Source organism: Mastacembelus armatus, chromosome 1 (assembly GCF_900324485.2).
Source record: "Mastacembelus armatus chromosome 1, fMasArm1.2, whole genome shotgun sequence".
NCBI classification, from domain to species: domain Eukaryota; kingdom Metazoa; phylum Chordata; class Actinopteri; order Synbranchiformes; family Mastacembelidae; genus Mastacembelus; species Mastacembelus armatus.
In genome coordinates this window covers 20,488,815-20,540,365 of record NC_046633.1, presented here as the reverse complement: position 1 = coordinate 20,540,365, position 51,551 = coordinate 20,488,815, and the positions used below count along the sequence as shown (strand labels likewise).

Sequence of the window (51,551 nt, the reverse complement as noted above, 5' to 3'; positions counted from 1 at the left end):
TTATGGAGTTCCACAAGGCTCTGTGCTAGGACTGATTCTGTTCACCCTGTACATGCTTCTTTTCGGCATTGTTATTAGAAAGCACTCTATTAATTACCACTGCTATGCAGATGACACTCAGCTGTATCTATCTATGAAACCTGTTAACACAAACCAGTTAACCAGACTTCAAGCGTGTCTAACTGACATAAAAGCCTGGATGACCAGTAACTTTCTACTTTTAAATTCAGAGAAAACAGAAGTTATTGTATTTGGGCCTAAAAACCTCAGAAATAACTTTTCTAAAATTATAGCTACTCTAGATGGCATAGCCCTGGCCTCAAGCACTACTGTGAAAAACCTTGGAGTTATTTTTGACCAGGACATGTCCTTTAACTCACACATAAAACAAATCTCTAGAACTGCATTCTTTCACCTGCACAACATTGCCAAAATTATGAACATCGTGTCTCAAAATGACACACAAAAACTAGTCCATGCGTTTGTTACCTCAAGGCTAGATTACTGTAACTCATTACTATCTGGATGTCCCAGTATTTCCATAAAAACCTCCAGTTAATCCAGAACGCTGCAGCCAGAGTCCTGACAGGAACTAGCAAGAGAGATCATGTTTCTCCTATATTGGCTTCTCTTCATTGGCTCCTTGTAAAATACAGAATAGAATTTAAAATCCTTCTTCTCACATACAAATCCCTTCATTATCAAGCCCCTTCATACCTTAAAGACCTCATAGTACCATATTATCCCAACAGACCACTTTGCTCTCAGAGTGCAGGTCTACTTGTGGTTTCCAGAGTTTCCAATAGCAGAATGGGAGGCAGAGCCTTTAGCTATCAAGCTCCTCTCCTGTGGAACCAGCTCCCAGTCTGAGTTCAGGAGGCAGACACTCTCTGTACTTTTAAGGTAGACTTAAAACCTTCCTCTTTGACAAAGTGTATAGTTAGGGCTGGCTTCAGGCAACCCTAAACCATCCCTTAGTTATGCTGCTATAGGCCTAGACTGCCCGAGGACCATCGGTGCACTGAGCTCCCCAACCCCTCCCCTCCCGCCCCTTCCCTTCGCCTCCGTGTTCTTTTCTCTCTCCTCTATCCACTCACCCCAACCGGTCAAGGCAGATGGCCGCCCAAACTGAGCCCAGTTCTGCTGGAGGTTTTTTCTTCCATTAAAGGGAGTTTTTCCTCTCCACTGTCGCCAAGTGCTTGCTCATAAGGCCTTGAGATTATTTGTATTGTGATTTGGCACTATGCAAATATAATTGAATTGAATTGAATTGAATACATAATATATAATATTTCCTTTACGTTCTTTTATGAGGAAGTTATGAAGAAATTATGTGACATGATGTGTCTGACAGCCCACTGTTCAATTTCCTAACGGACTTGTGGTTGCATGCATCACCTGCCAAGCCCCGAAAGTCTGAGTCAACAACATGAGTGTGGATGATTATTATCTGAGACATGTTCAGGGCAGCTGCTGTAACTGGCTCAGTCCTTTCTGACTGCCGTGTCCTGTGGAACTACAGGACTTCCTTCTGCCTCAGTAATCCCACTCCTACAGACCTAAACCTCACACATAAGGAAAAGACATGAAAAAAAAAAAAACATCTGACACTAAACCATTTGTTAGAGGATTTCCTTGCATTTAGAGAACATATGTAGGACACAGAGCAATTACATCTATTAAAAATATATAATAAAATAATGACTATAAATGGAGGTTTCTAGGATATAAGTCCACTTCTATCAGTGCTGTACATACAGCCATTTATATATAATTACATTATAGAATGAATATGCTATCATATGAACAAACAGGCTTACACACCAAATAGTCAACCAGCAGCATTAGCATTTATTAAAGTCCAATTTCTGGCCACCTGTGAACCAAACTTCAGTCTAGCATTCACTTTGCAGTAGCTCTGTTTTCATCTCGACCAGATCTTTAGCTACTAAACACTTGAGTTCACTAGCTAGTTTCTGTGTCCCTATTTGGTGCTGGAAGAGTAGTAAATAGTACACTTACCAGAGCCTGAAGAACAGTCAAAAGAGTTCAATTGCAAGTTGTGAAACAAAACCAGCTCAAAGATGCAAAAATGTGCCACAGAGATGAGAGAAAGTGGATGATTCAATCACTACAAACACCCTATTTCTCATCAAATATTGTGATGTAACTGTTAAAAATATTGAGTAGAGCAGCTTTAAAGTGAACACGACTTTATTGTCCAAATGCATTACATTCACTTTCTAAATCACACTTAATTTGTGTCCATGTCCTAAGTGCAAAATGCATGCTCTGTACATATATCATCCTTGAAACTCTGACAGCATAAACACGACTTTTTACTCTAAATCTGACAGTAGTCCGCATCCCACTTGACATGTGAAAGTTTATAACAGACTACCCTGCTTTTTTCACTGTGCCTTTTCCACAACATTTTAACCTGTAGTAGCAGGAAATGTACTAACACTAAATGTGCATTGTGTAAAATGTGAAAGATTTCGTGGCATCTAGTGGTGAAAAAACAAATCCCTGTCTACAGTCAGTGTTTGGTTTGTCCATTCTGGGCTACTGTAGAAATATGGCCTAAAATGGCTGCCTCTGTGAAAGGAGACCCTCTCCTATGTAGATTAAAAAGGCTCATTCTGAGATTAAGAAAATGTTGGTATTTGCCTGTGATTACACACTAATGACAATATAATTATCAATTTAATTCATTTCTGCTAATAGGTCACTCTAAATATTACACATTGAAAGATCTAATGTTTGTGCCTCCTCATCTAAAGAGGACAATAATAATCTGAACCTCTCAGCATCAACATACTGGCTAATGGCCTGCTTGAAATAATAGGAGATGCCAGGACTCCCCTTAAATCCCCTTCACTTGCTTGACCCAAACTGCAGGGCTTCACAGTCACAGACTCATTAAGACCGTATAAAAAGTGATGGAGCAGTAAGAAGAGAGGAGATGCATTCAAGGATAAGTAAAGTAAGGACGAGGAATCCCTGCAGCCTTTTTCCAAAAGCTGTGCAGTCGTCATCTCTCCAGAGACTATGGACTGTGACACAAAAATGCAGGAGAGAGGAAGAGAGGAGAACCAGAGGAGAGTCAACATTCACTTCTTGCATCATTGCAATGACAGCTTGATAAAAACATACACAGCTAACCTTGAGCCTTCAACAAGGGCAGTCTGTCGATGGTAAGTGACCAAGTCGGTGCAGTGGAAACGTGTGTGTGTCACCTACATGTGTCAGTGGTTATCTGTGTAGATGTGTGTGTGTCTTTGTGTAGACAGTGGAAATGACACGTCACTCCATCAGTAAAGTGTTACTTCCCATTTCGCTGCAATCGCATCTAATGAGATGGTGCTCAACAAAACAGAGGGGTAGGTGGAGAGTTGAGAGAGCTGGGCCAGCACAAAGAGACAGTCCTACTTAGCCAGGAAGGGACAGGCTTTGTCATGGCTGCCCACCTGTCACACTGTGAGGTAGATAGGAAGGTGCTGGTTGTTAGTCATAGGAGAATATCACGACAGGACGACAGCCAGCTTCCCAAAATGGCATCTGGTTCCGCACAACATCAGACAGAAGTGACAACTGCTCATTTTCCATTTCACACAATTTTTAAACATGACCACAATTATTCCTTAACCATGTGATTATTAATGTAACCGTGCCAACAAAGGTCCCCCAAACTTAGCTTTAGCTAAGTTAGCTTAGCTAACTTTAACCCAAAACATGAATAACGACCAACATTCTTCTTCTACAGTGAATAGATCAGAATGTCTGAACTCTCTAAACACATCATGTCCTGTTACAGACATAGTACTAATGATTTCTGAATTTAACGAATTGGTGCCTTCAATTAGAAATTCAGCATCATTAAAATGGAGAACTAACGTCATTGAACACTCTAAACACACAAGACCAAACAGGAGCAACTATAGTAAGTCACCATTTGATTAGTTGACCCTATTTAGGTTTTCCACTTTAATATTTGCCCTCTTGTAAGAAGCTGCACAGGACAGAGTCTTCTAGGACCTTGTAGTGACTACATCTTTAGATTTTTAAGTCTCTGTTGCATGGGGTGTCTCCCATCGATGTTTCCCTCACTTCCATCTTTACCTTGTATCTTAGTCCTGCCCACAAAAGATGCAAGAAAAAGAAGCAAGGAAACCCGTGTAAAGAGACACGACAGGTCCTTCCCTGTTAGGCACCCAATCACAAACTGTTAATTTGTTGAAGACTACTACAATATGAAAGCTTCCTCAGTTATCGCTCCTCCTGGCAGAAATAAGAGTTTTAAGGACATTCTTCATCGTGGTGTACCAGGACGAGTTCAGGGTCAACCAAAGAACAATTTCAAAATGATTTCAGTGTCTGGAAAAGCACATCGACTGAAGGTCAAATTGCAACACATCTGACACAAGCACCACCTCCACTTCCAACAACCTACTCTCCAATACCTTTTCTGAACCTGCTCTTTTCCAGGATCATCAGCAAAGCTAAGATAATTACAGCATGCTCGCAACGATTGGAGGAGATGAAGGGATGTTAATATGTGACCACACAGCAGCAAGCATTCTCCTGTGCTTAAACCTAGTGAAAACATTTTGTATTATTGTAATGATGTTTATAAAGGAAGACTTCATGTCTGAAAGTGATGTGAGATTATTTCTGCCAAGGTGTTAAATTGGTGATTGATCGAATTACGTTCAGCAGCCACAATCCCAGTTTCAATGAGGTTTAGATGGGTTTCAGTGATAACATGGAAGCAGCTGTCACGTCTCATTTTCTTTTGATGCTTGCGAGGACTGTCTGACAGTTTTTAAATTACCTGGTGAATCATTGAAGAGACTGACTTCAAAAAGCACATTGTGTTTGGCTCACAGAAAAAGGCTTTTAAAAATACAGCCACACATTTGATCGTCAAATAAAATCATTCATAAAGTCACTGTGTGACAGGTATCAAAGCAATAAATCATTCAAAATATTTACATATGGAATGCAAATAGATTGTATATTCGGACGGAACACAGAAAATATTTTGCATCTGCTTCTGTAAATCCAGCACACTCTCTCTACAGCCTTCCCCAGTTTGCCTCACAGTCCACCTGTCCTCTTAGGCTCCTCCACTTGCTAAACAGGACATGTATTTATAGCAGTGTAAATTGGATTCAGGGTCCAGTTGTGTCATTAAGCTACTTCATGTCTACCAAACATTTCATAAATGCAGGAATTATAACCACACAATCATCTTTTTGCACTTCCTGTACCTTTCTGTGCCCATACAATATGTTTGTGTGCTACACATTGCTGTTAACATGTGTCAGTCATGCTCAGGGTGAAAGGGTGTCAAAATTAGTTTCTAGGTTTCTGAGTAAATGCAATCCTTTTCCCAGGCTGTAAAAAATAACATGCACCTTCTCCACATGTCATAGCCTTTTCTCATCCTGCTGGAAAAGCTGTTTAAATGCAACCGACAAGTAGCTAACAAGAACTTAACATGAAACCTCTCAACTATTTCATGTGGATGAGTCATTGTGCACAAGATTTTCACTCAGGCTTTTCACATTTTGTTTGATGAGGATGGAAATACTGGGCTGGTATACTTGAGAGACGTACGAGTCTGCTGGGTCTCCTCATCCTGACAACATGACTAACCTCACAGCATGCCTTAAAGCCTGGCAGGCTATAATGTTTACCAGCTTCCAAATCAGTCTGTCCCAGTGCAACGTCTCTCACTGTCTGTCACACACATACCTGCCTCTTCATTTAAGAATTACAGCACACCTTACTTCTTGATTACATACTGCCAGTCTCCCCAGGGACTTGATACATAATATGTTGTGCTGTGAACCACCTCCTCCCTCAGCAGTGAAGGACGTTTGAGGGGAATTGCTTTCCTCTACTGATAAGCCTGCTGTGATGTCAGAGGCCCAGTCGCCTTGGGGACGATGACTCATGCACATCACCACTGGAACTAGACCCCTCCCACTCCAACACCACCACCATCTCTTACATATCCCCAACCAGTCCGCCCCACTTGCCCGTTACCCTATGGACTTTCACAGTATCAGCACAGCAACGTGGGTTTGCTCCACTACAAAAGATTTACAGTGTGTGTGTGTGTGTGTGAGGGTGGGGGTGGGGGGTGGGGGGTTGTAGAGGGGTAGGGGGGTAGAGGGGTTGAAAAACAATATGGAGATGAGGTCCAGAATGAGTCATAAAGTGGGTGATAGCAGAGCACAGTTCCTCCTGTGTCATTCCTCACGGGCTGCAAGCCATCCAACAGCCAGCCTCTTATTTCAATGCAGGAAACCAAAAGCATACCATAATCAGTTTAATTAGGCACCACTGCTTTCTCTGTTTGCAATTCAGTTTACATCAGCGACTGTGTGAGATTCACACAAATACATGACCCATGTGACCTTAAACCCTAATTTAAGCATTTAAGCAAAGCCAAGCATTTGGGCAAAAAGCTCAGTATTTTTAGAAATAATGTCCAAAAAAAGGTGACCTTGTCTGAAGTGCAACCACTGGGAAATGAAACAATGCTTTCCAAACATCATGCTTCTATTTATACTTTCAAATGGGATGTGCAGATCTTGGACAAGCCAGTGTTGACAGTCACAAAACACATGTCATATAGACAGAGGTTCATTTATATCCTTCTTCCTTTTTTATACTGGCAGGTTGCAGCCAGCTTTTGAAGGTGCATACTGCCACCTACTGTACTGGAGTGTGTATCATTTATATCCTGCATGTTTACACTTTTTAATCTGAAACCTATGAATTTCAGCTCATTGCCTTCACCTGGTGTCTCAGGTGTACTCAGTTCCTGATTGGATGGCTGGTTTCTACCACAAAGTGCCACTAAAATGCCCCCATGTGTCAGACAGTGGCAGTGAAATCTGATACAGCATGTAGATACATGTGCAGCACAAACTGGCAGAGTTCTGATGATCTTTTCCTCATGGCTGGGAGTCCTACTGCAGGGGTGGGCAATCCACGTTCCTCGAGAGCCACTGCCCTGCTTGTTTTCCAACTATCCCTCCACTACCCACTGCTGAGTACCTGGATCAGGTATGTTCAGCCAATCACAAGCTGGAACATATCATCTCAGATAAGGGTGGAAGTGGGGGAAGACAAAATGAATTGGTACCTTCCAGCTACTGACTGGGAGAACACACCTGACCCAGGTAATCAGCATTGGTAAGGCAGGGATAGTTGGAAAACAAGCAGGGCTGTGGTCCTCAGTGCCCACCTCTGATCTACTGTATAACCCCCTGAATATAAAAAAGACAAGTTGTACAAAGAAACTGTTTTATATTACTTTTACACAGTAAGTAGACTCTTATCGCCAAGTGAGGCGTCTCCTGTCCACGGAAACAAGCATCTGTGTGAGAGCAGTAATCAGTATCTTCTTAGAAGTGTCTGTGTGGGTCTTCTTGTTCTGATAAATGATGAAATTCAGGCTGGGCTCACTGGGATTACTCCAGATCACAGCAGGAGGCTGAATTGCAAAAGACAAAAGACAAAACACTGGATTCCTTTTAAATGATGGGGAATGTTCTGACAATAACACTGCATTCATGTCTCATTTCCTGTTTAATGTATTGATGGTTTTCTGTTAAAGAGTACAACAAACGATCTCTTCAATCATCCTCTGATGGCTGATTTTTATAGAAGCTCAGTGATGTGGAAGACAGACAGCCAGTTCTGGTTAAGTCATAAAAACATATTTCCAGCCCTACTGTTTTTTCATGCTCTTAGTCACACAGGCTCTTTGACGTGGGAGCGTTGGGAGCTGTGACATTTATAGAGCTTTTGTGCAGCCTAGTGGTGCAATAAAATGTAGCTGAAGTGAAAGCTCTTAATTTACTTTCATATCAGCCTTCATAATGATTGATTCTTTAGTTTTTCATTGTTGCCACTGTGTTGACATCAGCCACAATTACTAAGAATATAGAAAAAAATACATAAATACAATGTAACATTTATATTTTACATCACATGCAGCAATTTTAGTATCACATAAGTTAAGCAAGTACGTACTAGTGCTCGGATATGGTCCTTTAAGACCTTTAGGTGCTTTGTTTTTCTTTGTGGCCGCTATCTGAACTGACTAATGCAAAAGAACTATAGGCTATATGAAGATGAACCACAGGGTTTAATTGAGAAAGAGGCCATTCTGGCTCATATAGCTGGGTTTTGTCATATAAGATGGAGCCTCTTTCCTAATGGGCAACTACTTGTTTTACTTGGAAACATCAAGTTGAATGTGATCAGTTTGTGTTTCACACTCCTTATTAGACAAAATAAACAAGAAATCAGAAATCATTGACATGTTGGCTTAGAGCAAACAGACGGCTTCAGATTTCTGCGATCTTAATTCTTTCCAGGCCTCTTGCGGCTCCTAGTGGTTTGTGCTGTGTTATATGGTTTGGGAGTAGTGATGTCACCCTGGAGAGCTATTCATTTACCAGTGCTGATTATTTAAACTGCAACAATTCAATTCCTCTACAGTATCATAGATAGGGTGTCATGTCCTTTGTCATCATGTATCACTTATATTTACACACAGTCCAAAATGCTCACACCCATGCCTGCAATTTTTTTTTCTATTTTTGTGATAAAACTGAAGGATCACACGGTTTATTTTAGTAAGATTAACTGTGGGTTGGTTGGGCTAAGAACAGAAACGATTCACGTCTTTGTCCCCTAGGTGGCAGCATGTCACTGAATACCAACATAATAAACCAGCCCTGGATCTGCATTAACCGACTCCCACATCTACTGCACTGTCTGTCCTGAGAGAGGGAGGAAAGGACATTCTGTTTTTCAAAAATAGGACACCAACATGAGTTTAATGCATGAGCTTCGCTATTTTCATCATCATTATTATTTGTCAACTTATATTCCAAATTATGTGTGTAGTGAACAGTATTGTGCAAATGTTTTACACACTAAAAATACACAGGGGACTTTTAGTATAAATTGCATCATTAGGTTATTCATCTATCAGTTAAATTCATACAAAGTGCAGTAAAGGGAACCAAACCTAAATCTAATCAGTATTTGCAGCTCTCCCCTTTGTCCTTAAACCAGCAGCAGTTCTCTCTGGTTTGACCTCCTGGTACTTTGCAGCACCTTGGAGAAGCTGCTGCAGTTCTACGGTAGATTCAGGCTGTCCCAGTGTTTCTGTCTCTTCATGTGATCCCAGACTGACTCCACACTGCCCAGATCAGGGCTCTGTGGGGATCAGACCATCTGCTGCAGGACTCCTGGTTCTTCTTGCCTCTGAAAATAGTTCTTCATGAACTTTAGGGACTTCTTTATGGGCTTGTTGTCCTGCACAATGAACCTTGGAACAAGTATATAAAGCATCTAATGTGCCTAAAACGTCTGCACAGCACTGTAAAATCCTCAGGACAGTGTGTATTACATGAGATTTTTACTACAAGACCACACCATGATTTGTTTATACTTTTAAAAGCAAAAAACTGAGTGTAAACCTGCAAGTAAATGGACTGTATTTTATTACTTCCTCTATGCACTTCGTTTTTCCACACACACTCTGAACAACATATTAGTTTCAACAATCCTTGTTTCTAGTGTGTGACATGTTTTCTTTTGAGTTTCCAGTGATCATTAGCAACACAGATGGACAAAACTAATGATCAGCGTGGCTGAAGTATCAGTGACGGTTGATGTGAAGTTGTAAACTAAGCCAGATTTGCTGTTACAGTGAGCTATTTGTGGCCCAACATGAGAATGATCTTCTTGGGAGGCTGAGCTTCTTAACCATTTCTCACAAGCTGTGATCACTCAAGAAGAATATTACATGTGGATGCTCATGTGGTCTTAAAGAGAAAAGACTTATCTGATCACAACATGTGATCATCAACAGATTTGCGTTGTTTTTACAAATGTGACACCTTCAATTTGATAAAAATGATTGTTGACCCAATCAGTGTGTATTACTGTAGTTGGGTGCTGCAGTGTAGTAAATATTGCACAAAGCAGTGATTGTACACACAACTTTTTCCCACTTTTTTCTGTTTCCATACCAGCTTTCTCTTAGACTGATGAAGCTACTCTGATGAGTAGTGAAACATTTCGACCTAAAAACTAGGAGCCCAGTTGCCCTGACTCAACCTCTAGATAACTTCACCTGGACGACTGAGAATCTCTACAGACTTTTTTCTGCAAGTGACTGACAATTGTAATTGTAATCTTTGACTTTTTTTTTTTCTCTTAATGTTCTTACAAAAAGCCAAAACCCTACTAATACTAGTTCACCCCACACCCCCTAAACATTCAGTGTGACATGTTTTTAATAGATTTATGAAACGGTTTGTGTCTTTTGCAAGCTGTTACCAGAGCTTGAAACCATGAGTGGTTGCTGCAGAACTAATTGCAGTGACAAGTAGTTGAAAGCTCAGGAAAAAGCCAGTGAATCAAAGTTGATTAAGGATTTAATTTTTTTTTTCAAGTTTTTTTAATAAATGTATTTATTTCATCTAACTATTTTTTAAATTTAGCCTAAAAGCTTTACTCATTTACTGCATTTAGATGCTTATATACAGTCTATGGTCTTATTGGAGGGCGACCTACTGTATTCTTTTAACAATACATGTCTTATGACAGTGGTTTTTTGGTTTCAGAAACTTAAAAAGCAGAAAGATGTGCTTGTGATCCCTTATCACGTGTTGCATTTGTCCAAAGGCTGTAAGCAGATCAAGCTGTTCCATTACTGTTTCTTTTTTTGTGAAATGAAATGAAATGATTTGATATAGCAGTTTTCTCAGGACTGACATATTACATGGTATAAACAGGCAGGTTAAGTCATTCAGGTTTGAAAATCTTGATGTTTTTATTGTAAGTATTGCATCTTCAACTTACATGGCTAGAATCATCATCAGAGTGCATGTCTTACAAAGGATAGCCACAGGTTCAGAACAACAGGAGGGCTCCCTACATTGGACTGTTTGTACGTTGGGCTATATTCCCCTCATGGACCCGTTTACTAAAAGTCAATCTTGTGAAAGACCAACACCAGAATGGAGCGCAGTTAACAACAGAGACTGCAACTTGCCCTTAGCCACTCTGGTACACTTTGCATTCTGCAAAACTAGAACACAACACTCCTGGAAATTTAAGCCCAACCTTAACCACAGTCAGGACTGCATGTCTAAACCTAACCCTAAACACAGAGGTAAAAATATAGCTTTGTGATCACCAGCTTATGAAGATATGCTCTTGTTTTGAATTTGCAGCATTGCCAGAAACTCTATTATCAGATCTCCCAACAAACCTGGGCTGATCCAAGTCCAGTCTGTACTGAAGTGACAGTTAAACTCTCTTAGTACTCAATTCAAAATTATAGCTGCTGTTTATGAGAGTCTTCACTCCTTGTTATTATATCCTACACTGGACAGACTTGTCTTCTAAGGACAAATACTCTCCAGGAGTCTAATATTTACTGAGTAGCAGGTGGGAAACGGCCCAACTGAGGTCAGTGCAGACTGGCTCTGGACCAGGTACCTCTCTAAGGCTCAGCCTTAGAACATGAAACATGGAATGTGTGAGCACACACACACACAAACACACACATGCACACACACAGTACACTCAAATGAGAGAGGACAGATCTGGCTTCAGTCAAGTCACTTCTTATTATCCGTTTTATCCCATTTTGGAATACACAATTATATTTTGCCACAAAGGACAATACAATTGGTGCCAGAAAGTTTCCACACCTTTTTGTGATAAATAACAGACTGATCACTGTCAGAAATGTCCCAATGTAGCAAAAATATTTTGTCATCTGAGCAAGTTAAAACACAAGTGTCTAATCCAGGTCTGCACAAGGAGTGGAATCTGTTCTTCATTAAACATGGGATCTTTTCTTGTCAGCAGTGCAGGTTCATAAAACAAATGTATGCAGAGTAAAACAGAAACAAAGATAAAGGTTAATAAGTTAAACAGGGCCAGAATAAATGTAAACTGTCCCTCAGAGAGAGAGAGAGATAAAGAGAGGACACTGAGGTGTTCTGAGGTGGTTTTGGCATTCCTGTTTTTTAAATAATTGAGCACCAAATGTGGTGGCTTTCTGATTCAGTGCCAAGTCCAAAGACCTCAACATAGCTCCACAGAGCTTACATGTCAAAACTCTACACCTTAATCATGTCCTTCAGAGAAACCAAAGGATTTGTTCTATTTTTTCTTCAATCTCAGTTGGAGGCCTTATAAGACACATTGTCAACTAAAACACAAGTTTAATTGAGACTACAATCCTCCTAATAGAGGAAAGTGGAGTTTTAGACCCCTTTTATTGTGTAGTAGCCGGCTCTATATTTGCCAGTTAAGTCTTGGCTATCGATTAACCTTGTTTAGAGAACCCCCCCACCCCCCACCCCCTCAGCAGAGACCCCAAAAACAACTAGACAGGCTTCTCTCAGCAGGCTGGGCATGGAGCTTCAGTCACTTTGTCTATGAGCCAATCCAGTTGTTTTAAATCTGCATTTATCATCACAGACAGTTTAGGAAGTGGGGGAGTCGGCTCCACACAAGGCTGGCGACTCTAAACAGGCGAGGCTCAGCACTAGGAGCAGCTTAGGGGCCAATTACATTTCAAGTGTCCATTTAATAAAATAGCAGAAAAACAAAAACAAAATGGCTACATTTTTTTAAAATCCCATGCCCCCCCACCCCACCCCAAAAATAATAATAACCCATAGAATATACACTTCTTAAAATAAGGAATGATGGATAAACATCAAAAAGAGGAGTAAAATAAGAGAAAAATATAAGTTAACTTCTTCCCCATTCGTTATGGTCTTTGAGGGATTGAGAAATAAATATTAAAAAGGGCGGCAGAGTTGTTTTTCCTTTGACGAAAAGATTCATCAGAGTTGAAAATAAGGAAAAAATGAAGAGAATTATGGAGGAAGTGCAATTCTTAATGCCAGTGGAGTTTGGATGGTGATTGCTGAGATTATATGACCTGTTGTCTTCTCACCCACACTCTCACCCAAATGTTTCCTCCACAGGTCACCTGACCACCAGTGGAATGCCACATAGAGCTGTTCATCCCCATTCATGAACTATATCAACAGCGGAACAAAAAGTCCAATAAATAAAAAGCGTGTCACTCAAAGTTGGCATTCTCCAACAGACGACCTACTTGTTTTTTGTTTGTTTTGTTTTTTTTGTTTTTTTGGGAAGCTTTCTGTCGCTTTAATCACATTGAAGAACTTCTTCTCGTGCGAGCAAAACAATGACTTTCAAAAACTTTCAAATGTTTCCACAAGCAAAAGTGAACAAAGTAAATAGTGCCTAGGCCACATCCACTGCCACTCTGAGGAGGACGTAATCTTTCCAAAAATTAATTTTAAAATGCACAATAAACACAAGCCAAACAACAACAGTTCTATCCATGAGCTCTACCTTTTGTAGCTTAATTTATTAAGCTATCTGTATGTACAAAAAAAAAAAAGAAAGAAAGAAATTTGTCTTTATTTTTTTGAACGGCCTCACAAACGTGTCTTTAGGGAGTTCAGACTGACGAGATGGCTGAAAGGGTTATTGCTTGTTACTGCTGGAAAGAGGATGGACATTTACTCCAAAGTTGTTTGGACATTTTTGTTGCTGTTGTTTTTATTTTTGTTTTTTTTTTACTTCATGGTTTGTGCTGTTTCTGTTTACAGCTCTAAAGTCGGCAAGTGCAGGATAGCTCATTGTAGCTGCTTGTAGAGGGGAAAAAAACAAAAAAAACACACACGAGTTAGAATTTCCACTCTTTGAAAACACAATGAGCACCCACATTCAACAGGAATGTTTTTGTTTTCCTCCATTTTTTTTTTTTTTGTGGTTGTTTTCCTCCAAGCTTGGCTGGAAACACTCATGGCAGACACACTGTGTTTGCTTTAAAAGCTTAGGGTGGTGGATCTGATCTACTTCCCCGGTGGTTTGTTTCACAATAGCACCAATTTGAGTATCCAAGCTTCTGCAATGTTGAGCAGAGGTCATGAAAAAAAAAAAAAGAAGTCATTTTTTTGGAGGGACATTTTTCAGGGCCATGATATGGCAAAGTTCACCCACAGTGTTCACTGAAGTCCAGATTAGATGTGCTCCCCTGCAATCAGGCCCAGACAGTTTAGATGGGGGACACAGTATCAGCTCAACACAAACACACACGCCCACAGGAAAAACCCTGAGCAGAAACTCTGAATTAATTCCATATTATACGAATTTAAGTGCATTTTGGATTAAATTAGGGGTATGTATCTTTAAAAACATTCAGAAACTGGATCAAGGAAATAAGGGGAAAAAAATCATTCATTTGTGTGGGCTTAACATTTAATGCCATGTATATTTTTTATATCAACCAAGTCTCTGATGTTTCTTTAATAGAAGATTAAAGCCAATTAGCTGTCTCATATCACTGTGTTTGGGTCCTTGTGTTGGTCTGGGTGGGAGAGCTCTCACTGGAGGTCCTTCAATACTGGTTTCAGTAGCACAGGAGACAGGAGTGGTGGGTGCAATGAAAACATACGGAGTGGAGGGTGGGAGGTTCTGCCGAGAGGGGCTTGAGTTGGGGTGTGACCGCTGTTCGATGTGACTGGGTGCGTGTATGTACGTAGGCATGGCTGGATGGATAAACAGACGGGAGGGCAGGTGTGTTTGGCAGGAAGGGGGGCAGGGAGGGAGTGGTGCTGTGGGGCTCTAAGAGGAGAAGGCAAGTTTGACACTGCAGGAGGAGTAGCCCTCATCGCTGGCCATGCTCTGCAGGCTGCTGTGGTCGTCCAGGTCGCTGGTGCTGGCCGTGCTCACACTGTCCAGCTCTCCATGGGAGAACTCTGTGCTTTCCACGTCCACCTCAATCTCCTCTGCAGCCGGGGATGCAGAGATGGACAGAGAGAGCATGGAGGGACAGAGAAAACAAAGAATTTCATTGTGACTTGCGACTAAAAAACAGATTCTACACAGTGTATTTGCACCATAAGACATTTGGAGCAGAGGAAAAGAGAGTGGTTTCAGGATAGTGAGGGGTGGTCCAACATTTAATATTTTTCTTGGACCAAGAGTCCAGTTCTCTACCCTGTTTGTGCAGTTGTTGCCAAGCCCATTTGTTGTGACGAACATGTAAATACGTACATACTTAAGTACAAATATACACTTACATTTAAAAATGTTACTCATGAAAGGAGCATATTGTGTATTTTTGGGACTATTTTCAGCAACTATTTTTTTGTTTTTTTGCCACATGCTCAATGTTGGTTAACAGGATAAATTCATTGTTGACAATACTGAAGCGAGAACTGAAACAGAAAATATTTAAATAATAGAGGAACAATTATTACACAACAGTATATTTCAAAAGCTACAGAATGTATAGTGGTACTCTGTAAAAATAAATGCAAATGTAAATATATTAATTTAACATGGTTAATTTTGACATAGGAAATCCAGGTTTAGTATGATATAAATTAATGAGCTGTAGCTGTTAGCGCCTTCAAAGTTGACTTCAAATCCCTTCAGGAAATGTTTTAAATGTACTCTCCAGGTAATCTGTGCTGATTATTTTCAGCAACACCTCACTTAAATTAGCCAGAGAGCAGCTGGAGGGTTTAACAGTCTTGTAGTCACTAAATTAATATCCTGCTTTAAGATTGTGGCCTCTCTCACCTTGGTCAGAGTCAGAGCGGTCGGAACAGAGGGTGGAGCCCACACTGTCCATGCGTATCCTTTCCCCCTCTGCCAGGCTGGTCTGGGCTACAGCACCACTTCCTCCCCTGAGCAGCTCCAGCTGGCGCTGGAGGTGCCTCTGCTCGCGCTCCAGAGACTCCAGCTGGTACTGGCTTTTCCTGTCCACCTCTTCAAGTTTCTGGTCAGGGTAGAATGAAAGGGTGAAAAGGTTGATTATGCATATCTGTGACTGAGGCAACATTAGAATCTGCTGATAAAATGTAGGTGAGTAAGAGGAGAGCAAAACCAAACAAAATGACTAAAGAATAGTGCACTGGTGCAGAGATGGGAAGGCACCTTGAGCAAATTCCTTTCATAACGAAAAGCTGTCAGATCAGAATCACAGCACCACAAAATGAACATTTGGCAGCATCTGTTTTAGCTTTCGACCAATAAACTTGCCGTGTCCACTTAGACCTTTCTTCTGTCAGCCCTGAAACCCTAAGTGATTTCCCTTACCTGCCTTGTTTACACCATGTCAGTTTCTTTATTTGCTGCCTGTTTACGCCTTATGTCATTACAGTATCAGTGAGGGCCACGGCTGATACAGCCATGTTGTACTCTAACCTCTGAAGCCTTATGTCATGGTCACTGACAGGGACAAGTGTAACTCCCAGTGACAGACCAAAACAATAGGCCATCAATAAGCGATGGAGAGACTCAAGTTGACAGCAGCACAAGTGCAGAGCAGTGATGGCAGCAGTGTGTAGTGGGTAGGGGCACAACAACATCAGCTTTATGCTTCTCCATTCTGTTGCATGAATGCACACCGGGCTTTTCACATGAAGACTGCTCAATCTCAGGCAGTCACATGCCTGTTTTTAAAGTGGATGGGAAAGCATGAAGTTGGATGTCTTAACGTGTTAAACGCTCATCAAAACCAGATTGTTAGGCAGGACAATGATTCCCATTGACCAGCTGTATACTGAGTACAATTTGGAGGTAGTTCAAATCCATAATATATTACATTTAAACATCCGCACAATTTGTCACAACATTATTTTACAATTACGAGGACATTCAGAATATCATGTAACCACAGAAAAATAAGGTCTTTTCATCTCTTCCACTTCAAATAACTCATCTACAAAACCATCCTTCCATTGCAGGTACACCACAACTCAGAGGCCCCCTTCATTGGACTTATTCTATTACGCTACTTACACATTCATAAGGTAAAAATCACTCACTCAATCACGCACACACGCATGCACGCACGCACCCAGTGATTTCAGTAGAACTTAGTTGGACCAGGGAGCTAAGTTCAGGGCCTTAGCCAGGGCCTGCTATAGTGGTCAGTGTCATCCTTACCTTTATGTGTGCTTTGGCTTTGTTGAGCAGGCCCAGAGTGGTGTGGCGGTTGCAGTCAGGTCCCAGGGGTATGAGGGCCTTCAACCTCTCAAGACACAGCCGTAGGTGAGCTCGTCTGCAAAGAAAGCATGGAGAAGAAAGATTAGATGAGTGACAGTAGACAGCAGGGCAGGATTAAGGCCTGCATGGTGAAATATTAATTGCTTTACAACTTGGTAGTTACTGTATTTTCTGGACTATAAGTTGCACCAGAGTACAAGTCACTTTTAGCAAAAACAGCCTTGTAGAACAGAAAAAAACATGTGTAAGTCTCTGCGGTGTATAAGTCGCATTTCTGAACAATTATTATAATTACTAATAATAATTAGTAATTATTATTATTACTAATAATAATTAGTCTAAATTAGCCTATGGAGAACATAGGCTAGACATGACAACAACCATAAATGCATTATGAAATTCATTCATTCACACTTTATTACCTGCAGCTTGAGATCTGCAGTATAGCTCTTTCATTTGTGTTACACCAGGAGTTAAGAGTTTAGCATGAACATAATATAAATGTTTTTACTTTTTCTACTTATTTTTATTTAAGCCAAGAGCGCCATGTAACACTAGCGACTACTTGACAAAATTACTGTACATATACACATATAAATAGCTTTGCTGTATAAGTCATACGACAAACCAGAGGGATAAAAAAGTGTGACTTATAGTCCGGAAAATATGGTAAGTGTCCTGCTCAAAAGCAAAGTTTTTAGTCATTCACTTTTCCTGACTAGACTTCTCCAGCTTGTGTGCACATTTAGACAGTACAGTCTAGTTACAACCAAGTTTGCTGCAGCCTGCCAAATGCCAGAAGGTTCTTAAAAGGAAAGTTAACCCCAAAATGCGGTTTAAATCAGATAATGGTAATACACATTATCTTATGCACAGATAACTGACTAAAAACAGATGTCAAGCCACTTCTTTATACCCACCTCAAGCAAAAGCAACAGATTTACAACTGTTCTACCACTTAAATGCATTTATTGGTGGATTTTTCTCCAAACATGAGCAGTATTGTGCCACCTTTAGATGTAGGCTCAATAAGACACAGTTGTATTCTTGCTTTCTGAGACTCCACAATCTATAGACCTGTCTCATGTAGCATATAGTTTAACAACACAGCAGGTTACAGATGATTCATGTCTTGCGCAAACCTCGAGACGATACTTGTTACTCTGGTGGTATTCCAGCTTTAGTTACCCTTCTTGTCTACATTATGATCAACATGTTTCAACTGGTGGGGGGAGGTAGGGGTGCATAGCAGAAAGGTGCAATGGCATTTCCTGGACTATGCTCGGTGGTTACGCTCCATCATCCTGACAGTCCTTTTTTCTGTGACTGGAGACAGACCCTGGGTACTATCTATCCTGCTAATGGCCCTGGGTTGAGAGGTAAAGAGAGATAATTGTGGCCATAACACAATCAGCTCTCCATTAGCAGGAGCTGCCCTTTCAGCTAGCCTGAAGGGAACAGTGGTGAGACATTAAGAGTCAGTAGACTCAGCGGAGCGACCCAGACTCAGGAACTATCTCTGGGGGAGCCTGAAGGAGATAAGCCCAGGGGACCAGGTGGTTGGGCTAGACTGCTCTCTGCTATGCTCTGCTGCTTTAAGACTGGTGGAGACATGTGAGTGCTGGCTGGAGTATATCTGTGTGTGTTTGTATGTGTGTGTGTGTGTGTGTGTGTGTGTGTGTGTGCGTGTGTGTTTGTGTGTGTGTGAGAGAGAGAGAGTGTCTGTGGAGGCGAGGTTAAACTATGCTTGGATGGTGCTGGATGGTTAAGAACATCAGAGGAGAGCAAGCTATTACACCAGTACAGTATGTTTGAGTACGTGAATAAGACGAGTCCTGCATGTCTGAAAAGTGAAAGAGGAGGCCCTGTTTCAGTCTTTACTTGAGAAGTCACAAGGCACACATTTTAGTCTAGATAGTTTGCATGACTATCAGTCTCTCGGGTCATCTTTCTGCTCTTTAACTGTGAAGTTCCTTTCTGTGTTTGCCTCATCTGTATACAAACATCACCATCTTTGTCCTGCAGTCTCCCCACCACACCCCTCCTACCATACACACACAAGCAAATATCAGCTGACAATTAATCACATTGTACTCCTTCACAGCAGCCTGGAAGGGACATTTAGCTCCACCATGGAGATGTCGAGGACATGCCACATAGGGGAGAACATGACTGAATATTTCTGTCTGTGATTATAACTCTGCCCATATCGTTTACACTGCAATTCTTACACTGATTGTTACTTGATTATGAGGAAACTAAGCGTCAAGTGCATTTTACAGCAATTTGTCATGTTTTCTAGAAATTAAGATTAAAACAGCCATCTCAGAGAACAACCTAAGATAACCCCCACTTACAACAAGCCCTGCTGTTCTTCCACCTTGCCGGTAACAAGATGAATCCACAGGAGAAGCGGGGGTACACTGACTGCAAAGAGTGCAGTGGCCATGACCAGAGTATCCCATTATGGGTCTTAGTACTTAGAACATGCTTATTAGTCAGTACGGTGTGAGGTGTCACTCGTCAGGCTGCTGAATCAACACCCTTCCACACCCACAGGATGATGATGGTGGTGATGATTATGATTATGATGAGAAGTCTGCCATGCTGTCACTTCTTTTAGCGCTCTCTGTCCTGGTTTTGTCCTTTTCACAGTAGTTACCTTATGTTCTGTGTGTTCTCTAATAGAAACACACACTACTGGCTGGCAACACTTAAACACTCTTTCTGTGCTTATTGATAGACAGACATGCGAGATGCTTTGCATGTCATTTGTCCTAATCTCTGGGAGCATGCCGTGCTCTACTGTGGAACATCATGAAAACTACAGAATACAAAGAAGCCCCAAAAGGCATTCGAGAGAGTGACAAAGGAATGATGTGTACTATTGCGCAACTCATGACCATCGCATTGAACTGCTAATGAAAGGTCAACCTGTAACTTTCAGCAGAGTTGAAGAAATCATTTTTTGGAGAGACACATGCAGATCCACAATGCTGCAAGCAACTTAAAATAAAGGTGCAGACAGACTTATCATGTTAGCTTGTACCACCAAACTGCTATTTCAGTGATGGGGTTAAATGTCATTAGCTAAATGCCACTGCTGATGCCTCCAAAAAATGGTGCCTAAACCATGAGAAGGCTTGTTTCTCAGGTAGAGTCACAGACAAGGAGTTTAAGGCATTTGCAGCTTCCAATAGAGCCTACAAATACCAATGTGCTGCAGCCAGAATCTCTTTTTCTCTCCGTCCTCTTGTAGCCACATTACACACATAGCAAAGCCTACTCCTGTGCAGCCCAATAACTTCATGTCCTCATCTGCTAAGGTTAAGTAAACTTATATAAAAAAGATGTAACATCACAGGGTCAAAGGTACTGTCACATGGGTGCTTTAGTGTGGCTGATGTAGCATCACTCACACCAGGGCTTAGAATTGGCAATTGTAGCCAAGCTGATACAAATTAAACAACATATTTTAAATATCATGTTGCGATATTAGTGCAGGTGCACAGGACAATAAGTAAGTCCAGGTGACAGATATAGGAACACAAAAGCATAATTTTGTTACTGATACACATCAAGCTCAGATATAAAGAAATTTCCCGAAACAAAAAATTTAAAAAATGATTCACAACACAAGCAAACAACAAAATCACAGAAAACCTGAATAAGTGTTACTACACATGGCAACAGATTTAATAGCTAACGGTTGAAAAAGACAAAAGATCAACAAATATAAATGAAAAGAAATATATACAAAAATAAATGAAGATATCCTTAATGGTAGTGAAGACTATTGCTCTCCACTTTTTATTTCCAATGTTAAATCAATTGCACTGCAAGCTGCAGGGTGCCTGAATGGGAAATCTCCATCTGTGGTGGATTACATAACACATGGCCAGTTGCTACCAGGACCTGTGCTCTAAGCTGTCATGCGCAGCAGGGATATCAAATCCCACCCTGACAATAAGGCAAAGTATGAAAAAACGTCTCGTCTTTCCTTGTATTCAGCACAGGAAGATTCCTGGGATTGTAAGCAAACGTGTTTCATTTGGTTGTTTTTTTTATATGTACTTTACCAAACAACTGCTTTTGAAAATCCTTCAGTCTGAGCTTCTGTGGACTTGAGTCTTAATACAGATCAATTTATGTCTAACTGGCAATTGAAAGAAAAAACATATCTAAAGCTGCTGCTGATCTATCATCTGAAACTCAGAGTGAACATTCAAAAGTTGTAACAGGAGCTTTTACATTTCCTTTGTTTATTAAGATAGTCAAATTATTTTCATGTGTCTTCTATACACCATATATACTGCTAAATATACTGTCATTGTTCTATCATGAATTTTTTTTTTCCCACTATAGTACAACATCATAATTTGTATGTTGCATGTGCTATCTTCAGCTCTCCTGAAAATTAGAAGCACACCCTCCTGCTGTTCATCTTAACTGCTGCTGAATCATCACCTCTTTAGACAACTCATGGAAGCATATGTAAGAGATTCTTTCTGGTCCATCATAAGTATTTGTAAAAAGGAAAAGAAAACCAAACATGTTAAATTGGTCTGAAATCCTCCAACATATCCATAAATAGACCTCCATGTTGTATCCCACACTCAAGCTTTGCAGGCTCACCACTGACACAGTCAGCCTTCCCCTTTCCTCCTGAGACAATGCGGCACTTCCACTCTACCAGTGAGCGTGTATGTATGTGTGTCTCTTTCATGTTTGTGAGTTCAGTGTGTGAGTGTGTGCTCCTATGGCATGTGTTCCTGATGGGCCCCAGATGGGTGTGCAGGCAGGCAGCTCTGCCTTTTGGCTTTGACATGTCAGTGAGCAGCCAGCCAGGCCTGGGTCACTGCACCACACCTTTCCTCCTCGTCCACCCTGGTCTCTCTTCCCAGAGATTCTTCTCATAAGTCATGTGCACACTCCTTTGTTAACTTCAACTGAGTCAAATACACAGCGCTGCCTTGTTTGTAAGGGTGAAAAACATGGCAAAGTACTTAAACAATTGAAATGATGATTAAATAGATATATATTTACATTGGAACAATTCGGTTGCCATGTCAGGATTGCTCTCCATCTCCCTGTAGCTGTTTCACTTGTTGGAATGCATCACACTGCCTGCAATGTGATTCAACCAGAGTCCTTTTTAAAGAAACACTTTGAAGTGCTCCCTCTTAGTATGGGAGAGCTGCCCACCACAGCTCTTACAGAACCTACACACATCATATGTACATCTCTTGTCAGCACAGTGAACAACAACCTCTCTTATCCTTGTAACATCTATCTATGCACACACAAACACAAACATATGTGCCTTTGGATGGGCACTGAAGGACACACATTCTGTACTGTACTTCCTGAAAACTACTGTGAGGCACACAAATACCCTTTAAATTTTTGTCGGCGTTATGTAAAACAAGAGTAAAGATAGCAACAAGCTGTAATTCTAACATCATCCAGATGACAGGAGTAGCCATCACTGTGTCTTGAAAATATTTTCAACAACTCCTTAGTATTGTGAAAATACCAATACAGACTCTTATCTTTTAATGTGATAAACTGAGTAAAGTAACTTACTTTGAAGGTAATTTAAGAAAGTACTTAATGGCTATACATACAAATAGGGAGATATCTAAAAATCTAAAAATCCCGCTAGCATTAATATAAACATGAGGCCTGACATTTCTTGTGAGCAGTGGGTATTGAGAGGAAAGGTTGGTGAGCAGCAAAAAAGTGTGTGAGTAATAATAAATAGCATAGTGTGAATAATTAGCAATGAAACAACACTTCTGCCTGAGGAGGAACACAGACAGATTGGTATTCTTTTCTTCTTTTCATGAGCAACCTGGATTGCTGGTTATTTTTCATCCAAAGTCCAGCAAAATCTTGAGCAATGGAGGAAAAATATGGTTGCCCTAGATTCCAAATTTGTGAATATGTAAATAATGGATAACTTCCCAGGCCATCTAAGATGTCTGACATAATTACGGGATGTGCTCTTAAAGGGGAGGCTAGGATTTCCAGGCCAGATATCAGTCAATACACTTCTCTTTGGCAAATCCCCTGCTCTGTCAAACCCATTTACCACATACACACACTCCTGATTTGACCTACATCTAATACGTGCAGAGGGAGGACAAATCTGACCCTTCACCCAGTTATTATACTAATTACAGATCACCAATGACCGTATAAATGATAAATCTCCCAGATTGACATACAAAAGGAAATTAAGACACTATTGCACAGGACCTCAAAGAAAAAAAAACAGGAACTTGACTTTATGAGGGAGTTCTATTGTTCCACTTCTGCCTTTCCTCCTTCTACAATGTCGGGGCTCATTTAAGGCACATCATGATTCACAGTCAAACATCATTGGAGTAATTAGAGTGTTTTGTAATGCAAAGCCTCATTTAGAGTAGACTGAGCCCTGTCCATTGAGTGCTACATCATATCAATAGCAAATTATCTCACTATGGAAGATGGCAATTAAATCAAACACAGAAAGGCACAGATGTTCTGCTGTCTGTCCTTTGACCATTATTTTCCAAAACATTCCAAATCCATTGTTTTATGGTTAAAAATAGCAAGTGTAAGATGCTGGATTTTAAATGGTCCAGACCAGTCACAAAGGAAAATCACATGTAAGCTTCCTTCTCCCAGATCATACATAGTGAAACAACATGTGGCACACTAATCCATACTGCAGATGGTGACATGCAATATACATGGACAGGGCTCAACCCACAAGTCAGCCCATACATTTGTTCCCTGTGACGGTTTGCAGTGACTGTAGAAACCAATGTTGAATCCAAAATAAATTCAAAATGCCCAGGAGAGCTATACATAGCTAAAAATTACATTTTCATTTGTTTAGTAGTTCAAAAACACCTTTTATTTGACACCTTAGATCAGTGTTTTCAGTTGATTTCATTTCGCTGACAATGAAATACAGTAAAATGAAGCAGCACCATTTGGCTTATTTTTCAATTGAATTAAGAGTGTAAGTAAACCTGAAATGTATTGTTCCCTATATACTGTAGCTCATGCACATGGACATCTGCATCCTTTTTAGGATTCCCAGTTTTTTATGGCCCTTATGTGTTTTTATCATTCTCTCAGGGGGGTGGCTCTTTCACATGATTGCTGCTGAGTAGCAGTCAAGGTCACATGTTTACACATACAGATAATGGCTCCTGACTGAATAGGTTTTTTTTAATTATCACTGACTACGATGACTGCTGGAACAGTCACCAAAGAGCCACCAGCCCAGCTGAACACTATGTGTTCTAACTACAGCTTTATTATCTGAGCTATAAGTGGCAGTTTCAGGAAATGACAAATGCAGGCACACACAAGCTTAAGCCTATATGTTTAATAGGTCTGGGTGGTGTGGAAAGATCATCATTATTCTAAGTTTCAGTGTAAAACTTTTTGTTGGCAATTTATATTTTGACAGAACTCATCTTATATCCACCACTAAATCTTGAAACCAATGGGACTTTAGGATTTTAAATAACATCTTTGTTACTGAGGTGACGAAAGACAAATGTGAGAGCTGTACATTGTGGCTAGTCTGTTATATTCTAATTCATTCACTGCTGCAGCATCAGTCCACGTTTTTTACATGCACATGCTAATCTTGTGTGTGTACACAAGATTAGAGCAATTCTGGTCCCAACAGCAACAGTTTTTTTTCCTGATATACTGATGCTTCCATCATCTACTTTATGAAACACGGACAGATGGGATAGATGCAGAGAGAGACAGGGCGACATAGAGAGGGTGAGAGATATAGAGGGGAGGAGGAAGGGAAGTGTTCTGATGGTGTAATCTGCCCAGAAACTAGCCATGGGCACAAGCGAGAGCCAGTCTGTCTGGAGGTCCACTGATTTAGCAATAGTAAATGGCTAAAATATACTCTGCTAATTTTAAGTTCACAAATGGAATGCTCACCTCACTCTCAACTGCTTTCTTTCATAAGGAACTAAACAATTTCAGTCTCTGAAATCCATGGACACTGCCAAAGGATGACCCATATTCTGGTTAGATGGCAAAGACCAAAAAAGAAACGTATAGGGCCTGAAAATGCAGTGTGAGTGGGTGGGAACAGGACTTTGATTTTTCTGAGAATTCAGACAGTTGTGACCTCAATCCCAAAAAAGAGATACAGTGTGTGGAAGAGAGAGCGTGTAATTCGAAATGTCAGGAAATCTCACTGTAAAATGCAAATGCAAGTTCAAACATCAATACGGACTCACAGGAACCGACCACACCCCTGCTCAACCAATCTCAAGGTCACAAGTGGTAAATAAAGTGATCCGTAGTTAGTTTCTGGGCAGCCCAAAGTTTCTGTCACCCCTGAATATGCTCCAAACCACAAATGCCATCCGCCATGATGTGTTGCAACAGTGCAGCGGTTGTTTGGTTGAAAGACGGGATAAAGAAGAAAAAGAGGAGAACAAAAAGCAGGTGAGAACAGTGCAGCAATTTTTCCTCTTCAAGCAGCCACACACATAAGCACATGCTCAAACACACATACACGTGCAGAGTTCACTGGAGTAGAGTAGGAAAAGGGGGGATGCGCTCGCTGTGTGGCAGGGCTGAGAGACTCTGGGGCTGAAACCCACCACTAACACATGGATTAGTTCACACGTGCACACTGGCTTTTAATCTGCTTCACTGACAACGGATGGACGAAAGAGAAAGAACAAAAAAAAGGGCAGAAACAAAGCGATGGCGTTAACAAAATGAATGGCCATAGAAACAGAGTGAGAGAGAGGAGAAGGCTGTTAGTGGAACAGAATGGAAGAGCAATGGAGGGGAGAAGCATGCCTTTAGGTGCAGGTGCACTGTATAATAATCCCATCATCATCATCTGTGCATAAAATCTACTAAAAGCGGTCACATGCTAATTCACCGGTGCATCATCTCTTGGAGAGGCATTTTAGTTTTAACTTTGATAGTGGAAAGGTGACAAGCAACACCTGACTAAAAGTGTTATAGATGCAATCCCCTCATCTGTGTCTTTAACCCATATATCACCGGGATATCCTATCCTATCACTTCAATTCTCTTTTCATACTTCCTACTGTCCGAACACGCACAATAGCACACAATGTCATTCGCCTTCACTTTCCCCTTTAGCCCTCAGTGACTCAAAGACTAAAGGCAGAAGCTTGGGATTAAAACACCAATATCGCCTTGCTTCTAAAACGGGCCTGATGTAAATCCAGGGAGATCCAGCCAGATGTTGTCTCTGGAGCCAGAGTAGGGTGGGGGAGGATTTTGTCTTGACAGACCACTTCCTATTTACAGCTGTGGACATTTTAATATATACAATAGGTGGTAATCCAAATATTCTACAAAAACCTTTAATGTGCAAATACACATTCATGTGTTAAATAACACCGGTGGACATACACACTCAGTGTTAAACTCACTAACTCATCTTGCCAAGTCACTAACATGTCAGCACATAGGTCATTCAACTGAGGTTAGACTTTAGTTCTTAGCACAGAAATGGCAAGTAATGACGTTCACTGTATGGTTTGATGATGAGTAAGGAAGTGAGGTAGCAGTCGTGGGCGTAAGGGGTGGAGACTTCTCTCATTGCTCTCATTGGTGAATAGCTAACCTCTATGATTGGTCAGAGGGCAGTGGTGTTTCCCCCTTTTTCCCCAGATGTATGGCTAAAAATAGATGCCATCGTCAGATTTAGCCTAAATTAGCCTGTCTTGTGTCTTCAACAAGCGTTTCGTTTTCTATCTCCATCTCTGCCTTTCTCTCCCTAAGATAAAACAGATTAAGTTAGCCTGGCTGCTGATAGGGCAAGCAGCTCCAAGAAGAATATGAAAACAGTAGCAAGTCTTCCTGGAATAGTATGCAACCACAGCCTCATCCAGTTTGCCCAAAATGAGCTTATTCACAAGTCCAACGCAATGTTGTAAATGGAACAGGTCGAACAACAAACTGTGTGGGAGGAACAGAACACTTTGTAGAATATTGACGTACAGTCTGAACATACAGTGCCTGTTTTAAGGTGATCAATCTGAACATCTACAAACACACTGATTTCCTTGAAAATGTTCCTATTTCAGTCAACATTTTTAAAAAAGCTCCAAGTTAGACAGCCCAGGGTAAACTTATTCAGTAGCCCGTATGTGCACAGCCTAATTTGGAGTTACACTGTCCTTCCTCAGAATGCCACACAGATGTACTTTTCCAGGATAACGGCACGACAATGCGCCAAGATAAGAGGAGACAAAGATCAGAGCAAGACAAGATGTGAGTGATGGGTGAACTTTCAAGTACCAAAATTCAATCCCTTGTGTGGGGCTTTCTTTACACCTGTCTGCAGAACACCTGTGTGGGGATGGACTCTGAGGTTGTGAAGCAAAACAATGGTGACCTCTGATTTTACAGTCTTAAACCATCTGGCAACAAGCCAGATGGGATGCCAGAATACATTTACAGGCCAGCAGTTCTTGTATCAGTCTCATTAGGTACTTCTCAAATAATTGAATTATAAATGAGAAATGTATTGATTCTTCTCCAGGTAATAAGAAAAATTCATAAAAATCTGCCAAATGCCAAGCTCATTTCTATTTGCTAAGAAGCTTTTATTGCAAGAAACATCCACACAAGGTGCTGAGCTTATATTAACAGAATTGCAAAATTTTTGATAATACGATTTTTGTAGCCCTAACTCTCTCACCCTATACTGTCGGCAAAATGTATGTGGTATCTGGTGGCGTTTAAAAATCAGTGTGAGTGAAGATGGTAACAGTTTGGTGACAGTTTGGATTTGAAGAAGCACACATGGATCAAAAACATGTGCAAGATTTGCTACGATTCTGCTATTTATACAATTGAATATATTTTATATTATTTATTTTAAGGAGAATTCATTGTTTTGTTCAATAAATGCAACATATTTCCAAGGTCAGTGTTATGTAAACATACAAATCAGTGCAAAACTGACAGGAGGCCAAAACAGAATATGGCCTCCTTAGTAAAACTTGCGAACCTGCCATACTGGTTGGTAGAGGAGGCAGTCTTCTAGCCACAGCCATAATTTGTCATGACCTGAATGTTTGTAGTGGCTGGTGTGAATATCTCACCCTGATACTGGCTCATGTCTTACTGTGTTAATTACAGGGCGGAAATGCTCGCTGTACACCAACTGACATAGTGGTAGTGTGGATCAGGCTTGCGTGCTCCTCAAGGCTTCCCTTAGTCAGGTGTGTTTGACCTATCTCTCTGCTCATCCCATCAGCCTGTCAATTACTTCCTTGTCCTCTGACACTGTTGTTAGCTAAGCCAAATCCACGTTAGGCTATTAAGGACTAGCACCGGTTGGCCTGATGTGGGGGGGGTGAAGGGGGGGTCGCAGCACGTGTGTATGTTGGAGCTGGGCTCACCAGACCAAAGGTCAAGTACTTTAAGCTGCTTTTCTGAGCCAAGAAAAGCTTACAAGTCATCACGTTGGTCAGAACAAATGGTCCCAGTTTTAGGCCCTGCAGCAGAGCCTGAGAATAGGCAGCACTCATTGGGCGGACAGACAACAGAAAGACCGGTGAAGCAGTATGGCTTTCTTCAAGTACAATCAGCACATCCAAAGAAAATGGACAAGTCTATTCATGTTTGACTGCTCATTCAACCCCAAGGCTCGAGCAACAGCAATGAGTTTAAAACCCACTGGTTAGAAAGAGTAGAAATACAGGAAAATTTAAAATCACAACAGAGATATGTACCATTTAGAAAACATGACACCTACACCAGTTATATACAGTGGAGAGTTTTACCTTCTTGCCTGGACAACCTGTTCATTACAGTCCTGTAGTAATAATACTTACATTCACTAGGATATGTTTAAGTTAACAAAGACAAGAAAGGACTAAAATCTGACCATACAGTATGTCCTGACAGGTTTAAATATGTCATTTGTCATATTTGGCTATATAAATAAAACTGGACTTGACATGTGTACAAAAAAATAAAAACACTGACAGTCAAGTTAGCCCACACTAATACAGAGCATATGGAAAATGAGCAGTTCACATACCATGGAGTCAAAACAAGAAGGCAGAGCGTAAGGATGCCCCTTACATGCCAGCCAAGGACAACAGAGCACCGACCTTAAGAGCCTTTTTAAAATTCCACAGGCACACACAGAAAGGTGTTTAACACACACTGTTTGCCAATCGCACTTATGAAAAATCAAGCAGAAAAGCTAATATTGCTTCCACTATCTGGGCACTGAGAAAAATAATTTGCCATGTGTATTACAAGCCTAGCCTTGATTAAAATAAAAAGGAGTTGAGATGCAGGGGTAAATGATAAGTCACCCTTGTAATTTATTGTAGTGACTAAAAGCCTGTTGTCTTGATTATCAATAAACATGGTTATCACCCAAAAGGAAAAAAATATTAATAATTAATTTAAAAAAAAAAACAACATAAAAAAAACAGATTCAACTCTGAGCCATGGAATACTTCAGTCATTTACTGTAAAACATATCAGCTGCAAAACAAACAAGGATCAACCAACAACTAACCTGAGCTGGGGTATTTGTTATGAGCATATTTGAAAAAGATTAACAGGCACACACAGAAAGGTGTTTAACACACACTGTTTACCAACTGCCCTTATAAAAAGCTCAAGCAGAAAAGCTAACATTGCTTCCACTGTCTGGGCACTGACAGAAAAATAATTTGACGTGTGTATTTTAGGTTGTAAGGTTGTAAGATCAAAGCTGCAAAACTGCATCATGTGGTATACAAGACTTTTACTGTTAAACCCTATTAAGGCGCTGTAATTTAGTGGTGGCATGTGGAAGTAAAATAGGGTTGTTAAGAAGGTACATGATCAAAGCGGCAGAGTCCCACGTTATCTGGTCTCGCTGCACAGTGTGAGCATCTGGAATGTGTTTTTTTTTTTCCCTCTTTCGGTGCCTTTTATCCGTGTCCTGTAGTATCTGCTGTCACGACAAGTCTACTCGTCACAGAGGTTATCAAGACCTGTGGCAGCCATGCAAGGCAGACTGTCTCACGGGCAGCAGATATACATAGCTGATATATGTGGACAAAAAGGCCCCAGTTAGGCTGGATCATAAATGAGCTGTCTCCAATTTACAAGACTCAGAGGTCTGTTCAGATTGAACGAAAGCTGCTGCTGCGGCTACTGTTGTAAAGTCATAGTATAAGCCTGACACACTTGAAAGAGCAACTATGGCTGATAAATATAGCTTAGAATGGCGCATGTGCTTAAAGGGAATTGGATTAACTTCTGGCAAAAAGGGGGAGATTATAAATGATTTTGACTTTAAGTGTAGTTCTAAAAAGAAGGATTACCATTTCAATTATTACCATCTTTCTTTCCTAATGGAAATTTAAAGCATGTCTTGTATAGTTCAACTAAAAGCAGCACCACGTTCACTCTGTGAAGCTGAAGACAAAGACAAAAGTGGAGAAAAACAGGGTGTCGGTAACTGGATGTAGTACAACAGTGCAGTACAGGACGGCCTGTTCCCTGCCAACTGTGCACGGCTGCATGGAACAGCAAGGTGGTGCCAGGAAAGGGAGTACAGAGAAGAGGCAAGTTTCAAAGGATGTTGCTCACATGACAGTAATAACCACACCCTGATGCAAAACTACTGCTGTCAAATACACATATCAGTGGGTAAATCACCTTGGTAGTATCTGTATATTTAGCTGCATTACCTGCACAAAGCTTTGTTTTACTTGTTAATTAATTTATTTATCTAATGGTTAATAACTCTGCAGTAGCTATAATTCAGTGCTATGCCGCCATCTAGAACCATGTCAGAACCAATTGCCTCTATGCTTTCATCGACAGGGTTTACAATTGTCTGCTCTGACTGGCAGAAATGATTATAGGCTATTAAATGCCACAGAAACTGATATGTGGAAGAAGTGACAAAACCAGCCTTCACATTGTGTTGTAGGAACAAACAACTGAGCTGGCCCCCTTGTTTTTGAAATGTTTTTGTGTGGGTGGAAAACACACACACACGCACAAAATGTAACCCTACTTAGGTGCTGAAACCTGCAGAGGCCAGTCAGCCGACTAGCTGGCCTTGTGTGAAATTGCATATGAGCACCAAGATGACACATCAACTCTTTTCTATATTTAACTCACTGGACGCCTCTCATTCCAATGTTCCCATTCTTTTAGAAGTGACTGCCAAAGAAAATGACGAAAAAATAAATAAATAAATAAATAACGGGCCGAGGTGATATGTAATTACACTGAATGGATCCAGCCTCCCACATCCTTTCATTGTGCCCATACCCTTGGAGATAATGAAATGGAAGGAAAGCCTTTCTCTATTTACCATAAATCATGCAAGTCTAACCACTCTTATTTATGGTGTTGAGGAAAACTCTTTACAGTTTGACTTCTGAGGCCTGCAAAGTCAGACAGAATAAACACCAGCAAGCAACCTATGTGGGTGGTGGATTCAATCTGATAAGGGATTCCAAGAAAGGCTGTCTTCAGAAGACAGGGTGGCAAACCATCCCATGCCAAGGTCTCCCTGAATACCCCACATTTCTTTCACTGTAGATACTATCTTGAATGCAGATTTAAAAAACTAAGTATAGAACTATGCTCATGCTAAAAGGGCTCTGAAAAGACATTTTGTATTGATATAAAGCTTTGCTGCCATTACTATTTCCCAACCCGATCCACATATTTACATCAAAGCATGCACTGACTTTAGTTCCTGATCTTCCGGCATGCGCCCTTGCCTAAGCATATAACTCTCAGTAACCAAACTGTCTCATAACTCTAAAAAGGTGCAAATAATAGGTGCACCCTGAGGAAAGAGAGAGGTGACAGCAGAGGAGGGAGTGTCCTTAACTGGACAGAAGTAAGTCACCCCTTATTTTTGGTTTTAGGGACCTGTTGAAGAGGAAGCGCTTACTTGAAGAGTTTAATCCTTGTGGGGTAAAATGAAAGTAGGACAGGGTGGACTTATTCACTCAGGGAAGGATGTGTATCCACCCTGAAATCTGTGCTCTCTTATTTAAAGGTGAAGTGTTTTGAAATTTTAATGCCAACTCACCTATTCTTCTCCAGCTCATTATGTGTGGACCTGCAAAGACAGAAAACAGAAGCTGTCAAAGGAAAGAGCAAATCTAGACGTTTTATTCAACAAGAACCATACAGTATTAGTTCCTCCTGAAAAGGCAAGTTACACTCTTAGAGAAAAAAGATATAATAATAACATAAGTTTCTGAGCTTGTCGACCCGGGGCTGAGGGAGGCACAGTAAATGAGCTTGTGGAATCTGATTTATGAATTTATTAATGAATCCCATAGGCGAACAACTCTAGGCCCAGTGCACTAGAGCTTTTACACCAATAAACCTGACAGCTGGGCATGCACTGTGGCATTATGCAGGTTCCTCTTCAATAATGCACATCACAACTCCAGGAGGATGTGTGTATGTGAACTTAAGTTCACATTGAACATAAGGTTGTGTCTGTGCATGTGTGCATTCATGTGTGTGTGTGTGTGTGTGTGTGTGTGTGTGTGTGAGAGAGAGAGCGCATGCACACACATATGCACAAACTCTGCATGCAGCAGCCAGGGTTCAATGCTCTGTTAATAATGTAAAGTGAATCAGCTAGTCCCTAAGAGTGTCTTTGTGTGGCAACATACTGAAGGGAGACATGCCCTCCTGGTCACACTTAAATGGCCAAGTCCTCATCCACACACACAAACTGCATTCCACCCTCCTTCAGGGGGTATGGCTTTTAGGGGTTGTGATGGGGGAGCGATAGACACAACTTCTTATGAGTTGGATGCACAAAATTGATATATCAATACTGCAATATGCTTTCCTCATCTATTGTTTTCATAATGCTGAGTTTTGCTGAAAATGTGCGATCTTGTAGATAAGGAAGCAAGAAATATGCAGAAAAATGATAGCAATGTATTTAAAAAAAGATAGGGTAGAGGCTGCAGTTCAGTTGGTAAGAATTAGCCTGGCTTCTGAGGAAATTATTTTTTTAAGTTTACACCAATAAATACACCATGTGACCATTAGAATACTTTACTTCTTATGTTCTTTAGTATACAAGACTGGATATCTATCCATTCATCCATCATCTATACCCACATATACCTATTTAGGGTCACAGGGATCTGCTGGAGCCTATCCCAGCTCTCTTTGGGTGAAAGGCAGGGGTCCACCCTGGACAGGTCACCAGTCCATCACAGGGCCACATAGAGACAAACAACCTCACACACTCACACTCACTCCTATGGGCAATTTAGAGTCACCAATCAACCTGACATACATGTTTTTGGACTGTGGGAGGAAACCAGAGTACCTGGAAAAAACACATGCATGGGGAGAACATGCAAACTCCACACAGAAAGGTCCCTGCCCAGTTGCGAACCTGGGACCTTCTTGCTGTAACAGTGCTACGACTGGATATGTTCAATCAATTATGGCGGTATATTTACTTAACATGACATGGTCTATGACCAGGTTGAACAACTGCTATTACAGCCAAATAAAGAGCTCATATATGAATTGACCCTGACTATTTCCTCAAACCCTATTTCCTCAAACCCTGTTAGAGCATAAGTGCTTACACAGATGTTTGTGACAGCTTGATCTTTTCTGTTAAGCAACTTGCATAAAAGCCAACCAAAAAATTGACTAATGGTTCCAAAATTATTCCCTTATTTTGAAAATTAAGAATAATAGGCATGTATTCAGTGCAGGCTTTTACATTTTTATAGTTATTTTTAATGGCAGTAGGCTCATTGATTTCTGTAACTCATTGTGAGTCAGTTTTGCAGAAGATAAGTACTTTGGAGTGCATTACTTGCGTCATCAGTTATCACTGAGCTTGCACTTTGTGTATGTTGCTTGGTAACTCTCATCCCAATTTGTAATCTTTTCCAAACTGTGCTTGTTTCTTAACCACAATGTGATTCGATGTGGTGTATATTAATGTCAAGTTTTTCTGCTGGTTATGACACTTTAGGCATGATGAAAATTGCATTTTGCAGGAAAGTTACAACTGTTGCTATGTTAAGCAGCGCACCGAATGTTTTGAAAAAAGACAACTGCACTTTAAAAACTACTGCAGAAAATCAAAGGACAGAGTGTCACCTGAGGTGTAAAAGATGATAGGTAAAACTTTGAAAAGGTGGTGATAATACAGTCAGTGAGAAAGAAAGTTATGTGAAAATGTTATTAATTAGCAGAAATATAATTATAGAACTGAAGTCCATTTTAAGGCAAAGGTAAGGCAGGTTGTCTGTGTTCCACCCTGGTCCAAGCCCTTCCACCACGAAACAACACATGCACTCTACATTTTAGCGTGACTTCTTATCCAGTAAGATTGATCTAAGTCAAGGCTTTTATGGCTACAAACCCCTGCCTCCTGTATCAGATAGCTGTCTGTCTGGAGCTCAATAACAATGTCATACAGATTCTAAACCACCTCAAGGCCACACGCAACTGCAGCATGCTTCTATTTGTAGGCATGCATGCATGTGTGTGCATGTAAATGCACAGAAAGAGTGGGTCAATGAGATAAAACAGACCTATTAACAGTAGGCAAGAGAGGACAGGGTCAGATAAGTCCATCACTTTAAGCCTTAACACGCTATTGACAAGGCAGTTCTAGCTGTAGCAAGCCAGTGTCAGAAAACATATTTTATTTAAACGAAATGTACTGTTAATGCAATTATTCCAATTAACATATCATAATCTTTAAGAGCTCACATTAATACTAATTTTGGAACTGCGTCAAAGTAATCAGAGGAAATAAACAAAAAATAACATGACAATGTTTTAGTAAAGTACAATGTTATCATTTAGATTCACCAACACTGTTGGTCAATCATGAAACTGTGTTCTGTAGTTAAGAACACACATAAAGATGAAAGAATTGTAGAGGTTTTCTCAGATGGCTGATGTGTGATGCCATTTTCTGTAGACAGGGTAATCTGACATTGTGAGGTGGTGAAAGTGACGCATAACTTGGACTATTTTAGGATGTTTTTTTTCACCTGTTGAATAAAAGTAGACCACTAATGAAACAGTCATGATCTACATCTGCGACCCTGACAAAATCAGAGATATCCAAATAATGCTGTTTTATTGGGTCTGAAACGTGTGCATCTCCAGTGGGATTGAAACAAACCACACTACAATATAAGGCTGCGAAATTGTTAGATGCTAAATGGTGTTATCTCACTGAGTGAGTAGTGAACAGGTTTATGTGGGGAACAAGACCAACACCAAACATTATTTCTTTTCTCTGTGCTTCTTCCCAAACTGTTTTCTCCTGCATAGTTCCACCTCTCTAGTCCTAGAATGGTTCCCCTTCGAATCTGTCTTAAGGGCAAACATGCTTTGCAGATAGTTTATTGTCCTTATGTAATTTAATTTATATAAATCTGTAGAATCATCTAAACATCATCATCTTCTAAAATTTCACCAGTAGTACACAAATCTTATAGACATTTTATAGACATTTTAGACATTTTATGAATGCAGTTTCAGACGTATATCTGATAATGACTGTTGCCATGCAGAACTAGGCCCCTTTCTGTGCTCATGATGACTAATGAGCAGTTCCTGTTTGTGGCCCGTTTTTACATTAATATTAAAAGACTCAGAAAGAGGTGAGTGGGGCTTGCGTTTGATGTATGACTGTCAATGCACAGACTAACCTAAGCAGCCTAGCGCCAAAAGAAAACACAATGCCAGTGGGTCTTAACTTAAGACATTCTTGCCTGCTTCTGTTACTAGTGAAGGAAAATTTCTGGCATAAGTGAAATCATTCCGGTCCTAAATATTTGCGGTAACTCCATCAAGCTGTATAGCAGAAAAGATTATAAGAAACACTGTATGTTCCACAACACAGATCAACAACTGTGAAATGATCCAAACAAGAAATGCATGCATGTTGTTTATATTATATAGTTATGTGTAATGATAAAACTGCAAATGACCAATTACCTTAAATGTTATTAGTCTTGAGGAATCCACTTTTCATATTCACTTTTGGATGTCTAAAAACAATACTAGCCCTTCAGGGAAAGACTAAACTACCCATGTTTCCCCACAGTGTAGACCACATTTAGTATGGGAAAAAACGCATAACTCCCATCTAAACCTAAAATAAATTACTCAATTTGAAATAAAACAACGTATTATGGCTTTATTTATATATGGCTGTAAGACTGCACAATATTATAAATGATCTTTACCAATCTAAACCGTCACTTTCACCAGGATCCCTAACCTCGGCCACTGCAGTCCGTTTGACAATCAGCTGATGAAAAGCTCGCTGTTGCTGCTACCCCCTCCCCCAAACAGGCAACACAGTGGTGTGGACGTTCATGTGTGCACGTATGAATGAAAAACACTTTCCCGAGTGTTTGCCAACACCTTCTCTTGAATTTGCAAACTCTGCAGATTAAAAAAAAAGGCAGCGACTGTATGATCACATGCTCCCTGTAACACAGACATCACCCCAGTGCATCACATGTAAAAACAGTTTCATTTACTGACATCCATTACTAACAGCTAACACAATATCCCACCACGAGAGACCAGTTTCCTACCTATTGTGGCTGCTGCTGAACTTCTTATTTCGGAATTTTCTTTGCCTCTGGTAGTTTGTGGTCTGATCTGACGGAAATGTCGAAGCATATCCGTGTTCACACTCTGTGGAAAGAAAATCTGGGGTTAACACTATTCCACGGGCGAGTTTGGACACTTTTTTCTCAATACAATAGGTTGGGAAGAATATGGAGGCAACTTAACACGTTTGTAATTGCGTGTATATATATATCAAATTACATTTACTGACAACACTTCCCTTTTTAGTCATTTCTTGAAACGTCATCTGTCGTTAACGTTAGGCATCTTTAAAGTCGTCAAAAGAGTAGGACGTTAATAGTATTTATTAAGAAGTGTTCGTATTAAGTTTAAGAAGATATGTGTACACATAATTACCTCTTTCTCTCCTTTCTAGATATTCCGCAGCTTCCAATAACCGCTGGATATTTATTAGCTGAACAGCCGTCATTCTTTCCCGAGGCTGGCTGCCGTTACTGTTAGCTAAGCTCTTCGACGTTAAACGTTAGCTCGTACCGGGCGCTTTTTAATAAAGGGAAGACGGTACATCGGTTATTACTACACTGGTACTTAAAAACGCCGTATTATTATCTTGTGTATTCACTGGCTCATCAACAGCTTTTGTCGGAAGGAGAGGGAAAAAAATCCAGTGTTTCCAGGCTAGCAAGCTCAAACCAATCCTTGTCAAGTTTCGTTGTTAGAAAATGTCAAAACCAGTGTATCAAACTATTAATGTTTCTATGGAACACGATATGAAATTTTTACAAAAACAGATTAAAAAAACATATAAAATTTCCCCGAGGGAGCCCAGTGCCAGCAAACTGCCTGCTGCAGCTCGCTTCCTCTCCTCTCCTGTTTGTTTACCTATAGCTGCACAGCTGAGAGGCGGGAACCTTGAGGAGGAGAGGCCGGTCTAAACGCTATGCATTCTGGGAAACCTAGTCTTTCGGTGCAGTTATGAAATACTTTCAAGCTGCACTGTATTCGTACTTTTTGACAAGTTAACCTGCATTTACTGTCATATATAGAGTGATTAGTTTATGATATAACTGTAATAATGGTAGTTCAGTATATGTCAGTTAAAATGGTAAATAAATTGGACAATAAAAGTCCAAAGACTTACAGAAATTGAGTTAAGATATAGTGGTTGATGTAAAATCTTATCAAGGCTATTGGTGCTACAGATGACAATAGAGGCAACGTTTAATGAATGAAAATATTCAAATATTCCGGATTATGTTCAGCTCACATGACAGTGATAATGTATCAGACATGTTTATGTCTCGCAATAGCAAAAAGCCCATTTTAACACATTTAGGCTATCAAAATAAAAATAATAACTGAAGCTCTTATTGATAAATTATTAATTAAATACAAATACTTATTGTGTGTCATGATTCCCCCCTCATAGCCCTCACTCCACCAAAACAGAAAAAATACAAATCCCATGATTCACTGAGACCGTGGGAGTGTATTTGCTGGCTGAAGCCAGGCCCAGCAACACGTGACGTCGCGACCGAGGGTGCACCTGATTGACGGATGGTTTTGACAGGCGTCGAGGGCAGAGCTCGCACCTGACCAACCGCAGAGGAGCTTTGCGCCATGTGGAATCCATGCGGCACGCCCACAAATAGCAGGAAGCAAACAATCGAGAGGAGCGAGAGAGCTGTGGAGCAGCTGATGTCTGCTGCTGCGAAATTCCCACGTTGCATTACAATAGGTGACTTTACTCAAAGGACTTTCGCATCGGCCCGTATACTGCTCGGTTCTTTGCGCGATAACAACGCAGACGCATAACGCAGCGTTGGAAAAAGCCTATTTTACTGCCTCTTCCGATCAGTATTTATTAAGAAAAAGGAGGAGATCGTTAATCGGAATTTTATAAAGTCATTTCTAATACTGCATATCCAAAAATAATCTGCCAATACATTACATGTAGGTCAGGCTCTACTTGCAGTAGAGATCGTGCCATCTGCAGTCAGCCGATATCGAGCTGCATAACTGGTTATAGAGTAGAAATCACAAACAAGCAAATTAAACAACCTGGCATATTTATGTGGAATAAATGTCCGATTCACCATTCAGGTGTTTCCTCTGCATTTTAGCTCGAAGTTTTCGGCTTTTTTTTCCGAGAGACTCTGCGGAGGCAACAATGACATCATCCTAAACTGAGTTGGAGGGCGCTGCAATGTGGTCAGATTTATCATATCGGAGTGGTAGCCAACAAGCACACCCACACACACCTAATCGTTATGTCATACTGCTTTATCTATGCTGCAGGGGGAAATTACAGATTCCTGGGTTGACAGTTGTGCAGGCGCAAAGCGACGCACAGTGCACAACATGCAGATAATGCAGGAAAAACACAGTCTCAAAAACAAGAAAAGCTGTTTATACTCTCCCATAGTTACAGTGAGTGAATCGTATTAGTCTGGTGCGCAGGCAGAGGTTGTGCGTATAGCAGGCAGTGGTGCTTAGTGAAACTCAGCCCTTTGTTGTCTGAGTCTGTTGACAATGAAGTCTTGTTTTCCTGAAATGCAGATGCAAATGAAAAGGATCAAACGCAGCACAAATACACTCACTTCCGTCCTTCCTCTCGGCGCTCTCAAGAAACCTTGCAGCCTCCAGCAAAACTTGTACGTTTTTCAGAAAAGTGTTGATCTGCTCCAGGTGGGAGTCTTTGGAGTTGAAGACGTCACTGAAAGGGCAATTGGACATCTCGAAATCTTGCTGATCCAAGAAAGACGCCTCGGAATCAAAATAGTACTCCTCACTCTTCAAACTTCTTCTTTGCCTCTCACTTTTGGCCATTTTTCCTTTAAGTTTGTGTGACTTCTGTTCTGGCGACGTGCTGAGCGCAATAAACAGCAAGGCAGCTACCAGTGGACGCTGCTCTTGTCAGATGCTTCCTCTTTTCTTTTTTTCTGTTTTATGAATGCAGGGTGTTTAATGTGGAGCAGTGGCCAATGTCAGTAGATGGTGGTGCATGGGAAAACGAGAGCCCGGCCCCCCTCTGTCTGAGGAGTTCTCATGGTCCCTGTGCCCGTCCATAGGAGCTATAAGGCTGTGGGCTAAAACAGAGCACCAAGGAATAAATAATCATATTCACATGTCAACATTATATTGTAATTATGTATTACTATGTTATTCTAACAAAGAGCTTGATTTCTTTCTAATTTTAAAGTACAATTCAGCCTAATAACGATACATATCACCTATTCACATTAGTATAAGCACAAATAAGAAATGTTTAGCGGTAAATTTAAAACAATGAATAAATGTAATAATGTTACTTTAAAATTGGCTATATGGTATATTAGATGCATTATGCTAAATAATGATACCCAGTAGTGTCAGAAAGTGATGCAGGGCCACAGTAAAAGAAAATGAAAGCAAAAAGACTTTAACAATAAAGGGTGTGTCATGTGTGAGTGGAAAGAATTCTAAATATTTATTTTGAATCATAAAACACCTGAAATTACATTCGTATAAAGTCACAACACCCTTTATTACTGGCTGATAGAAAGTAGTTCTGTACAGTACAGGTTGTTGAAGTTGCAGTTGTAGAGTATAGTGTAGTGTTTTTTGATATTTTACTACTGTGAGACATCAGACCTGAGATGAGCCTTAAGAGAAGTGTGAGATCAACTTCAATAACTGCATACAGGTAACAGAGACAGGTCCTCAGCCTTGTTCTTGCCATTCTCAGTAGACCTTTGGCTGAGCTGTTTTTACACTACAGCAGAGAGCGTTTTGAACCAGAACATGTCGAGGCAGGGGCTTGTATTCAGCGCTGATAGCCCCCCTCAGCCACTTCAAAGAGGAAGCAGCAGCCCATAATTGTTTGATGTAAAGTTCATAGAGACAGAAACTTTCAAGTCCAACACACAGGGGAATCTCTGAAGGTCCCTCTCACCCCCTACTCCACCTCTTCACCCTCAGTCAGGGGCAGCTGTAGAGGAAGGAAACCCACCTGAGAGCGGCCCTGTTTGGAGTTTAAAAGGTGTCACCTCCAGCACATCAGCAAAATGACTGGATTTTTAAGAGCACACAGCAACATCCTCTTTAGGATTATAAGCCAGTTTCCACATTTTGGGTTTACTGGGTGTTTTTTGTAGGCCTTGTATACTATATTTGCCTACTGCAATGTATAGCTTTAGGGCAACTTTCTCTCAATGTATACACACTTACTATAGCAGCAGAAATAAAAAGTATAATAGAGGAAGCTGTTAAGGCTGATCATAATATTTTCATCTTCAAGAAAGGTCACAGGGTGTCACACTCCCAGCAGGTCACAAGCCACTGTTGGATTGGTCAGGTCACGCGGTGTAGGGAGGGAAAATAGAGGAATGCTGTGACTCAGGAGAGTCATATGTGCCAGTAGGCAACTCTGGTCACAGTGTGATGGTAAAGACTTAAGAGAAACTATAGCCCTGGGGAATGGATCTCCTACAGACACATTGTAGTCTGCATGTTTGTAGTCCGCCCCCTACACAGACAGGTCAAACCAGCCCTCTTCACGCTATCATTCTGATTAAAGGCAGCCCCATGCTTTTTTAATTAAAAGACAACACCCATGTCAAAACAGGGAGGCAGCTCAGACTTCCAGAGGAGAGACAGGGACAGAGGTTAAACATTTTTAATAAGACAAGTTCATTTTTCCAGGCCTAAGGGGGAAACAGCAACAGACACTCAACACAACACAGACAACTGCTCATCTATAAATTAAAGGTAGCAAGGCAGCTAAATGACTAAAGGAATGCTAAAAATTTGCCAAATAAAAATTAAATGGTCGTTTGCAACAAGGATCCACTAATTGTAATGCTTTTTGATCATTGCTGAATATTAGTCCTGGGACTAATTTAAACATTGTTTAAATAATTGATCATATTTTTTGACAGTTCATTTAATTTACACATATAAAGGTGATGATTTCAAATTGACTTTTGTCTGACTAGTCACAAACCCTGAAGTATTCAATTTAAAAAAGTATAACATAGAGAAAGTCAATAAATCCTCACATTAGAGGTTTGAATCCGGCAATGTTTGCAATATGAAGGCATGTTTGGAGCATGGCTATAATGATAATAAGGTTGGGGTGTCAGTTCACCATGTTGATCCAGACTGAAATTTCTCAACGAAGGGCTGCCATGAAATTTTCATACGGACATCAGTTGGTGTTTGATGGTTCCAAGATGACAAATCCTGCTCATTCCCCTGATCCTTTCTTTCAGATGGAGAGCAGTAGTGTTATGAAGACAGCAAAGCTGATGTTGCAGCTTACTATGATGAAGAGATAATGTGATTATAATGAAAATGCATACCTACAATTCATCATAAACAACTAAGTTTTCAGATGATATACAAACACTGTGCAAAATATTGAGCACTGACCTGATTGTGTTTCGCCTGGGAGAAATCACAGAGTTTGTTTTACATCATCCCTGAGTCAACATCATCTATTCACTCTCTAAGGATTGAGGCCATATTAGAGTACTTGCTGAAATGAAACTCTCAAGTCTTCTGAAGATGGTAACATAGGGATGGGACACACACTGACACAATAAAAACACTCAACTATAATAGGTCTCTCTCGCCCGGTTATTGCTTCCTCTGAAAACTCACTGACATTTTTGTAAATGTCACCGATTTACATCATTCTCGGAGGACCACTTCAGCTGGTGGTGTTCATGGGTAATTAGGCAACGTCCACCACATGCACCTCCACGCTCAGGGAGGTAGAGCAGGTGGGAGGGGTAGAAGCAAAGTGGGTCTAAGTGCAGGAAAGAGGGGGCAAATGTTTTAAAGAAATGGAGTGACAACTGAAAGAATATCATCGAATCTCTTTACAAAATAAACACACAAGGTTCTTCAGAGTAAAACCAGGACACAGAGCTTTGAAGAGTGGCTATTCACACTGTTGACCTTTTTACAGCCTTGTATTCCTGCCAGTTTCGCTTTCCAAAAACACCATAAGCACCCTTCTGCTTCCCATTCACCCAGTCAGCCTTTTGACCTCAGCCTGTGCTGTTTTCACAAGGAGGATGAGTAAAAGCATGGGCTTCAATTAAAACTTTAAAGCAGTTACATGTAAAAATCAAGCAACAACAACATGCTGAAAATGTTAAATACTATAAACATTTCAAATAAAAATATACATATTGCAGGACATTTCAGTGGTGATTTTTTAAGTGTTAATACAGAGTATGACTGGTAAGTTTCAGGGTAGCACCACCCTAAATCAGCCTTTGTCTTTTGTTTTGGCCTCTGTCTACTTGTGTGGTTAACAAGGCCTCTGAAAGAGACCCTCATCTGTAACCTTTATGTCCTCTCCTCATTATCCACAATAGATATTTGTTCTCCATGGGAGGTCAGGCCTGGTCACACAAACACTGAATATATGTCCTGCCTGGTGTTTTTATCCTTCACAGATCAATTGCTGTAATGGCTGACTTATATGTGAACCAACCATGTTTTGCACATTGGTTTTCCTCTGCCCAGCAGGGTATTTATAGACGTAAGACATTCCCTACATCCTTACCATACTCTTAACAATCTCATCTAACCCTAACCTTAAACCTTAAAGCTTAATCATAAAACCACATATTAAAACTCAAACAGCCCTTCGAAGGTGAGTTAGAAAATGTCCCCACTTTCCCAAGATATCGTCACTCCCATGGAATAAAACTCAAACTGCTTGTCACAGTGTATAGTCACGCAGGTTCATTAGGACACACACAGAGACAAAAGTCCTGCAAATCCTAGCCTCAGTTGTCCCAGCTATGCAACCAACAGCTTCTTTGTTTCAGTTACATTTATTTACAAAGCTCTGTGTAAACTGATGGCAAGCTAGCACAGGTGTCTGTGTGTAATTGCTGCCTGCTCAAAACACCATCCATCAGACAGAGGGTTGGTCTTGTTCAAGGAAAATGGTGTGAGTGACGAAGCATTTTTTGTGGGATCCCCTTCAGTTGACCTCATGTTGACACCACAGGCTATGCTACTGTCAGTTTTCCCAAGGGTCCGGAGCTGTATGGTTCTCTGCTTTGTCAGGGCTTTCTAGCCAAGATACTAATCTGTCTTTCATCAAGATTGCAGTCAGGCTTTTCTTTTGTTTGGCATGAACCTTGTGGCCACTGGGAAAAGGCTTCCTGAGTATTATCTCCATTCCAGGATATTCTCAGCCCTTCCTTGTGATACAGTATCAAAACAACACATTATACAGCTGCACCCCACCCTGTTCCTCATATCAGTGCTGCTGACTACTACTGAACCTCTCATTTCTCACTTCCTACCTCTGCCATAAAAAAAAAATCATTTTAGTGTCCTGTGGTGAGAAAAGAAACCAAAACACTCATGGCACCCACTTACACATAAGCACACTGAAATGACACGGTGGACGAAATATAAACCTGTTAGACAACAGACTAGTGTCGCCCCTCCCCAGGCGATTGCCCTTTGGCTCTTAGTTACTATTGTTCGCCTCTGTTCCCAGGCACTGACATCTGGTGACAATGGCCACAGCGGGAAAGAGGAAAGCCAGTGCACACATGCACAAATATATGTATAAAAACACACACAGACATCTGCAGGCAGCAGAGAAGCAAACACACTTAAGTGGACACATAATTGAAATAAAAAGTTGCATAATAACCCCATTTAAGCACTAGCATGCAAATTTATGAATTCACACAGAGAAGTGGAAACAAACGATATATGTACTTTAATGTCAGAGCCAAAATGAATTATGGCACTTATAAATACACTCACATTTGCAGAAACACATAGTCCTACAGGCATGGCAGGGTCAAGACCTACGTTCATTTCCTGGAGCCTTACCATAAACTAGTTAGCACCCTAAAATTTAGTGATTTATGTGGTGGTCCCCAGAGTGAGTAATAGAAGGTGCATACACACACACACAGACACACACACGCACACACAAAGTTACATGCAAAACCATACAAAATAACACAGACACAAGTCAGATGTATAAATGCTTATTAAGAGTTTAAGGGATCGCATAAAAACAGCACACACAAATACACAAAGTTAAACACATTTTGTCCCCATTAAAGGGGAAAGTTAGATACCTACTGTAGGTAGGCTGGGGGAAACACACACACACACACACACACACACTCCCAGCATGTTTTTCTCTAACTGTCAGTAGTGGCAACAACAACACACCAGTGAGAATATTGTTTGCTTCAGGTCCCATGCTAACCTGTCAATTATCCATGGGGGTCTCAGACTGCTGTCTCTGTGGAGGGGTGGCACTGTGTCTCTGATGTGGGATGCTGCCAAATTAGCTTGAGGGGGGTGTCCCCTCTGCAAATTACAGAGGCAAGAGAGGAAGTGAAGAAAGAGGGTGTGTATAGGACAGTAAAAGAGAGAGAGAGGGGCTTCAGGTTCAAACAGCTAAAGACCTGGATATGACAGGAGTAGTAATAAGAGTTGTTTAGATTTAGCTGGTGGAGAATTAGGACAAGACATGACCTCATCCTTGATCTTTCTTTACTCAGATCAGACCAGAAAGTACCATAATAAAATTAATTTGCAGTTTTACAAATTAGGTGGTACTGGACGCTTGTGACAACTATATATCATTCAAGATAACACAGTACATTGACTTCTCATTAAGTACAGTAGAGTTACTGATCACAATGATTTCAGTCACTGTTATAAATACTGGTTATGGGGCTCTGAATCCAGTAAATGTCCCAGTAAATCCTACCAAAGGTCAAAATCTTTAAAAACAGGTAATCAACACGTATTTGAACTTAAAACAAAATGCCACATATGTCTCTAGAATGACTGGACATCTGTGTTCCAGAAGAATATGATATGAGATATGAGCAATATCAGGTTTTAGCCACTGACAGTACTTGGAATAGTTCAAGTTTTTTTTATGTAGTCAGACTTTCAGAGTCAACAAAATGAACAAATCCAAAAATCCCCAATTCAAATTGGTTTCTTTCATGTAGACAAAGGCATTATAATGGCAGAGTTGCATTTGGTCAGTAAATTATCATGCAGGTTTAGTGTCTGTAGGACAAATGTGTCTTCACTTTGAAGTAGATTTCCTGGAATGTAAAATGTCTGTCGACCAGACATGTGAGATGCTGCTTCAAGTAGAATTTGACAGTTGTGGTTCCATGGTTGTTAGAATTCATACTAAAATATTGCCAAGTGCAATTCTTTGATTTTTGTTTGACAGATGAAAGTAATAAACATGACCAACATTAGCTGATCCTCATAAAACACCCAGATACACACAAATCATAAGCTTAGTGTTATCCTTCTTGGAGCTGTAGACAAGAAGCCTCAGATCCATGGAGACATCATGGTGTGATGATTGTGTGCACACAGAGAAGCTGCTGGAGAGGTGAGAAGAAGATCCAGAGAAGGGGAAGAAAGCAACAAGGAAATAAAGGAGAGGAGATGGTAAGGGGATCCTCCCTTTGTCATTTTCTCACTGGCTTCCTGTTGTCACTGCTCCCACTTTCTGTCCCAGAGGAACTCCTACATTACTCTGCTTTCACGTCCCACAATATTCCTCCTGGTGTTAAATTTCACCCCCGGTCTGCTAAATACATTTTTATGTTGGGGGTGATTATCTGTGGTTTTTGGTTCTAAATTCATGTAACCCAAAGATGATCCTCAGTTTCAGGAAATGTCTTTGATCATTAGTTCTCTCTGTGCCTGTGTTACATCTGACCTTCTCTTGTTAAAATCCTCCATGTTTAGCAATAAAGTGGTTACCTGGGAACAGGTGACAGATCTGACTGGATAAACGTAATGAATCCCACACACTGATCACCAATCTTATCTTCATTTCTTCCCTTTTTTGTGTTTCCAGTTTTTTCTTCCTGCTGTACTCTACCTTCCTCCCCCTCAGGGTCTGTCTGCAAATCACCTCCTCTCCCTCCCCCCTTTTCCCCGCTGTGGTTTTCTGTCTGTTTTCTAAGGCAGGGGGGTGTATGCCGCCAAGCTGGGGATACTGTCTGCTAGAGGAGCAGTAACCTTTCTTTGGGTCCTTGCTGATTTCATTATTGGGAGGCTTCCGCCGTGGCAATCCCATTAGGATAAGACGGGGCCCAGCAGGAGAGGGTATGCTGCCTGGGTTGTCGGGCATGTATGTGAGTGTGTATGTGAGTTTATGGGATAGGTGTCCCTCAGGATAAGAAACTAAATCTATGCATAGTTGCATTTACCTGGATTGTTGGTGTTCTATATTGTAAATGTCTCAGTTGTTTGTCTGTTCAACTTTAACATCAGCTTATACTGTTTATCAAACTGATCAACATGAATCTGTGATAACCACACTTTACTGTGCTCAGGACTGCACCACAGGCTGATTCATACAGTCCCAGTGTCTGGGACTTTCTGGATAGGGAGAAATATTTCTGGACTGGTGGTCGAAGTTTAATATATATGTAATCTCTGTAACATAAAGCTTGAAGAGGACTAAAATGAGCATTATAATAATGTATGTAATTTTAATCTATAGCTGATGAGATGTCATTACAGGGTAGTGTACATCTCACTCATGTTCTCTTTTCAGCTGTTAGCTTGCTTGCTTGGGCAACCTACCTCATTATTATTCTTATTAGTGCATTCATTAGTAAACTTCAACTTGAGTACTGGTCTAATTGGAGTAATCAAAAACACAATTAAGAGTGTGTGCTGGACCTTTTATGGAAATACCACAACCGAATACAGGTCCTGCCACCTCTCATGTACTCTGTGCCTCTGATGAAGTTTTTTTCAGAGCTGGTGAGGATCAAGTATGTTTCCCTTCAGTGAATACTCATGAATCATTGCAGGCTGCCTCACTGGTTAAGGGATAACTTGATGTTTACAGCAGCTGTGAAAACCATGCGGACACTAGTACAATATTAACTAAAATAAAATAAAAAGAAAAGTAGAAAAGGATGCCCAGCAGCTTTTGTAATACACCTTAAGAAAGCAAATTATTTGGCACAGTTTATTACATGACAATTGTAGCACTCTAAATTAATCTGGGAGTAATGTTAATCATCATTTCCAGACAAACAATGCAAATTTCTCACTTGGCTATCATTTGTAACCACATCCCTTTGCTTACTTGTGTCTTCGATGATGCTCAGAGGGAACAGAAGAACATAATACCCAATGAATCACCATGAAAGTGAGGGGGTGTGAACCTCAGCGGCCTCCATACAACATCATCATCTGGAGCCGAACTCCCGTCCTGCATTCATCACCCTGACAGCTTAAATGCCCCATTTAGCGGCCTTTTTGTGGGATGGCTGTGTTTGTTTGCGTGTGTGGGAGCAAGAATGTAGGAGGGGAGCAGGAAGGGGTGAGCTGCTGAAAGGCGTCATATAGACTTAAGGGAGTGTGAACACATATACACATACATACAGTCCATTAAAACATACCAGACACATTCACATACTTCATGACTACAAATACACAGATGTTCATGATCCCGCATACATAGCTACATTTGCCTGTAATGACCCTTGTCCATAAACGTAGGATGGCAGGTCCTAAAGTGTCTCAAAGTGTAATATTTACGGTGTCACTGTCTGCAAATTAATTGACCTTCCTGTCATGAATTTGGTTTTACAGGATGCCCGGGGCATGATGAGCAAGAGGAAATGTATGTACCGTATCTACTATGGCAGAGTCCAAGAAACAACTAGGATAGAAAAAACTAGACTGTGTCCTCTTGGTAACCATAGAGTTTAAGATCAAGTGTCATTACTAGACACACACACAAAATATGTACTCATTACATCAACTGTGCTCACAGTGTGATTGGATCTCAACAAATGAAATACTTAGGCAGAGCTTGAAAACTTGTCAATATATATATCATGTCTTAGGTCAAGGGAAACAATGATACAAATGGATGTCATTCATTTCTAATGAATCGCTTTTTGTGAGGGAGCACTTGCTGTCTACTGCTGCTGCTTGTAGTTTTTGCTGTGCTTGCTCAAGCTAACAAGAAGAAGCAGAGTTAGGTGACATTTCAACTTGCTAAATCTTTTTTTTTTTTCTTAAGAATTTAATCATGCTGTACAGATCACATTTACACCTGACTGGCTGGCCTGGTTAATCATTCATTCCAATGAATCCAACCCTCATGCATTCTACATTTGCACCAGCCTAAGCATGCATTTCACCTTATGCTGACATCAGATCGAGACTCAGATCAAACTAAATTGAGAAAGCTGTAAATTAACAAGTAGGCAATAAAAATGTACGCTATAGGGTGATAGTAAGATGTTTATATATAGCTTAGGCCTCACCGTTCTGCCAATATATAGCTGTTAGCTCTTCAAAGCAAGTTCTTAACATATACGGCAGTACCAGTTAGTCATTTCACCCAAACTTAAACACAGATAAACAACTATTTGAAAAATTATGTCATGTGCTTTAAAGCTAAGATATGGCCCTACTTTGCTATAAAGTAGCAACGGGTGACCTAAGCAATTGTCCATTTCTGGGTAAGTACGTCCAGGATGGGCCTCCAGCAATGCTGAGGCCCAGCCAAACAATAGTAGCCAAAGGGAAAGAGTGGTGGAGAGGGTCCTCCAACCTCTACAACCAAAACTGGGTCTTCCATTCACTGAGCTGTTCTTCACAAACAATAGGGGTGGATGGAAGGAGACTGAGTCAATGAATGAATGAGTGAGGACATTATGCACATTTTGAGGTTTCCATTGCTAGGCAAGCACGTTTATGTGTGTGTATGTGTGTGCTCTGAAGGAATGAATCTACAGAAGTGACGTAAACAAACACACACTCATTCACGCAGACACAGACAGAAGGAGCCCCTATAGTTGCGCCTTGCAACCCCGTTGTAGGCTCTCTGTAGTCTAAATATGTCTCCCTATTGAACATCTGTGCTTTATCAAAAGCAAAGCCCTCTCCACTATTCATCTCCACTCTTATAGCCAGTGAATGGTGATTTGATTTGTATTGTTCAGCCCTCTGGTCTTGAACCCTGCTTTGTGCTATTTTATCCCAAAAGAGTTCTTTTGAAAAGTGCAATGGGCCTTTAGCATGGCTGAATGGCTGATTACATGTCAGATGTCACTTTTTTCAACTATTTCAGCCATTCTGCTTCTCACAGGACATTACAATGAGTTACTAGTTAAGCAACAGCTGCCACTGTGGGGGCATTTCTTCTTTTCTGACTGTGCATCATGTTTGAAATTCAAATCTTAATCCACTGCTGGTTGAAAATGACTTCGGTGAGAAGTCGCTCCATTGAATAATTCAAACATTATCTTTCAACAGGGTGCCCCCCAGAAGTCTGGACAGAGACAATGAGCTATGTGAACAATTTTGCCAAGTCAATTGGCAACTCCCAGGAAAACACAGCTGCTCATTGTATGGCAGTGTGATAGAATAGACACAGTAGACGAAAGAAGAGGGAAAAGTTGATATTTCATGTTGAATGTGTGAGAGGAGGGGCAGAGCTGAACAGAGCAAGATGCAGAGGAGAAGTAATGTCTGTCTTAATATGAATCCTTTCTTTATGAGGATGTGAAGGACGAGTGAAAACAGATAAGCTAGATGGAGTGGGATCTTCTCCACCCTGAAGAAAATCTTTAATTCTGCTTCTCTTGTGGACTGCCATTCTTGTAGTTGTGTATGCATGTGTGTAGGAGCGTGTAGAAAATAAATGGGTTTGTTATCCCCCTCCTTAGACAAAGGGCACAGATGGCTGGCCTTCCTCAGACTTGGGCTGGGGTGGTGCAAGCAGACGCCTACGACAACGTTATGTGCCCTCCCATGGAGTTCATTTCAGTTCCCCGCTGAAAGAGACAACAGACGGGGGCAGGGGGCTCCTTCTAATAAGAAGTGTTTAGAGACCCTGAACTCGCCTCCCCCTGCTAATACTCTGAAGCCCCCTCACCACTGGCCTATGACCATTGCTCCTCATGAGGTCACATGCACAGTTACAAAGGTGAGAGGAATGCCAAGGTAGAGAAGGGATGTGACAGCGGCAGAGCAAACTGACCACAGAAGCAGAAGCGAAAGAAGTGAGAAATATTTTTTCCTGTATTGTACGAGAGATGAAGATGAAGCTACTTAATTACTTGAAAACTTAAAATGAATGATTTTCAACTTGAGTAATGTAAAATAAAGTGGTAGACAAATAACATGAACTTCTAATGGTTGTGTGAATCAGTGCTCATTTTCATGTCAAAATCACTTCTCCCTAACTCGACCCACCATACTTGGCTGCCTTGTTTTGTTATGTTAACCTACTTCGGAAACCTTCTTGTTTTGGGAAGTTACCCAGGACTTCCTGGATAACATTATCCTCAGATAATCTGCAGGTGATTAACTGTGATAGATAGGGAAAAGGACAGGGGAAGAACAGCCATAATTCCTATGTTATACACAGCACTAAGTCCCTTTGACCCAATGACCCATATCCGGTCCTGTAGAAGGGGGAGCCTATACTGTGATACCGAAAGGCTTACAATGGCTTATCTGGAGGTACCTCAGGCTCAGTAAGGCGCTTGTCAGCCCACGACTGATCCAGGGGGATTTGACCACAATATGTGCATCATAATGGGCAGTGGGATGTATACGGGCGCTTTGGCAGCTGTCCCATACACTGTGCAGAAAGTATAGTAGTGTGTGTGCTAGTGGACAAAGAAAGGGGGGGGGGTCACTGTTTGCAAGTGTGCATAAGAGAGGGTTAGAGAGGTTAGAACAAAATATTCTCAAACAGGGCATGTGTTGTGTCACATGTATTGTACAGG

At 40.8% G+C, this 51,551-nt stretch overlaps 1 protein-coding gene across 2 annotated transcripts; it reads right to left on the bottom strand.

Annotated features, from left to right (window-relative positions):
- Positions 1–13,217: 13,217 nt before the first annotated feature.
- On the bottom strand, positions 13,218–39,693 carry mxi1 (max interactor 1, dimerization protein). 2 transcript variants are annotated; one of them, XM_026303540.1, is made up of 6 exons: positions 39,357–39,693; positions 36,759–36,861; positions 32,225–32,254; positions 17,065–17,179; positions 15,694–15,892; positions 13,218–14,894 (listed from the first exon to the last, which is right to left on the bottom strand). In XM_026303540.1, the coding sequence occupies exons 1-6, from the start codon at positions 39,583–39,585 to the stop codon at positions 14,731–14,733; spliced, it is 840 nt and encodes a 279-aa protein (XP_026159325.1). In that variant the 5' UTR covers positions 39,586–39,693; the 3' UTR covers positions 13,218–14,730. The 2 variants fall into 2 exon arrangements, with proteins under 2 accessions (XP_026159325.1, XP_026159326.1); XM_026303541.1 differs by lacking the exon at positions 39,357–39,693 and adding an exon at positions 37,153–37,658.
- Between the last annotated feature and the right edge of the window lie 11,858 nt (positions 39,694–51,551).

Coding starts and splice junctions, on each gene's coding strand:
- mxi1 (XM_026303540.1), bottom strand. CDS start 39,585: ATGGCCAAAAGTGAGAGGCAAAGAAGAAGTTTGAAGAGTGAGGAGTAC. Junction 36,862..39,356: donor CGCCGAGAGGAAGGACGGAA/GTGAGTGTATTT, acceptor TTCTTTCCACAG/AGTGTGAACACGGATATGCT. Junction 17,180..32,224: donor AATGAGCTGGAGAAGAATAG/GTGAGTTGGCAT, acceptor CTTTCTTTGCAG/ACGAGCTCACCTACGGCTGT.